Source organism: Hyla sarda, chromosome 2 (assembly GCF_029499605.1).
Source record: "Hyla sarda isolate aHylSar1 chromosome 2, aHylSar1.hap1, whole genome shotgun sequence".
NCBI lineage: Eukaryota > Metazoa > Chordata > Amphibia > Anura > Hylidae > Hyla > Hyla sarda.
In genome coordinates, this window is record NC_079190.1 from 64,222,183 (window position 1) to 64,294,271 (window position 72,089).

A 72,089-nucleotide genomic window follows, 5' to 3' on the forward strand; every position below is an offset into this window, starting at 1 on the left:
CCAATTTTATTTTTGCGTTTTCGTTTTTTTTTTTTCCCTCCTCGCATCTAAAATCCATAAAAAAAACTCTATGGGTCTGTAAATGGAAATATAAGGGCTTGTTTTTTTGCGTGACCAAATGTACTTTGTAATGACACCTTATTTTACCATAAAATGTACGGCGAACCCAAAAAATTATTTAGGGGGGAAATTTAAATGAAAACCACAATTTAGCTAATTTTGGAGCATTTAGTTTTCACTCTCCACACTTTACGGTAAAAATGACATGTTTACTTGATTCTGTGGATCAATATAATAAAAATGTAGCCATGGGTATCATTTTAATCGTTGTACCGCTTAAAAATAAATAAATAAAATAAATTTGTACAAAATCAGTATGTTTAAAATTACCCTATTTTGACCGCCTATAACTTTCATTTTTCCGTGTATGGGGCGGTATGAGGGCTCATTTTTTTTGTACCATGATCTGTACTTCTTATCAAAACCACATTTACATATATGAAACTTGGAAATCACCTAAAAAAATTCTTGAATTAAATAAGACAAAAAAACGCAGCAGTTTTTGACTTAATTTTTACGTTAACGCCGTTCACTGTACATGATGATTAACATTATATTTTGATAGTTCAGACATTTACGCACATTGAGATACCATTTTGAAATGTTTTTACACGTACGCTTTTTGGGGTAAAAAAATGGGAGAAAGTTTTTTTTTAAACTTATTTTTTTTTACAAAAATGAGAAGCAATCTGATTGGTTGCTATGGGCAACTGGTCAACTTTGCCTCTACAGGTTTTTATAAATCCCCCCCCCCCCCCTAATTATGTGCAAGACCTCCAAAGGGGAATTCATCATTTGTCTCAATTTGGTGACAGGAATTTTTTTGCATAAATGAAAGTTGAAATTTACACTTAAAAAAAAAAATGCAGGCTGGCATGGTTAGTTTATTTTTTTTTTTGCAATTAACCAACCTTCTTGAATACACACTCACATTGAGACCAGAAGCACATTCAATTGTTATTTTCCCTTTGCTTACCAAGAGTAAAAGCTTTTTTTTTTTTTTATTTATTTTTTTTTATTAAAGAGAACCAATTTATATATGCTAAAATCATTATCCTCTCCATCCCCGGGGACGTTTGTGCCCCCAGGGATGGGTGAGGACTTAGCAGCTCCGTTTGCTTTGGCCGTGGCCTCGCCGGCTCTCATCACTGCTCTGTTCCCTTAGCAGATGGAGCAGGACGGAGCAGGGCGGTGATATGAGCAATCATTCAAGCCGGTGGGGCCACAGCGAACAGAGCTGGCAAGTTACACCCCCCACCACCACCACCACCACCACCACCTAGGGAACTATTTGCAGGGCAGCCAGAAGGGGGGGGGGGGGGGGTAAACTTTATAACTTAATATTTTCACTATCCCTGGGGGCACAAACGTCCAAGCGTTCTATATGCCAAAATATGCTGATTGGTTCCCTTTAACAGCTTAATAAGTGATTGTTTAAGATTATATTGATTACAGTAAAAAGGGTGTAAGGCGTTAAAGGTTGTATGCCTGGCAAAAACTTAACACATTGCCTTCCTAGCAATATTTTTGGCTGTAATTTGGTACAAAAGTTGCAAGAGTGACTGAAATGCAGTGGATGAGATTAAGAGGAGGTACTCCATCCAACTGTTCTGAACGCTGGAGCCAGCAGCTCGTGACGTCGTAGCCCCACCCCCTCATGACATCACACTTTGCCCCCTCAATGCAAGTCTATGGGAGGGGGCATAACAGCCATCACACCCCCTCCCATAGACTCGCATTGAGGGTGCAGGGCTATGATATCACACGCTCCCGGCGCCAGCTCCAGCGTTTAGAACAGTTCGTTCCAAACGCTGAGCAGCAGAGTTCCCCTTTAACCGAGTCTTTCAAAGAGGCAACAAAACACATACCACTTTGCCTTAAAGGTTACAGCCTACAGCACATTCTGAGGCAATTTCTCATTTGTACTCCTCTGGGATAAACTCACTCGTGGCTGCAAACATTCTTATCTGTACGAATGACATTGGAGGATATTCATCAAAACCTGTGTAGAGGAAAAGTTGACCAGTTGCCCATAGCAACCAGATTGCTTCTTTCATTTTTGAAAAGGCCTCTGAAAAATGAAAGCAGCGATCTGATTGGTTGCTATGGGCAACTGGTTGACTTTCTTTGCACAGGTCTTGGTGAATCTCCCCCATTAACCTTAGCAAAACAGTCAGTCAGGTGTGCCATAAACTGCATCTGCAGGCACCCCTTTAGGGAATACCCTGGACATGAATGAATAAGCGAGGGTTCTGTAAAAGACATGAATGCCTGGTCTTGAGGTGCAGGGGTGTAACATTCCCTACATACACACCCCCTTGCACAAAGCCTTAATACTTGTGCAAAACTCAAAGTTTTGTGCTGCAGCCACATTGGATATTCTGCAGGTCAATTGGAACAATTTGTCAAGTGAAAATTATTTCCTTTTCTAGTCATGGAGCTGTTTGTGCTTGTGTCATTCCCTATATATAATATTTTTTATTTTTTTGGGGGGGTTGGGATGGGGGTAATGGGGCTTTCTGATCACATTTTCTTTGGGAAGCCAAATTTTGCTGTAGAGGTGCAAGAGGTAGAAGGTGGGAATCATAAGCCTTAGCACCTGCAGCATGATAGGAAACATTTATCAAAACCTGTGCAGACAAGACAGTTGCCCATAGCAACCAATCCGATCACATTTTAATTTTTCACAGGCCTCATTAAAAATGAGAAGCAATTTTTTGGCTAAATCTCCCCTGATGTTTTACTGTCTCACCCCAGAACTAGACAATCACATCCTTGATGCTGCTGCTTTGACGGTGAATCAAGCATTGAGCTGTTGGAACATTCAGGGCTTGTAGGATCCCTCACAGACACTCAGGGCTGGCACTTCCATTTTTTGAACAGGGAAGCTTAGAGCTGTCATGTTTATAAATGGAGGAGGTCTATAGGAGGCACATGATGGCTGTGGTCGTCCATCATCTGGCAGTGTGGAGTTTGCTCCATGCACTGGATGATGGGGGGGCGCTGGTGCAGTGCTGGATATCATGGGGATCCCAGCAGCTGGACCCCTGTGATCAGACATCTTATCCTGTATCCTTCTGCTAGGGGATAGTGTATTTAGAGCTGGAGTACCCCTTTAAAGTTGATAGTGACAACAGCCCACTATTGACCCCTTGACGCAAGACGTAAATACATGTCCTGGTGCGGTGGTACTTATTGCACCAGGATGTACATTTACATCCTATACATGACCACAAGCATTGGACTGAAGCTTGGGTCATGCACAGCAGGTCCCGGCTGTTAGCAGCCAGGGACCTGCCCGTCACAGAGCACATCAGAAATTTCAGTCCACGGCATACGCTGAATTGAAAAGCGTGTACTGCTACTCCAGAATATCTGGAATGACTAAAATATTCTACCACCAAAAGGCGAAAAACAGTGCGCCAAAATAGCGCCTTTTGTACGGAGAAAAGTGTAAACTCATTGATAAATGTCAGCCACAGTGCCTACAGTGAAATATGGTAGAGGTTCAATTATGTTCTTGCTGCCTCTAGCACTGGGTGTCTTGAATGTGTGGAAGGCATTATGAAATCTAATTTTGGGTCACTGTACAGCCCAGTGTCAGAAAGCTGGGTTTGCATCTGAGATCTTGGGTCTTCCAGCAGGACAATGACCACAAACATGCATCAAAATGAATCAAAAAGCACTGAGAAATGGATGGCAACAAAGCGCAGAAGAGTTCTGAAGTGGCCAGCAATGAATCCAGATCTAAATTCCATTGAACACCTGTGGCGAGATCTTAAAATTGCTGTTGGGAAAAGGCACCTTCCAATAAGAGAGACCTGCAGCAGTTTGCAAAGGAAGAGTAGTCCAACATTCCGGCTGAGAGGTGTTGGACACTTATAGGAAGTTACTGATTTCAGTTTTTCCAAAGGGTCTGCAACCAAATATTCAGTTAAGGATGCCAATTTTGTCCAGACCATTTGTTTGGAGTTTGGTGTGACAAACTGGCTGGCCCCCAGCCCTTTAGATCACTGCTGTCAAAGTTGACAGTGGTGTTTAAAGGGACATTTAAACCATTCCTGGTGGTCATTATGTCAAATTAAAGTTAGTGGTGCAAAAAAATTATGGGTCTATGCAAAATTGAAAGTTATGATTTTTACAAGGTGATAAAAGTGCAAAAACAGAAAAACTCTGCCCTTAAGGGGGTTTAGAGTGAGTCTTAACAGTAGTGAGACCTTAGTCCATGGATAAGACTCCTGAGGAAGCCTTCCTAGCTCAAGCCAGAACACGTGGAGTCTGCTGCCCCCATGTCTGGGACAAGGACATTCTGCCACTGCACCTTCAGCCAGGGACAGTCCTTCACGTTCTATGCACTCCATTAGGACTGGTATTTATTTTACCTTTACCTGCTAGCCATCAGGGCATTTGGACAGGTGGATGTCAGTTAGTACACTTATAATTTTTTTGTATAGTATGAACCTGGTTTCATCTGTGTTATTACCTCTGTTGATCTTATGTATTAACTGCATTATATACATCATTTGAGATTGGTGTTATTTCTCATCTAACATCTATTGTGGCAGGATTGTCCTCTCCCTGGAGTGGGTGATTCACCTGGCATGGGGTGGGGTGGGTGTAGTAGGGACACATTCCTCCATCCAGAATGTATGGTTTTTTTAATTGATTTTATATGTCTGTATACTCCTCTTTTGTACATTGAATAAAGATGATTCTTGTATGGCATATGAGACTGACAAGACATTTTATTGGTCTGCAGCACCATATAGTTGCTAGCTTTTTTGATCTTTGAAATAGTGGATAAGATCTTAGGCTACAAATTAACCTGTGATTATAGTAGACAAACTTACAGTAAACTGGCTTGTAATGAACCTTGTGTCTTTACTTTCTTACAAGCCAATGTACTGGAAGTTTGCTCAACTCTAGTAGACAAGAGATGGAAAAACCTACGTGCTATATAGAAGATTTGCATAAAACCTGGTTTTATAGTGATACTCATGTACTATGTCACATTGACACACTATGAAGGTGCTAAAAGAGGAGCACAAGTCTTAAGTTGCAGAAGTGAAAAGTTTATTAAGAGTCTCAATGGCACCAACAGTGAGATCCCATTGTACTCAGTTACATTCATCAAGTTAATTTACTCTTACTTGCCATGTTAGACATTGCATCAGTTTAATAAAGCATGAGCCACCAAGTGATAACCCAGCTTTCCTATAACCAGTGACACGTCTGGTCAGAGCAGCCTGCCCACTCCAAGTAAAGTTCAGTCAGATTTATGGAGTCGCTCTGACCAGATGTCTACCACTTCTACAGCTGTATTATAGTTACATCAATAAGTTAAAATGTTAGGCTAAAAGTTTAATATGTCACTATACAAGAGTCCAAAGTTAAAAGCCGGACACTTGGCCAGCAGTGTCCATCTAAAACAGATCAACACTGTTGATCTTGAGCTACAATAAGTGCTATGCAAGCTGTTGGTTCTTCAGTCATAGAGGAAGAGTAGCAGGAAGGGTCGTGAGGGAAGCCTGCATATACCTGCAAAATAAAGAGTCGAGAGTAAGCTTTTTTTGCCTAGTCTAGCCTTTACCCAAGTGGTCTTCAACCTGTGGACCTCCAGATGTTGCAGACCACTGTTTTACCCTGTAGAGAGTAGTCAAGACCCCCTCCAAAGAAATCTGATTTAGATTTCTACAACTTGGATTGTGATCCAGCACATGCAGGTGACTTTATAAGACAATTACCACTTACTTGGGAGTCTTAAATTTCTCTCTAATGGCTTGTTGTGCTTGACCGGGTGCTTTCAGGCAGGCTCTGTGCAAGTCAGCTAGACAAGGTGCCAAGTCACTTAAACTGTAGCCAGTGAAGACTTGGAGCTTTTCAGGCTGTTGGGAAAAATAAAGTTTAGTTTCAGGTAGGTGATGCAAGACACTCAAGTTCTAGATGACCATGTTTCTGAAGACGACATTTCATACATGCCTGTTGTCTTTCAGCCATATCTAGAACTGCATTTAGGTTAATAGGAATGAGTTGAAATGGCACAAAGTAGTGCCATTTTAATAACTAGAGCTACCATATTCTAGTATCATACCTCCTATTTAGGAAAGAGGTTTGACTTTAAGGCTGAGTGCCACCCATGTAAATGGCCTGATCTTGTCTTATCTACTGGTTTTGCCTTCTAACCAAGAAGACTGCTATAGAGTGACCACTACAGAAGAGTAGTGTCCGCCTATTAGGCTAATTTGGTCAGAACAAACTGGAATATTTGAGCAAAATAGAAACTTCAGTATGAAAGATATTTTCTGATGGCATATCCTACATAAAGTTTCACCAGATTCATGTTGAGTTCTGTTGGGGTTTTGGCAAAAGATGTTACTGTATACCATTGTTTCCTTTTAGGAGGACTGAATGTAGTCTAGAGTGTATGCTGTAGGATTTAAGGGGTACTCCACCCCTAGACATCTTATCCCCTATCCAAAGGATAGGGGATAAGATGTCCGATTGCAGGGGTCCCGCTGCTGGATCTCCGCTGCAAGACCCACCTGTTGTGGCTTCCAGCAGCACAAGAGGATCTCATCCTAATGCCTCCTGACCATGGTGACGTGAGATAGTGATGTCACACCTCCTCAATGCAAGTCTATGGGAGGGGGTGTGACGGCTGTCACACCCCCTCCCATAGACTTGTATTGAGGGGTGGGGCATGATGTCACATGGGTGGAGTCGTGAGATCTCACATCACCGTGGTAGGGAGCCGAAGCCTCCAGCGTTTCTGGGAGCCGCAACAGGTGGGTCCTGCAGCTGACATCCTGGGGTCCCCAGCGGTGGGACCCCCACAATTTGACATCTTATCCCCTATCCTTTGGATAGGGGATAAGATGTCTAGGGGGTGGAGTACCCCTTTAAGCATGGACTAATCCACTCAGTGTTTGAGTTAAACTGAATGTAGTTGCTAGTGGACTACACCTGTTCCTCCTTAATGATTATGTTTACTGCCATATTGTTTGCCAGCATGTGATTGCCTGAATGCAGTCTAAAACCCTCAAGGGTACTAGACACTTCCAGTGTTTATCCGAATTTGATCATTGGTACCATCTTGGAAGGACCATGTTTCGATTTCATGTATTACGGCCTGCAGGATTTACTCCACTGATGTCTAGATTGGAATAGACCAACTGCTGGGACACCTGATTGAGAAATGCTACTTACCCAGAAAGCTTTGTTTATTGTGTAGTTGGCAAGACCATAGGCAGCAGCTGCAGTTATTGAAGGAAGATACTTCAAGAAAGGCTCCTCCTGAAGTAGTGTAAGCTCTGCCATGTACTAGAAAAAACAAAAATTTTTAAATTTTGTGTGCAAGCCTTACACTTTGATCGATTCATGATAGTCCTTCCGAATTTGAGCCTCTGTTTTAGTTTGTCTCAATACATTGCACAAGATGAAAGTTAAGTGTGCAACAATAGGAAAATACAGTCTGTGCTAGGTTTGTTGGGATGGACTGTCTTACCATTGCAAGGTGTTCAACCTTTGTGCCACCATTATGCTTGTAGAGATACTGCAGAAGGAACTGGTTGATTGTAGGGACAGTCAGATCAAAGGCCAACACCTTAAGCAGCAGGTGTTCCATGCGCAGGAGCTGTTTCTTTGTATAGGTATCATCAGTAATATACACAAACTCATCTATATCTGGTGGATAGATCTCTTCGTATTTGCTAGAATGACATGTTTAGTTGCTTTAATACAATATTGCATAGTCAATTTTGAAGTAGCTTTTAATAAAGGCAAAGAAACCCTTTAGTTTATACCCCCATATATGTAAAGGGCCATTATAAACAGATGTTTATGGAACGCCTACAGGTTGTCAGTATTGGTGTCTTAGATCTGCCCCCCCTCACAAGATGTTAGGGCTCCAAAATGCTCCAGTTTTGGTAGCCCACAGTAAGCCACAGAAAGGCCACTTTCTACAACATTGATAGTCTACTAAAAGCACTTGAGAACTTACGATGCCAGGAGAATAGATGCAGTTCCAACAAGCTGCAGCTTCCCCCTGAGTACAGACATACAAGACAGGAATCGGTCCAAGTAGTTGATTGCAAGAAACAGCGTTTCATTACGAAGCTTGTACTCTTCTTGTACTTCAGCAAGCCAATCCACCAATATGGTCCTCATAGCTGAAGTGATGTCAGGTTGCTTTCTCATGTAGTATGGCTTTGGTCTGTGTTTAATCTAGTAGAGTAAAATATTAAGCTTAGAGTTCTGAAGACAACATGTTCTTATGAAAGAGCCACCAAGAATGTTGCATGTACTGCAATATCACCAACCACGTAACATTGAGTAAAGCAGGCCATTTGCATATAGAAGCCTAAGAAGGCTAGTAGATAAGCTTATGTCAGCATAGCATAAACTACAATATATTTGATGCCTCTAGGGTTTAACATTTGATATGACTGCCAGAAGAGACTACACAATGGCCCTTATTTATTAAGAGTGTTGTGTAGGTTTCTTTGTGGGTTTTAATTACCTACAATTTTTCCATGGTATTTACTAAGGTAAATGTTAAGGGGGAGCTTTATCAAAATCTTTCCAGTGCAAAAGTTGCTTAGTTTCCCATAGCAACCATATTGCTTCTTTCATTCTTCAGAGGCCTCTGAAAAATGAAAGCACTTTTGGTTGCTATGGGAAACTAAGCAACTTTTCCTCTGGACAGTCTCCCCCTAGAGTTATATCCAAATCTAGATACAAGACTCAGGTGGTTCCCTGTCATTCACCCAGCTCTATTCTCTTTCTGAAGGAAGGCATAGCAATCTTACTTCAGCCTCACGCAGATAGCGATGAATCTCATCAATGTATTCTGCCACTGCAGCAGCATCTGGGTCCGTTTCAGAAGCTTCCTCTTCAGGTTGACTTTGTATAGAAGTTTCCATCATCATTGGGGATGCTATAAAAGAGACAAGTCAGGATCTTGTTTAGGACAAGACACTGACCAATTCCACAAGAATTCTGCAAGAAGCTACATACCTGCACTGACATCAAGTAGTAGGTGGAACTTCTGCTTCAATACATTGGCCTCAGATTCTTCCAGACTTGGAAGTTCTACGTCTTGTTTATCTTCTGCTTCATCCACATATATAGTAAAGCAGGGCTTGGGGACAGCCATATTAGCTGCGCTAGCGGAGAAGATCTTGCCAGCAAGAGGAAACACATTCTCCATGCCAGATGCAGCTTTTGTTGTGATAGCACCCTAAAATATCGAATTAAAAAAAAAGTTACACAAGATTTAAAGACACACCTGACTCCAGGCCCGTCACAACAGGCAAACAAAGCAATTACTTAGGGCCCCTGAGCAGAGCTGGTGTTCGCCCGTCCTGTAGCGACGGGGCAATCCCCCCCCACCCCCATCAATATTAACTCCCTGCAGCCCCGCGTTAAGTTTAAAAACGTCACCGACGTTCCACGCGTGCACCCATAGAAATTAAGGCGCTGAGGTCTGGAGGAATACGCGTGCTGGCTAGCTTGGTAAGTGACCACTGGTCCCGGGACCTACTGCTATAGCTGGAGCAGTGGTCAGCACTGAAGTGGGCAGTACACAGGCATACAGCCATAAACTGTATATGGCTGTATGTGTATGTGGGGGGGGGAGAATGGGACTGCCTGTGCCTAGTGTGTCTTAGTGGTTTTGTTCACTTCATGTTTTGAAAAAAAATAAAAACATTTTTCCAATTAAGGGTTCAGTGAACACGCATGTGAAACTGGTGGGGTTCAGTACCTCCAACAAGGTTAAGAACCACCAAGTTAGAGACTTAAGCAAATGCTGAGGGAAAGGATACATAAAATCACAACTTCCCTGGTATTTGTAGCTCAGACATTGGGCCTTATGCTCTTTGTTTGGTGTAGGTAGACATCTCCAAAATTCTATACACTACATCAGCGGTCTCAATCTGTGGCCCTCCAGATGTTGCAAAACTTCCAACTCCCAGCATGCCCGGACAGCAACATCTGGAGGGCCACAGATTGAGACCGCTGATGTAGTGTATAGAATTTTGGAGATGTTTGAGACGCTGCACTACATGGATATGTCCCTATTCCGCACAGCTCCCTCTTTACAATTGGGCAGAGCTTTATTAGCACTTTGCCTGATCAGAGATTTGTGACAATTCTTTCCAGTACTCCTCTATGATCAGTATAGGGAGGACCTAGGAAGCTGAGCAGTGTTCAGCTTCCTGTCCTACTAAAGCTAACAAGAAGCTAGTGCAAGATTGAATATAGTGGTCTGTGGGAGGGATGTGTGTCCACTGTAGTCTCAGGCTTCCTGCTACAAGGACAGCCATGCATCATCGCCTTAGATGACCAGGGATACATACATTAACTCATTGGGGAGATTTATCAAAACCTGTGCAAAGGAAAAGTTGCCCATAGCAACCAGTCAGATCACTTCATTTTGCAGAGGCCTTGTTAAAAATGAAAGCAGCAAGCCAATTGAACCCTGATAAACAACATCCCCCCAAATTCCTACATATTGTTAGAGGGAATGTGTCTTACCATGCTAAGTGACCTCCGGCGCTGATCGTTTTCACTGATGACTCCAAGTACTGTTCTTTGCATCTGCTGTGGTGGCATGAGTAGATTGGACTGAACCAGAGCCTCAACTTTTGAAAAGGCAGAACTTTTCTGGTAGCCATCACGGCCTCCCATACCAGCATTTCCAACAAAGACGTTTGATGTACTGTTGCGACGCATTTCCAGTCAATATGAAACAGCAGCTAGAGAAACAGTTTAAGGGTTAACAGTCAAGGTTTAGATTATGACAAGCTTTACATTTTATAGGATAACATGACCAGTATTGGACCTATAACTGGTAATATATATTTAAATCTACTTGAAAGAAGAGATCGCAGACGGCACTCACGGAAACAGCAAGAAGTTTTATTCGGAATCGCTGGTCCACGCAACAAGAACGCCAGGTAAGTCGACCCGGGTCGACTTACCTGGCGTTCTTGTTGCGTGGACCAGCGATCCCGAATAAAACTTCTTGCTGTTTCCGTGAGTGCCGTCTGCGATCTCTTCTTTCAAGTTATCCACGCTTATGCTTATGGCGGACTGAGCACCGGATTTGTGGCATTTGGACCTGACGGTGCAGTGACCCAGCATACTCCGGCAGTATCGTGAGTGCAGCAGTGCCGACATTTCTCCTTCTCCATGTGTTCGATATTTAAATCTACCATTCCATTTATTTTCTGTCCCCATTTACCTGGGCATATCTCACCTGCACCTCCCACATTTATTAAACAGGTGAATGTTTAAAACTTGTATACATCTAGACTACTGCCTTGTCAAGTGTGGTCCAGGCCGGAGTGAGATTGATTACCTGCAACTCAATAGTTGCACAATCACTAGCCAGGCCAAAATTACATTAGAGTTGTTTTCTAAAGTACTCAAAAGTGCCAAAATGTGCAAAAACTGACAATTTACCACAAAAACCAGGAAGACCACTGGTAAATTGCCCCTAGTGTCTTTTACAAAGATTTCCCTTTAAGAATGTATTGTCTGGCCAGGAGTTGATTTGTAATGTGGCCCAGTATGTAGGAATCAGTTCTATACTCTCCCATCCCCCCTCCCCCAGTTACCTGGTCTCCACCAGTCCTCTTCACTACTGCAATCAGAATAGATAATCAGCTGCCGACAGGTATTTCCAGTCCACATGGAAACCAGCAGGGTTAGTGGGCTGATTAAATGGACTAGGCCACATCCATTCTGTTCCCAGCCACACAACCTTTTTAATGGACACAGATGAAGAAAATCAAATGGATGATTTACCCATCAGGATAGCCACATACTTTAGACTGTCGTGTGGAATAGAATTGTAGGAACACAACTACTGTATACCCGGTCACTTTAGGCGATAGCCCCGATGAAGCTAACAACATATGTAGCTTTTGTCTCATTTAGTCATGACCTGAAGTGGCTGCTGGTACCCAAGAGGGCAACCTACACAGCCAACTGTCACCATGGGTCATGTGGCACCTATGTGAACCAATCAGATTCTGTCCTGCAGTTTTGAACAAAGCTAAATCTGTGCAACCAGCAGCTTTACCTGTACAACTATGGACACTTCTGCGCAGCTTTTATTGTTGTCTTACTGAATGCAGAGTGAAGCAGCTTTCCAAGTAGTTTTTAATGGAAATGTCCTGCTACTCAAAGTAGTGAGAAAAGGCCATCAGATGGACTTATTTTTAAGTTACAGCAGGTAGGTGGTGTTTCTACCTGCGGTTCACAATCTCATCTACTGTCTAGAGTCCTTGGAGGACAGGTCACAGGCTGCAGACAGCAAGGCAAACTGAAGAGACAGCAAGACTTGTAGCTGTTTGGTTGGAAACAATGCTTTGCAGTTCTAGTTTGTACTTCTGCCTGTTGCAAAACTACAACTCCCAACATGCCCAGACAGCCTTTGGCTAAGGGTTGTAGTTTTCAGACAGCTGGAGACAAGGTTTGGAAACACTGCTGTAGGGAGATCTAAATCAGTTTTTTTTTTAACCCACTCATAAGCAGGACAATTTCACAAAAAGTGTCTAAAGGCTTTAAAGTGATAATTGTTCTGGGGGGGGGGGGGGGGGGGGGGGGCGCGCACATTGCAGCTGTAGTTCACCATTCACAGCTAATGAAATAGCCCTGCACCATACATACTGCAGTGGTTATTTTTGAAGTTAGTGCACTGTTTAAAGAGTACCTGTCAAACCATATTTTCTAAACTCAGATTGTATTCCTTAACTACTCTTAACACCCCTCCTGCCCAAATAAAAAACCCCCCCTTTAACCCCTTAAGGACACAGGGCGTACCTGTACGTCCTGATCCCTCTAATGGGTTTAAACTGTTCTCACGAGAGAATGGGTTAAACCTTGTGAGACCCAGTTGCTATGGGCAGCCAGGCCTCACGGCTAATGCTGGGCACAGCCAATCGGTCCAATGCTGCGGTCAAAGTTGATTGTGGCATCTGAACTGAGAGAAAGACTAACCTGGCAGCTCAGCTGGACTATTGCAGAAATGCGATGTCCTGATCAGCCTACTGGACGACGAAAGGGTCCTCACCTGCCTCCGATCAGTGATCTACTGCTCCATGCCAGTGCAGCAAGCTAGAGCAGAGCAACGGTAACACTGATCAATGCTATAGCATTGAACAGTGTATGCAGTCAAACGATTGCATGGTATAGCCCCCTAAGGGGGCAAAAAAATGTAATGGTAACTATGAATGTTAAGCCCCCTAATAAAGATTTAAATCACCCCCTTCCATTTTTTTTAAATAAAAATAATCATGTGTACCGCCGCATGGGTAAATGTCCAAACTATTAAGATATAAGGTTAGCTAAACTGCATGGTCAATAGCATACACAAAAAAAAATCTAGAGTTGTGAACTTTTTCTTCACTTCATGTACCATATAGAGCAATCAAAGAGTCCCATCAAAACAGAAATGTTACGGTAAAAGCTACAGCACAAAAAATAAACTCTCCTAGTCGACATTTCTCTCCATTCCCCCCCCCCCTCAAAATCTCATTTAACATAGCAGGAGATTTATCAAAATCTGTCCAGAGGAAAAGTTGCAGAGTTGCCCATAGCAACCAATTAGATTGCTTCTTTCATATTTGAAGAGGCCTCTGAATAAATTTAAAGCGATCTGATTCGTTATGGGCAACTTCCTTGATAAATCTCCCCCATAAAGTTGAGAATTTTAACAGCAAGTAAGTACCAAAGTGTCTATTACATAAGGAAGAATATATTAAGTTTAGTGACAGGTACTCAGAGGAATTCACCAATCAATGCTCCAACCCGTAAATGAACCTTGAACAAGTCAGCACAACTGACACTACAACGGACCCCATTCAAGTCAATGAGATCCATCAGACTTCCCAGATTGCCAATGGAACTCTACAGGAGAGCCTGACAGCAATGTGAATAAGTCCGTGTGTGTGTGTGTGTATATATATATATATATATATATATATATATATATATATATACACACACACACTTTTTAACAGGTCTTTTCAGAACATGCTAGGAAGTAACATTCATGGGTAGTTTATTGTTTCAGATATCTTGCTATCCATGTTCTGGGTCCACACACTTTTTTTGGCAATGCAGTTCCCATATACATTCAGTGTGAAAAATATATGCATTGACTCCATTGTAAGGCTGGATTCACACCACATTTTGTTAAATACGGTTCCCGTATACGGCTGGGAGGAGGGGGGGCAGGGCTTAATCGCGGCACCCGCACTCAGCCGTATTTAATGCTTGTCTATGAGCCGACCGGAGTGAACCGCAGCCTCCGGTCAGCTTCGTTTTTTTGCCTGCAGTCAGGAAGCCACATATGGCCGAAAATGAAGCCGACCAGAGGCTGCGGGTTCACTCCGGTTGGCTCAGACATGCATTAAATACAGTTCCCGAATACGGCTGAGTGCCACAATTAAGCCCCACCCCCCTCCCAGCCATACACAGGAACCGTATTTAACAAAACATGGTGTGAACCCAGCCTAAACATTATGCATCAGGTTGTGTCCGTTTTGCATCCTGTATGGTTTTTCAGTTTTTCACATACCCAAAACCACAACCCATCATGGTTTTTGGTCAAGGTGAAAACACCATATACATTTATTTTTAACATGGTCAATGGGAACTGTACAGAATCATTCCATCCAGTTTGACTTTGCACAGTTTTTTTTCTTGGAATTGCAATCAAACAAGTCAAACTTTATTCATAATGGAGTGAAAAGGTAACAGATGCAACCAGACATTATTCAAACTGTATACAGATTAAAATTTGCACACACACTTTGATACAGTTTAGTCAGGTTTTGAGGAATCCTTTTTTCCTATCAAAAACCTGATATAGGAACCGTATTGCAAAAAACGTGGTGTGAACCATACAGTAAACTACACATACCTGCCACAGTGGGAGCCCCTGCTCACCATTGATAGATACCAAGTGGGGATAGAGATGTCACTTACTGTAGCAAAACTACAACACCCAGCATGCCCTGACAGCCTTCAGCTGTCAGGGCATGCTGGGAGTTGTAGTTTTACAACAGCAGAGGAGCATAGACATCCACAAGTGATAACACACAATGCTACATTACCACTAAGCAATGACCTCCGCTTGATTCCTCGACCACAGGGCACAGCACTCTGCTTTCCCAGCCCCCGGCCCGGCTATTTATTGGGAGGTGATGATCGGATATTGGTGTCAGGTGAGGCCGGGGCTCGGGCTGGCGGTGTACATGTCCCGGGAGCTCCCGCTGCCTCTGATCATAACTAAAACACAAACCGGTGTTTTCAATCCACCCGCTCCTGCCAGTCCTGACCAATCAGGAGGCGGCCCGGCGGGGTCACGTGCTCCCGTCGCCCTGGAGACCCCGAGCGGCGTGCATGAGAGGGAGCAGGAGGCAGCGTCGCCATGGTGACGGGTGACAGCGCTGTCAGGAGATGAGCACTGCGCAGTGTCACATGGTGTCTCCTGTCCTTCTCTGTGGGAAACACAACAACCGTAATGGTGACCACTACAACTCCCAGCAGAGTGTCAATCCAAGGCTTCCAATTGTGACAGCCATATTGGTGACCACTACAACTCCCATCAGCTTTTCTAAAGTATTAGTCCAAGTTCACACACATCGTTTTTGTAGTCAAATATTTGCAGGAATAAAAAAATAAAAATAAAAAAAATGTAAATATTTAGGGCCGAAAGTCAATTAATTTCACGACCATAAAAAAAAGCAAAAAAACAAAAATTTTTTGTTTTATTGGGGGAAGCAATTTCTATACAAAGTGGTAGAAAGACAACTTGTAGGTGGCGTTTTGTTGACACCCAACCCCCCCCCCCCCCCCACCAACCCCCCCAAAAAAGAAAAAAAAAAGCTACACAAATGTTTAGGGGCATGTTTTTAAACTCGCTTGCATGTCACAAATCTATCAAATTGTGGCACATTTAGGCTAAGTTTCTACTTCTAATTTTTTTTATTTTTTTTAAACGCCAAGAAAAACGCCAATTCTGCCACATGGCGTTTTTTGGCCAAAAAAATGCTGCGGCCAGATGTTAGCTGTAAATCGATGAGAAATCGCTAAATTCTTTTTCCACTTGGCATTTTTCAATTTGGCTTTTTTTGGGGGGCGTTTTTTCCACTCTTTTTTGGTGTTTTTCAGCTCCTTGGCGGTTTTGCTAAATCGCAGCATGTTGAGCCACTGGCGTTTTTCCCCCTGAAATTGTGGCGTTTTTCTCCCATAGAAGTCTATGGGAGTAAAAAAAACGCCAAGAAAAACGCCATGTGGGTTTTAACTTTGGTCTTTTTTCAGGCAGTTTTTATTCTCTTTTGGACTTTAGCAATCTAAAAAAGTGATAGAGATACCTTTTTTTAATCACATTTCGTAGGGTACCATTAAAAAAATAAATAAAAAAGATACAGTAATAATGGAAAAAATGGTATCTAACGAAATTTATCTTTTTTTATTACAAAATTTGTATTCATTTTTAAACAGAGATCAATTTATGTGGGCGGGTGGGGACCTAAAAACATAGCCAGCAAGAATAAAAATGTAGTGTGTGTGGTTTTCACTTTTTTTTCTTTATTTTAACATTTTTTTAGGTAGTACTACTACACCCTTGCGATCCTTCTGTTTAATTCAAAGATGCAGGGGCCGCTCTTCTATGGTCCCCCTGCACTGCCGTATATATATATATATATATATATATATATATATATATATATATATATATACATACATATTCATATTTCCCACAGAGAGCTGTGATTGGCCAGATGGTTCCAGCCAATCACAACTCTCTGCGGGAAATATGAATAGGTGTATATATACGGCAGTGCAGGGGACCATAGAAGAGCATTCGCCCGCATCTATACATTATACAGGAGGATCACAGCGGGTGTCAGGAGTGACATCCGCTGTGATCTGTCCTTAACCGCAGGTACTACTACTCCCAACATGGATATCACATGCAAACATGTAATTTACACACCCTGGCATCAGAAAACTAGCTCAATAAGTTTTTTATTTGTTATATTTAAAATTAAATATTAGATAGTATGTAGAGAGTAAATATGGCTAGAAGAAAAAATCACCACTAATGTGTATCAAGAAGCCTTTATAGACTCCAAAATGCATGATAAACCCAAGAAAGAGTACAAAGGAGCTATTCACACACAATTCTATGCAGAATTTGACACATTTTATTAATACATGAAGTAAACATACATAAAAGTAAAAATATTTTAAAAAATATTTTAAAAAGCAAGGAGTCACAAGATTAAAAAAAAATATTTGTAAACTATTTTTACTTTAATGTATGTTTACATCATGTATTAATAAAATTTGTCTAATTCTGCATAGAATTGTGTGTGAATAGCTCCTTTGTTCTCTTTCTTGGGTTTACTCCACACATGGAGAACACTCTGCTCCATACTGGGAGCTGTAGTACCTGCATTAATAGACAGATCGCAACAGGTGTCAGAAGTTACACTCGCTGCGATCTGTCTATTAATGCAGGTACTATAGCTCCCAGCATGGAGCAGAGTGTACTCCATGTTGGGAGTAGTAGTACCTGCTGGTAAGAACAGATCACAGCAGGTGTCACTCCTGACACCTGCTGCTATTGCAGAGATGCGGAGCGGCTCTCTACAGCGCTCGCATCTCTGCTCTATACTCCGGCCAGTGATGTGAATAGAACATCATTCATTCATATTTCCCTCTGAGAGCAGTGATTGGCTGCAACCATCCGGCCAATCCCCACTCTGGGCGGAAAATATGAATGAGTGATGTTCTATTCACATCACTGGCCGACCCGGAGTGTAGTGCAGAGATGCGAGCGCTGTATAGAGCCGCATCTCTGCTATATTATGGACGATCGCATCGGGTGTCATGACTGACACCCAGGGCGATCTGTCTATTAGTGCAGGAATAACTACTCCCATCATGGAACAGTCTGTTCGATGCTGGGAGTAGTAGTACTACCTAAAAAATGTTAAAAAAAATAGAGAAAAAAAAGTGAAACACAAAAACTTTAGTAAAAATTTATTAAAATTTAGTTATAAAAAATTTCAATTTAATTAAATAATTTTGTTTCCATCACTACTGCATCCTTTTTAAATTTTATTTATTTATTATGGTACCCAACAAATTTGGGGTACCAAAAAAAACTGCCAAGGTGCCAAAAATGCAATTTCCACACAAATGAAAAAACTCCAGAAAAAACACCAGACGTGGCAAATTGCATTGCCGTTTCTTCAGGCATTTTCTTACCAAAAAAGGCAAGACAAAAAAACAAGTAGAAACTTAGCCTAAGAGGTTTTCCTGTTGTAGAAAATCCTCAGAAGATTATGTACGTGTGAAGTTCTGTGAATGTACAATGAGGGTGTATTCACACACCACTGCAGATTTCAATTTCTGGATGCACAATTGTGGATCTGCATTTGTTAAATCTGCAGTTGTGGATTTTCCAAGGCAATTACTATTTTGAAATGTCAATCAAAAATACATAAGATTTGCCTTGAAAAATCCTAGATTCGATGTGTGTGATTGCACCCTCAGGCTAGAATTCCACTGAGGTTTTTCATGCAAAAACGCCGACAAAAACGCCCACAGGCAGATATTAGCTGCAAGTCAATAGGGAACTGCAAAATGCCAGATCCCTTTTTTTTTAGTCCTTTGGCCATTTTTCAGCTCTTCCTGGCTCCTTCTTTGGCATTTTTTTCAGGAAAATCTTGGCGTTTTTCTATGGGAGTAAAAAAACGGCAAGAAAAAAAATGACATAATTATCTTTGGTGTTTTTGCAGGCAGTTTTTATTCTTTTTTGGACTTTCGTGATCCAAAAAAGTGATGGAGATACCTTTTTTTAATAATATTTTATAGGGTACCATTAACAAATTAAAATAAAAAAGATACAGTAGTGATGGAAAAAATTCTATTTAGCAATATGTATCTTTTTTATAACTACATTTTTATTCATTTTTAAACAGGGACCAATTTATGTGGGCAGGCAGGGACCTAAAAATATAGCCGACAATAATAAAAATGTAGATAGGGGCCATTTAGATGTCAAATTTTTTTATTTGTTATAATTAATTTTGTTAAGCTTTTTATTAATAATGTATTTTTAATAATGTGTTGAATAAAGTGTGTGTGTGTTTTACTTTTTTCACTTTTTTTTCTTTATTTTTAAATGTTATATGTAGTACTACTACTCCCAGCATGGAACACAGTGTTCCATGATGGGAGTAGTAGTACATTTACTAATTGACAGATCGCCCCGGGTGTCACTTCGCATGCCCGCTTGCGAAGCCCAGCCCGTAACCAACCTACTGTTCCTCCTGCCTCCACCTTGGTCTCTATGCTCTGGCGTGCGTGCCCCCATCCCCTAGGGCACATGCGCCGGAGCTCTGAGATTTAAAGGGCCAGTGTGCCCATTAATTAAGTAACACCTGTGGCCAGTTAATAAATTCCTCCACCTCCCTCACCTCCCTGCTGGATCTTTGTTGCCCTAGTGAGAGAAAGCGTTCCTGAGTATTGCCTTGTTGTGTATCGTACCCTTTGTTTTGAGACCTGACCTTGCTCCTTTGCCGCCTGCCTACTGGCCACTTGCTACGTTCCTGACTATGCTACTGTCCCGCCTGCCCTGACCACCCACTATCCTGACTACAAGTTGCCTTATCCCATCTGTGCCTCAAATTTCCTCAGCCGCCCGTGTGGTCGAGCCATGATAGGAGTAGCGACCTAGAGGCCGTCTGCCTCAGCAAGTCCATCCTGCTTTGCGTCGGGCTCTGGTGAAAACCACTCCTGGTACGGTCCGTGTCATCTGCCAAAAATGTCCAGCGGATCCACTACCACTGGTGTTCCTGTCTACTGAAATGTGAGTGTTACAGATAGGACGATTGCATTGGGTGTCAGAAGTGACACAACCGGGGCAATCTGTCTATTTGTACAGGAACTACTACTCCCATCATGGAACAGTCTTAAAAATGTAAACAAAATAGAGAAAAAAGTGACACAGACTATAAAATAAATACAAATACAATACAATACTAATAAAAAAAATGTAAAAAATTAATTATAAAAAATATATTATTTTTACATTTAAAGGGGTTGTGCGCTGCCCTGCCTTTCGGAGCTCCACTCGCAGCGTGGCGGGGCGGCCGCGAACATGGAAGCCGGCACACAGCATTCGGAGTAATGAACTTCCGGACGCTGCGAGCGGAGCTCCGAAAGGCAGGGCAGTGCACAGCCCCTTTCTACATTTTTATTATTGTCGGCTAAATTTTTAGGCCCACATTAATTTTTTTTTTTTGTTAAATCCATCTTTTTCCATCCCTTGCATCCTTGCATGTCACTATACTGATGGAAGTCCCTGCTTCTAGCGGGGCTGAGCGGTGTCTGCACAGCTTAGGCACAGCTTAGGCTGGATAGAAGATATAAATTGTATGTCTCCTGCCCAGCAAGAATATACAGTATATCAGTGATACTGTAACACCTTGTTGGGCTGAGCGCTATTTTTAACATGCTTTTTTTTTTTGTCTAAAAAAGCAAACTATCGCGTCAGGAAACAAAAAGAGTCAGCCGGTCACACTAAATAACCTTGGTTAACACCTCAGGCAAGAGTAAATATCTTTATGTAAAAAGCAGGTGCATAAGGTGAAGTAGAAGTGCTGTAAAATATAGTGCATTCACAAAGTTTTTAGACCATTTTACTTTTTAAAACTTCTATTATGTTACGACTTTGTGTTAAAAAATAATATTTGGTATTCCACCATCATTAAAGGGGTTATCCACAATAAGGAGATTTTAGTAGTACGTCCCTGCCAGAACTGGGTATTTTCTGTTGAATTTCGTTCTCTAAACTACACGTCCCATAGTTCCATGCTTGTATGTATGAGGTCACTTTTCTCCCTCCCTCACATCAGCCACCCCACCCATTGAAACACACATGTGATGCCTTTAATTCAATACACCAGTGTTTTCTGATCAGGGTGCCTACAGCTGTTACAAACTGAACTCCCATTAAAGAAAAAAAGAACACCCATTGAAGCAGAACAGACTCCCTCTGATCACCTGACTTGTGATGTCAGGTGATGTCAGGTCTCAACGTATTGCAACCTGGGAAATCCTGGGAAGGAGACATGAGTAATTTTGCATGCTGTTAAAAATAAATATTGGGGCGATAAACACAGACGAATTGTGAGAAAACCATCACACACAGGTACAGACACTATATAATGAACTACACTAACTTTACAGCCCCTGTAGCATGGCCAAATAAAGAAAGATCCTGGAATACCCCTTTAATATCTCATAATGACAAAGTGAAAACAGAATGTTAGAAATCTTGGCATATTTATTAAGAAGAAAAAGACCCAGAAGCCCGGTGCGCTGCATTCAGCAATCTCCAGCTCTGCCATATAGCTGCATTGAGGGGGCTTGTCGGCTGCTGCTTTGTGTGGTGGTCGACATGCGCTATTTGGCTGAAGAGCCGAGGCCCCGTACAAGAGATCGCAGGGAGTCCCAGTGGTTGGATCCCCGCGATCTGAAACTAATCCCCTATCCCTAGGATAGGTTATAAGTTTTCATATCCCGAAGTACTCCTTTAAAGCCCCTTTGGCAGCGACCAGTCTTGTTGAGTATTGTGCCACAAGGTTTGTCTATCTGGAGTTGGAGATGTTCCACCATTCTCTTCTGTAGATCCTTAGATGATGACCATTGGGGGAAGACATTTTCAGGTCTCTCTATAGATGTTCCATTGGGGTCATATTGTAGCCACGGTAACATGCGGGTTGCAAATTTACTATCAGTATTCACAATCAGGGTTGTCAACCTTATTTTTTTTTTTCTGGACAACTCATTCAAAAATTACAAACAGCAATCAATTTTAGTTTGAGATTACACTTGTTTCTGCCAAAAAAATGTCCCCCCCCCCAAAAAAACATACACACTGCATGGCATTTTTTGGGGCCAAAAATGCTGCGGCCAGATGTTAGCTGAGAGTCAATAGGGAAATATGAAACGTCCTACCCACATGAAATTTTTTCACCTTTTTTGGCATTTTTAAGTGCAGTTTTCTAAAATCACAGCATGCAGAGGGTATGGTGTATTTCATGAAATGTCTATGGGAGCAAAAAAATACCAGAAAAAAAACCACAATGGCCCTCATTTACTAAGACCGGAGAGATTTTTTTGGAGTGTTTTTGCTTTTCCTCCATTATTTTTCTCACCTTATTTACTATTGTGTCGCAAGTGTCGGGAATTTTTCTGTCTCACAGAATATTGTTTCATCGCACAAACTAGGCGGGTAAAACCTGGGTTACAAAAAAAAAAAGCAGACTCTGAGACCCTATTGAGAAGAGAGGACGTTTGTAGAAAATGACTATGTTCAAAGCAATAACAATCAAAATATCCATCACTTGTCAAAATTAATTTAAAAGTTTACAAAAATATTACATGTAAAGAAAGGATGACTAAAGGGCACAAAATCAACCACCAGCTTGTTAATCTAGCCTGAGAGATGCAAATAACATCTCTAATGGCTGTTGTTGTGAACATCATGAAAAACCCTCTGTTTTTATGAACTTTCCGACTGCTCCTGGCAGTCGGATTTTCATTTTCACAATCTCACACTTTTTCCGTGTGTTTCACATTGTACTCCGAGAGGTTTTTCTAATTTACTCGGGAACACGCCCCATTTAGTTGAAAACACGCCCATTTGGTGTGTTTTACTAAACACTGAGAGTTTTCAAAACGGAGTGTTTTTTTGGTCGCAAACAGTGTCGCATAGGTCATGAGACTACAAATTAGGCGCAAAACCTGACAAAAAGACTCGGGTGCATGTTAGTAAATGAGGGCCAATGTGTATTTAATATTGGTGTTTTTCTGGTGTTTTTCGTCTTCAAGTGAAATCCTTGAGTCACATGAAAAAAAAATGCAGGTGATAAATAAATAAAAAAATATCTATACTAATATAAACTATCTATTTTGGGGGAAAATGTCCCAAAAACTGTTAAAAAAGTAAAATAAAATAAAATAATTCTGGCCAAAAAAGCACCAAACCAAAGTTGTGTGTAATTCCAGCCTTATGGACCCATAAAGAATGATAAAGAATATAAAGAATATTGGGGGGGGCATTTATCAACGTCTTTAGTCATGTTTTTACTGCTAAATTTGTCGCATAATTGTCGCAGTTGCGCCTGCGCGATTTTTCGTGCAGACAGCGAGAAAAGCAAATTTTCTTTCCCGCCTTTTTTTTTGTAGAAAAAAGAAAATGACTTGCAGTGGTAAGAAATTTATCAAGTGCGAAAGTCGCAAAAAGTCGCATCACATAAAAAAAGCTACTAAATTTACTCCAGCTCAGACATGGAGCAGAACAAGCCACTACCAAAGCAAAAAAAGAAAACTTGCTTACGTGAAAGAAAATTATCAACAGGCTGAAAGCAGTTGAGAAATAAGTTGCACATAAGCAAAAAAATTTTAAGAAAAGATTTACTAAAAAAAGGAATACATAAGCAAACATTGATAAATGCCCCCCATTATGAGTATATAGTCCCAAATATAGATATCAACATATAAGTAGCATTTACAATCATAACCTACATGATAACCTGTTCCTCCAACTTAAAAAAAAAGAATCAGGGTTGCATACATTTTATTTTCAGGGACAATGGAAAAATGTCTCCAATTTTTACGTACTGTCCAGGATTTTATGGATGGTTTACAACCCTGATTGCCATGCAGCAGTGCAACATTGTGGTCTTCTGATGTGCTGCCACTATGTGCCATGTAGTTTAAAAAGAAAAAAATTTTCTCTGGGGATCTTGTCGCCGTCTATGTGTTTTTTCCACACCTGTATATCTTTCATTTATCTTTCGTTTATCTTCCTTTTCCCTCTGGACCTGTACCCGACGTTGGTGCTATATACCCGGGTCAGGCCCCCTGTCTATTCTTGTTTTTCTCTGCGTTTCCCCCTCTTTTCCGGACCCTGGTCTGATACCCGGCTCGGCTCTTACCTGTTTTCTCCCTGGAGCTCCGCCATTCTGCCTGACGTTACTGCTTCTTCCCAGAGCTGTTCGTTGGCTCACTAGACGCGCGAGGGTGGGCGTGTCCAGTGGACGTGCGCACTCTCGCGAGAAAGTGTGGCCGGGGTCCTCTCTCCCTTTGTACCTCGCTTCGTTGGTTCGGCGGCTGGACTGTCCTTCGGCCGCCGGGTGTTACCGACGGCCCCCTGTGCTGCAGCGGACTAAGAAAAGTTCAGTCTGCGGCTCAGTGGGCCTTCGCTACTAACGCTGGGGGAGTTAAGGCGGAGCCCTTGGGTTGCCCTGACAACCTGAACGCTCCTATATAGGCGCTGTACGCTGCCTGGGCTCTGATGTTAGGTGGTCCCTGTAGTCCTCTGTTTATATCTTTGATTGCATGTTCTCTGTTCTGGGACACTATTTAATTTGACTTTGTCTCCTTTTTATCTTTTACAGCCCTGTGTACTGTGCGTTCAATACTATTCATATACACATATACATTGTTCATTACATTGTTCATTATATTAATAAATCAATGTCTGAGGACCAGTTATCTCCACCTAATGGTGGTCTGACACCCTCTACTCCGGAGACTGATTTAACCCCTTCAGATCTATTACAGCAGATGGTCACCAAATCAGGGCACACTGCCCTTGCTTCTGCCATGTCAGCTGTCAATGATAACATCACGAAATCTGTCTCTTTGGCGCTCTCTCAACCGTGTCGGGAGGGGTCGGCAAGTGCTGCTCACAGCCTCTTAAGACCCGGTAAGGCGGACCGGAAGAGACGTCATTGTTCCGTCCTTGATAACCACCCCTCCAGTACACCGGCTGCTGGGGATGGTCCTAAAATGTCTAAGACCTCAGTGCCTCCTGAGGATAATTCTTTTATGAGTGCTAGAACCCGGACGGATGGGGATGATTTGGTCGGCGGAACCTCACGTTCCTCCAGACGCAATAAACCTGACTCGTTTGTGGATGAGTCGGATGAGGACTCGGAGGCTGTCTCCGACTATGATGCTGAAGATTTAGACTCAGACGATGAGATTGGCGAGGATGAGGCGGACCTTTCGGCCCCGCATACCTCTACTGATGTAACCCCTCCTGGGGCCATTTTGGACTCCCTGGGGGTCCCTTACTTTAGTCTGGACAGTATTAAACACCCCCGATCCGGGGAATGGACACCTATGCCACAAGTGGCTAGTTATATTGCGGCCTGGTTAAGGAAGCCACAGGACCGTGGCAACCGCAATAAACTGAGAGCGGAATGTCCTAGGCCATCATTGGCTAATAACGTGGCCATGACCCCCGAATTGGACCCCATCCTTGTGAGGTACCTGGTGAAGTCAGGTAAGAACCCGAAAAAAGGAATAGATAAATCATTTAAGGCCGTACAGGACAAGTTGTTGGATGTACTGGGGCCGCTAAGAAAAGTGTTAGAGCTGGCAGAACGGGCAGTTGCCTCTGGCGAAACCGTTAATTCCGAGGTCCTGAGGGGGTGGGCTTTACAGGCGATCTGCATGCTCGGCAATGCCAATACGATGAGATGAGCTAGGTCCATCGGCGGATGGCTTGTTGTTCGGGGAGTATTTTATAAAGAATATAAACAAATTTGTTGGACTCTTCTCGATAAGGCCCAGTCTTCCTTGAAGAAGGTCGCCAACAAGGTTTTCACCAGGGCTGGAAGGGGTAGGGATCGCCCTTCCGGCCGTGCTCCCACTTATAGACCCTATAGCAGAGGGTCTGTGCACTTCATACCTGACAGACAACACTATGCACCCACCCCACCAGCATAGCCTCCCAATCCATTCTTTCCGCCCAGGGGATGCCCTTGGAGAGCAAGAGGAGCAGTACGTGGATACCCAAGAGCCAGAGGCACAGCCGAGAATTCCTGTGGGGGGCAGGCTGGGGTATTTTTCCCGGACTTGGTCCCGGATCATGTCCGATCCATGGGTGCTACAAACGGTATTTATATAGTTATCATATAGAGTTCCTATCCCCTCCGGTGCAAATAGGTTGGCCGGTCGCGATTCAGTTCGCAGATGCCGACAAAAACCTAATCCGTGCAGAAATGGCGGATTTGCAATTAAAACGTGCCATAACAGAGGTGTCGTGGAACGATCCAGGCTTTGTGAGCAATATCTTTCTGGTCAAAAAGAAAGATGGAGGGCACCGCTCGGTGATCAATTTAAAATACCTAAAGGAGTACGTATTGTATCGACACTTCGAAATGGAAGGGATACATCTTCTCAGGGATCTTTTGCTGCCAGGAGATTGGCTGGCAACGATCGATCTGACGGATGCGTACTTGACGGTGCCGATTCACCATTCTTTCCATCGGTATCTCCGGTTTTGTTGGGAGGCCACATGTGGGAGTTTACATGCCCCCCATTTGGCCTATCCTCAGCTCTGTGGTGCTTCACCAAACTGCTGAGACTGGTCATGGCTTTGCTCAGAAGTCGGGGGGTTCGTCCAATCGTCTATCTCGACGATATTCTGATCATGGCATCTATTTGCGGCTTAGTCAGACGCCATGTGCGATGGACGACTACTCTTCTCATAGAATTGGGATTTCTAATCAACAAGAAGAAGTCGGTGCTCATACCATCCCAACAAATGGAATTTCTGGGTTTTCTGGTGGATACCCAGTCAGCCACTCTAAGTTTGCCAGCAAGGAAACTAGCCACGATCTGCAAGATGATACGGGGACTCCTCCGCAAACGAGTGGTGTCCTTGAAAGCGATCGCTCGAGTTGTTGGTCTAATGACAGCTTCCATTCAAGCGATTTTTCCAGCTCCGTTGCATTACAGGGCATTGCAACAATTAACAATTCAGCACCTGCAAGAGGGTCTGTCCTATTCGGACGAGGTTCCTCTTTCTCTCGAGGCCAGAGAGGAGCTGCTTTGGTGGCTTCGCCATGTCTGGAATTGGAATGGGAGGACCATTTTCAATTCCAAGCCAGACCTGGTGATAGAGTCGGACGCCAGCCTCCAGGGGTGGGGTGCCCGTTGCGGGGCGTCATCCACAGGGGGGAAGTGGTCGGACTCAGAGTCGCAGTTGCATATCAATTGCCTGGAACTCCTAGCGGGCTCCTTTGCTCTAAGGAGTTTCGTGGCCCACAGGACAGATTGTTGTGTCCTGCTGCGCATGGGCAATGTGGCGGCAGTACAGTACATCAATCGCCTGGGCGACACGAAATCCAAACTCCTGGCTGATCTGGCGGCAGACTTCTGGCGGTTCTGCCTCCAGCGAAATATAATATTGACCACAGAGTATCTTCCAGGGATTTCCAATTCCATTGCGGATTGGAACTCCAGACATCTCAATGACAGCAGCGACTGGACCTTGGACCCGTCCGTATTCCAATCCATACTGTTATTGTGGGGACCATTGAGTATAGAATTTTTTGCGTCACGGCTCAATCGCCAACTGGGGCAATTCTTCACTTGGCAGCCGGACCCAGAGGCCATTTCTTCAGCTGTGGCCGCAAGATACTCTTTACGCCTTCCCAGAGTGCTCTGGCAGACGGAATCTCAGAAGGTGACATTGGTGTTGATCACCCCGTGGTGGCCGTCACAATCATGGTTTCCTCAGATATTGGGGATGACCATAGATGTTCCCAGGTTGTGCCCGGGTCGACACATGCTTCTTCGAGGCCCAGCAGGGGAACTTCATCCCTTGATATTACTAGATCAATTACCTTTGATGGCGTGGTTAGTTTCGGGTCATCGTCACTTGGGGGCCGAATTTCGCAGGCAGCTTCTGATCTCATCAATGAGGCCTGGACACCAGGTACCAGATCGGCATACCGATCAGCCTGGGGACTTTGGTTACGTTGGTGCTCACAACAGGATCTTGATCCCGCTTGTGCCCCTATAGCGGATGTTATTAATTTCCTGTCAGAATCTTTTGAGGTGGGCAAGGCCTATCACACGATTAATGTCTATCAGTCGGCCATTTCCGCATACCATTCTATGGTAGATGGTCTGCTTGTCGGGCAACACCCTATTGTATGCCGCCTCATGAGAGGGATTCGGTTTAAAAGACCGCCTTCTTCTCATTATCAGGCTACATGGGATGTATCGGTTGTCTTACAAATGTTCGAACTGTGGGAAGACAACGATGAGTTATCACTCAAACTTCTGTCCTTTAAGTTGACCATGTTGTTATGCCTGGTCTACATCAAATGTATCTCGGACTTGTGCGCTCTGGATGTGTCCCGGAGACAATTCGTCCCCGACGGGGTTCGGTTTTCCATGTGTCGGCGTACGAAAACTGATCTACGATCGTTTTTTTTTATCCGTCATTGTTACATCGAGCGCTCCGGGTCCCTGCTCCTCCCCGGAGCACTCACGGCGTCTCTCTCTCTGTAGCGCCCCGGTCAGACCCGCTGACCGGGAGCGCTGCACTGACATTGCCGGCGGGGATGCGATTCGCATAGCCGGACGCGCCCGCTCGCGAATCGCATCCCAAGTCACTTACCCGTCCCGGTCCCCGGCTGTCATGTGCTGGCGCACGCGGCTCCGCTCTCTAGGGCGCGCGCGCGCCAGCTCTCTGAGGCTTAAAGTGCCAGTGCACCAATGATTGGTGCCTGGCCCAATTAGCCTAATTAGCTTCCACCTGCTCCCTGGCTATATTACCTCACTTCCCCTGCCCTTCCTTGCCGGATCTTGTTGCCTTGTGCCAGTGAAAGCGTTTAGTGTTGTCCAAAGCCTGTGTTTCCAGATCTTCTGCTATCCATATTGACTACGAACCTTGCCGCCTGCCCCCACCTTCTGCTACGTCTGACCTCGTCTCTGCCTAGTCCTTTTGTCCCACGCCTTCTCAGCAGTCAGCGAGGTTGAGCCGTTGCCAGTGGATACGACCTGGTTGCTACCGCCACAGCAAGACCATCACGCTTTGCGGCGGGCTCTGGTGAATACCAGTAGCATCTTAGAACCGGTCCACCGGCACGGTCCACGCCAATCTCTCACTGACACAGAGGATCCACTACCAGCAAGCCGAATCGTGACAGTAGATCCGGCCATGGATCCCGCTGATGTGCCGCTGCCAAGTCTCGCTGACCTTACCACGGTGGTCGCTCAGCAATCGCAGCAAATTGCCCAACAAGAACAGCAGCTGTCGCAGTTGTCCGCCACGTTACAGCAACTTCTGCCACTGCTACAGCAGCAACCATCTCCTCCGCCAGCTCCTGCACCTCCTCCGCAGCGACTGGCCGCTCCTAGCCTCCGCTTGTCCCTGCCGGACAAATTTGATGGGGACTCTAGACTCTGCCGTGGATTTTTGTCTCAATGTTCCCTACATATGGAGATGTTGTCGGACCTATTTCCTACAGAACGGTCTAAGGTGGCATTCGTAGTGAGCCTTCTTTCTGGAAAGGCCTTGTCTTGGGCCACACCGCTCTGGGACCGCAATGATCCTGCCACAGCCACAGTCCAGTCCTTCTTCGCTGAAGTCCGTAGTGTCTTCGAGGAACCAGCCCAAGCTTCTTCTGCCGAGACTGCCCTGCTGAACCTGGTCCAGGGTAATTCTTCAGTAGGTGAGTACGCCATCCGATTTCGTACTCTCGCTTCCGAATTATCTTGGAATAACGAGGCTCTCTGCACGACCTTTAAAAAAGGCCTATCCAGTAACATCAAGGATGTGCTGGCCGCACGAGAGATTCCTGCCAACCTGCAAGAACTTATCCATTTGGCCACCCGCATTGATATGCGTTTTTCTGAGAGACACCAGGAGCTCCGCCAGGAAAAAGACCTAGATCTCTGGGCACCTCTCCCACAGTATCCTTTGCAATCTACGCCTGTGCCTCCCGCCGAGGAGGCTATGCAAGTGGATCGGTCTCGCCTGACCCAGGAAGAGAGGACTCGCCGTAGGGAAGAAAATCTTTGTCTGTACTGTGCCAGTACCGAACACTTCTTGGTGGATTGCCCTATTCGCCCTCCACGTCTGGGAAACGCACGCACGCACCCAGCTCACGTGGGTGTGGCATCTCTTGGTACGAAATCTGCTTCTCCACGTCTCACTGTGCCCGTGCGGATTTCTCCTTCTGCCAACTCCTCCTTCTCAGCCGTGGCCTGCTTGGACTCTGGTGCTGCTGGAAATTTTATTCTGGACCCTTTGGTGAATAAGTTCTGCATCCCGGTGACCCGTCTCGTCAAGCCGCTCTACATTTCTTCCGTCAACGGAGTGAAGTTGGACTGTACTGTGCGTTACCGCACAGAACCTCTCTTAATGTGCATTGGACCCCATCACGAAAAGATCGAATTGTTCGTTCTTCCCAACTGTACCTCGGAAGTCCTCCTCGGTCTGCCATGGCTCCAGCATCATTCTCCCACCCTTGACTGGACCACCGGGGAGATCAAGAACTGGGGTCCTGCTTGCCGTAAGAGATGCCTCACCTATGCTCCCAGTCCCGTCAGGCAAGCCTCAGTACCTCCTCCTACACCTGGTCTCCTCAAGGCCTATCAGGACTGTTCCGTGCCTCCTCATGGCCCCCGTCCTGGTGACACCCTGCCCCGTGCCAAGCTTCACCCTCTGCCCTCCCTCCCCATTCCCACTCCTGCTGTACTGCCTGCCTTTGAGGAAACCCTACAATCACTCCCGGTGTCCTTGTCCCATGTGAAGCAGTTGCCGGACAAAAAAAGGGGGAGACCTAAGGGGGGGGGGGTACTGTTACGCCGAGCGCTCCGGGTCCCTGCTTCTCCCCGGAGCGCTCACGGCGTCTCTCTCTCTGCAGCGCCCCGGTCAGACCCGCATAGCGGGACGCGCACGCTCGCGAATCGCATCCCAAGTCACTTACCCGTCCCGGTCCCCGGCTGTCATGTGCTGGCGCGCGTGGCTCCGCTCTCTAGGGCGCGCGCGCGCCAGCTCTCTGAGACTTAAAGGGCCAGTGCACCAATGATTGGTGCCTGGCCCAATTAGCCTAATTAGCTTCCACCTGCTCCCTGGCTATATTACCTCACTTCCCCTGCACTTCCTTGCCGGATCTTGTTGCCTTGTGCCAGTGAAAGCGTTTAGTGTTGTCCAAAGCCTGTGTTTCCAGATCTTCTGCTATCCATATTGACTACGAACCTTGTCGTCTGCCCCGACCTTCTGCTACGTCTGACCTTGTCTCTGCCTAGTCCTTTTGTCCCACGCCTTCTCAGCAGTCAGCGAGGTTGAGCTGTTGCCAGTGGATACGACCTGGTTGCTACCGCCGCAGCAAGACCATCCCGCTTTGCGGCGGGCTCTGGTAAATACCAGTAGCATCTTAGAACCGGTCCACCGACACGGTCCACGCCAATCCCTCGCTGACACAGAGGATCCACTACCAGCAAGCCGAATCGTGACAGTCATTTTCGTCGCGTCCGAGGTTGTGTGTAGTACGCTACCTTCGGTCTTACGAGTCAAGAAGGGTGACCCATAGGTCGATTCACAATTCCCAACTTTTGATTTCGTATTGTTCTCCGTTCCTGCCGGTGTCCTCTCCCACGCTGGCTCGTTGGTTGAAACTAACGATCGCATTGGCGGGGATTGATGTGTCCGTTTTTACGGCGCATTCCACTAGATGTGCGATGTTGACTAAAGTTTTTCAGGCGGGAGGTTCACTGTCAGATCCTGAAGGCGGCCGACTGGTCGCCAGAGACGGTTTTTCGGACATTTTATTTTAAACCGACTGATCACGTCTCTATGTCTGTATTATGAGAATGTATTTATATGTTATTTGTTTGTTATGCTTTAAACATGCATTTGATACGAGCCTCCTGTCTGACATAAAATTTAGGATTTTCCTTGTATAATGACGGAAAATATTGATTTTATGAAGACAGGAGGCGAGTATCATCCCGCCCGTTTATCCCTACCCATTACTACTGAATGTATTGTATATTTTCAGGATATTGAAGATCGGTTGTTCTGGATTGTATGCTGTTGATGTCAACGGTTAAGGGCGTTTGGTCCGTTGGAATTGTTCTTCGTTGGAAGAGGACTATCTCATGGTTAGCGGTTCGGAGATCCACCTGAGGAGGCCGTTATTTGGTTCCATGGCGGCGTGGTAGTTCGCTGGAGATCGGAGATTGAAAGATGGCACGGCATAAAGAAAGAGGAGGAGGAGGAGCTGCAGTTGTCTTATATAGACCAGTTCAGGGATATGATTGGTGGAACGTTGAGAAGGAGTTACTGTGGTTGCTAGGTGACTAGACACCTGCGTTTTTTCTCTTTTGTGTTGGTAATACTTATATTCTTTCTGCTAATGGGCAAAATAAAGAAGGAATATGCATTTGATACTCGCCTCCTGTCTTTATAAAATTTATATTTTCCATCATTATACTAGGAAAATCCTAAATTTTTCTTAGACATCTTTAGTAAATGAGACATTTCATATGTTCACCCAAATGAATGCACCAGAGAACAGTGCACAGTCCACAAAGATATCTGGAAGAAATTAAGGAAAAAAAGGGGAACCTTGTCTAGGCGCTGTTCGCAGATCCAGGATAATGAGACACAAATTTGTATGAAAAGAAAGTGCTCGGGGGCACTACGTTTATTAAAAGAACTTTCAATGACGCGTTTCGGAGGGCATTTCCTCCTTCCTCAGATTGGCATACATTCCAATATGAGGAATGAGGAAATACCCTCCGAAGCGCGTCATTGGAAATTCAATAAACGTAGTGCCCCCGGGCACTTTCTTTTCATACACATTTGTGTCTCATTATCCTGGATCTGCGAACAGCGCCTTGACAAGGCACCTGTTATGATTCGGCTAGCTGGATGTGGATCCTCTGTGTCAGCGAGGGATTGGCGTGGACCGTGTCGGTGGACAAGTTCTAGGATTGCAAAGCGGGATGGTCTTGCTGCGGCGGTAGCAACCAGGTCGTATCCACCGGCAACGGCTCAACCTCGCTGACTGCTGAGAAGGCGTGGGAAGAAGGACTAGGCAGAGGCAAGGTCAGACATAGCAGAAGGTCGGGGCAGGCGGCAAGGTTCGTAGTCAAAGATGATAGCAGGAGATCTGGAACACAGGCTTTGGACTACACTAAACGCTTTCACTGGCACAAGGCAACAAGATCCGGCAAGGAAGTGCAGGGGAAGTGAGGTAATATGGACAGGGAGCAGGTGGAAGCTAATTAGGCTGATTGGGCCAGGCACCAATCATTGGTGCACTGGCCCTTTAAATCTTAGAGAGCTGGCGCGCGCGCGCCCTAAGGAGCGGAGCCGCGCGCGCCAGGACGTGACAGCCGGGGACAGGTGAGTGACTTGGGATGCGATTCGCGAGCGGGCGCGTCCCGCTATGCGAATCGCATCCCCGCCGGCAATGTCAGTGCAGCGCTCCCGGTCAGCGGTTCTGACCGGGGTGCTGCAGAGAGAGGAACGCCGCGAGCGCTCCGGGGAGGAGCAGGGACCCGGAGCGCTCAGCGTAACAGTACCCCCCCCCCCTTAGGTCTCCCCCTCTTTTTGTCGGGATGTTTCTTCATCCGGGATGAGGCCTGTATGAGGGATTTTTGAGTCTCTTTCCAGATGGTGGAGAAGTCCCGGGAAACCTCATCAACAGTGGGCAAACCAGAAGGCGTGGGAGTGGGGAGGGGGGGAAGAGGGTGAAGCTGGGCACGGGGCAAAGTGTTACCAGGACGGGGGCTATGAGGAGGAGACACAGCATAGTCCTGATAGGCCTTAGGGAGACCAGGTAAAGGAGGAGACACTGAGGTTTGACTGACGGGACTGCGAGCAGACGTGAGGCATTTTTTATGGCAAGAAGCACCCCAGCTCTTGATCTCCCCGGTGGTCCAATCAAGGGTAGGAGAGTGGCGTTGGAGCCATGGCAGACCAAGGAGGACTTCAGAGGTGCAGTTGGGCAAAACAAAAAGTTCAATTTTTTCGTGATGCCGTCCAATGCTCATGAGCAGGGGTTCTGTGCGGTAACGCACAGTGCAGTCCAATTTCACTCCGTTGACCGAGGAAATATAGAGCGGCTTGACGAGACGGGTCACCGGGATGCAGAACTTATTCACCAAAGAGGCCAGAATAAAATTTCCAGAAGAACCAGAGTCCAAGAAGGCCGCGGCTGAGAAGGAGGAGTTGGCAGAAGGAGAAATCCGCACGGGCACAGTGAGACATGGAGAAGCAGACTTCGTACCAAGAGACGCCACACCCACGTGAGCTGGGTGCGTGCGTTTCCCAGATGTGGAGGGCGAATAGGGCAATCCACCAAGAAGTGTTCGGTACTAGCGCAGTACAGACATAAATTTTTATCCCTACGGCGAGTCCTCTCTTCATGGGTCAGACGAGACCGATCCACTTGCATAGCCTCCTCGGCGAGAGGCACAGGGGTAGATTGCAAAGGATACTGTGAGAGAGGTGCCCAGAGATCAAGGTCTTTTTCCTGGCAGAGCTCCTGGTGTCTCTCAGAAAAACGCATGTCAATGCGGGTGGCCCAATGGATAAGTTCTTGCAGGTTGGCAGGAATCTCTCGTGCGGCCAGCACATCCTTGATGTTACTGGATAGGCCTTTTTTAAAGGTCGCGCAGAGAGCCTCGTTATTCCAAGATAATTCGGAAGCGAGAGTACGAAATTGGATGGCGTACTCGCCTACTGAAGAATTACCCTGGACCAGGTTCAGCAGGGCAGTCTCGGCAGAAGAAGCTCGGGCTGGTTCCTCGAAGACACTACGGACTTCAGCGAAGGACTGGACAGTGGCTGTGGCAGGATCATTGCGGTCCCAGAGCGGTGTGGCCCAAGACAAGGCCTTTCCAGACAGAAGACTCACTACAAACGCCGTTTGTAGGAAATTGGTCCGACAACATCTCCATATGTAGGGAACATTGAGACAAGAAGCCACGGCAGAGTCTAGAGTCCCCATCAAATTTGTCCGGCAGGGACAAGCGGAGGCTAGGAGCAGCCACTTGCTGCGGAGGGGATGCAGGAGCTGGCGGAGGAGATGGTTGCTGCTGTAGCAGTGGCAGAAGTTGCTGTAACGTGGCGGTCAACTGCGACAGCTGCTGTCCTTGTTGGGCAATTTGCTGCGATTGCTGGGCGACCACCGTGGGTAGGTCAGCGAGACTTGGCAGCGGCACCTCAGCGGGATCCATGGCCGGATCTACTGTTATGATTCGGCTAGCTGGATGTGGATCCTCTGTGTCAACGAGGGATTGGCGTGGACCGTGTCGGTGGACCGGTTCTAGGATTGCTACTGGTTTTCACCAGAGCCCGCCGCAAAGCGGGATGGTCCTGCTGCGGCGGTAGCAACCAGGTCGTATCCACCGGCAACGGCTCAACCTCGCTGACTGCTGAGAAGGTGTGGGACAGAAGGACTAGGCAGAGGCAAGGTCAGACGTAGCAGAAGGTCGGGGCAGGCGACAAGGTTCGTAGTCAAAGAGGATAGCAGGAGATCTGGAACACAGGCTTTGGACAACACTAAACGCTTTCACTGGCACAAGGAAACAAGATCCGGCAAGGAAGTGCAGGGGAAGTGAGGTAATATGGACAGGGAGCAGGTGGAAGCTAATTAGGCTGATTGGGCCAGGCACCAATCATTGGTGCACTGGCCCTTTAAATCATAGAGAGCTGGCGCGCGCGCGCCCTAAGGAGCGGAGCCGCGCGCGCCAGGACGTGACAGCCGGGGACCGGGACAGGTGAGTGACTTGGGATGCGATTCGCGAGCGGGCGCGTCCCGCTATGCGAATCGCATCCCCGCCGGCAATGTCAGTGCAGCGCTCCCGCGAGCGCTCCGGGGAGGAGCAGGGACCCGGAGCGCTCGGCGTAACAGCACCGCTTTTTTTCCTTCATTTCTTCTCCCATTATCTATTTATACACAGACAAGTCTTTAAATTATGCGGAATTATGCGAAATATGTGTGAATGGGACAACAGAATCCCATTGCAGAAAATGGGCAGCAAATTTAGTCGGAATGACCTTAAGGTACATTCACATGGGTGGATTACCGGCAGAAGTTAAGCAGCGTATTTGCTGTAGAAAATCCGCAGTGGATTTTGCTACCATTGGCTTCAATGGGTCTGCAGAAAATCTGCACAAGGCAGATTTGCTGCAAAAATTCTGTAGTTTATCAGTTCGTGTGAACATACCCTTAAATGGGGAAACACTGGGGAACACAATCGAAAATAACTTTTTAGTCAACAGTAAACATAACTGTAGTGACCAGTGTTAGGGTGGGTTCACACTACGATTTACTGTACAGGAACTGGATCCGGCTGGGGGGAGCGAAAACCGGACCCGGCCCGTATCTAATTAATTTCAATGAGCTGACCAGAGTCAAACGGTGACTCCGGTCGGCTCATTTTTGCCCCATATCCGGTTTTCTGACCGGACTTAAAATTTTGGTATGCCGTGGTTTTAGGTCCGGTCACAAAACCGGATACAGGGCAAAAATTTGCTGAACGGAGTCATCATTTGACTCCTGTCAGCTCATTGAAATGAATTAGATACGGGCTAGGTCCCGTACAGTAAAATCGTAGTGTGAACCTACCCTCAGGCAGCTGCTGCCAAGGCAAATAAACTCATTGGCCCTCATTTACAAAGACTGGAGTGTCGGTTAGGTTTTTTTTTCAGTGTACTCATCTTTTTTTCCTTGTGATTCACTAATCTGTCGCCCAATTTCCCTTTCTTTCTGTCGCAAGGATTTTTTCTGTCGCAGAAAATGTATTCTGTGCGACAAAAAAAAGTCACTGCAAATTCTGACTACATTAGTGCTTGTACTACTACCCCCATCATGGAATAGGGTCTGTTCCATGTTGGGGGTAGTAGTAGAGGGGCTGAGGGATTGATCGCACCGGGTCTCACTTCTGAGACCCGATCCAATCAAAAGTTATTAAGCAGGGGAGCGGGCGGCATGTTCCGATCCCCTGCAATGTACTGCAAACTTTCATTTTTAAATTCCCCACCAGGAGCCCTGAATGTCCGGGACCGAGGAGCCAATCCGGGCTCCTGGCAGAGTTTTAATATAGAAGCGCTGTGGTGGGCAAAGATGTATAGAATCGCTGGGGGGGTATATATCTGTCCCCTCCAGCGTTTCTATATATCTTTCCCCCTGCGGCACTATATCAAACTTAGTGCCCGCTGCGCTTGAATAAATGTACTGCCCCCCCCAGCGCTATTATATATCTATACTGACCACTGCTGCTCATATACTGACCCCCGCTGCTCATATTTATATATATACTGCCTCCCCCAAGCTGCGCATATTAATCTTCATCTTCTTCCTCCCCTGGCTGCCAATGAATGAAAACTCTATTAGCGGGGGAGCGGAGGGCTGCTGCCAGCTCTCGCTGCTAAGAGTTTGTCATTAATAGTGGGCAGCAGCTGCATATCATGCTGTGGGGGTCAGGCATATGGATATATGTATGACCCTCACATCGTACATATACAAATGCCGGCTCACTGCTATGAATGACAAGTAAGCTATTGGCAGCAGCAGCACGAGCCTCCGCTCCCTGAACTGCTTTACTTGTCATTCATAGCGGTGAGCCGGCACCTGTATATATAGATGCGCGGTAGGGGTCAGACCTATGGATATATGTCTGACCCTCACAGCTATGAATGACAAGTAAAGCAGTGCAGGGAGCAGATGGATACATTTCTGGAGAGTAATAACATTACAGGTTATGGATATTAGATTTATAGGGACAGAACGTTGATCCAGGAATTTATTCTGGAGTCGGAAAGGAATTTTCGCCTGGTATGGGGCAATTGGCATCAGTCTCATAAGGGTTTTTTACCGTCCTCTGGATTGACACAGTAGGCACACAATAGGCATATAGGTTGCGCTTGATGGGCGTTTGTCTTTTTTTAACCTTATGAACTATGTAACTATATATTGGCTTGTGGAGCTGTACTTGATCTTTGCATACAATGCAGCAATCACTGGTGTAGGGGGAGAATCTAGTGTAACAGGCTGTTGTGGATGGTGTGGCGGGGACAGAATGTGGCCATTGTCTGGGCTTGCTGCTTTATAATTAGTAGGCTGATTTACTCCCCGTTGGCATGGGAAGCTGTCATTAGAGGCTGCAGAGGCAAAATCCCGGGCTGGGGAGGGAAGACAAGAACTGGTTTATATCAGTAATGATCAATGGGAATCTGACTTTACCTGGTACCATGAATTGGGGGAGGTTAGGCTTTCTATGTGCCGTATAAGTACCACATCGTATTGTGCAAAAGTAAAAAATGTCACTCCAAAAGAGTAAGGGCAATCAGGGAGCCTCCAGCTGTTGCAAAACTACAACTTCCAGCATGCTGGGAGTTGTACTTTTGCAACAGCTGAAGGCACACTGCTTAAAAAAACACTGATATATGCAGGCACCTTCACCAATGAAGTCAGAAAGTACATTCCTTAAAGGGGTGCTTCAGCGTTTAAAAATGCATCACCTATCTACAGGATGGGGGATGTGTCTAATTGCGGGGGGTTCGACCTTTGGGACCCCTGTGATCTCCAAAATGAGGCCCCACTTTCACTGTTTCAGTAGTAAAATGTAGAGGAAACTAGAATAAAGAAGCTGAGCCAGATAAACATGCAAACCCCCAAAAAGAAAACAGACCCAACAACAAAAAGTGTATATCAAATTTGATTAATACGCAAAAAATGTTAAAAAGAACATGAGAAAAATATCAAATCACAGGACTGAGCTTATAGAAGAAAGTGTGGAAACTGGGGGGAGCAGATATTCCATGGTCTATACCTGTGTTTCCCAACCTGGGTGCCTCCAGCTGTTGCAAAATTACAACTCCCGCATGCTCGGACTCTGTAAAAAGACCTGTATTCCCCTGCTATGGAGGTAACAGGTGTGTAGTAGTAACTGTACAGGTGGAATCCTGAAAACTGTTCATGCACTTAATGCACTGGTCTGTAAACTGAGGACATTCAGCTGTTGAAAAACTAGGAGTTGCAGTTTTGCAACAGCTGGAAGCACCCTGCATGGGAAATGCTGGGCTATACAAACATGCTGTATATATACAAATTAAAGGAGATATGTGGTGAAAAGGGGATAAGTGATAGCGGGGGGTATGACCACTGGGACCCCCAGCGATCTCTTTTACAGAGCCAGGGCTCTGCTCCTCTAATAACGTGTCGCTCCCAGCATGGAAGCTGGTCGAAACACGATAACTTCGTTCATCTATACGGGAGAGGCGGAGCCATACAAACGCTGTGTCTCCGCCTTTCCCTTAGAGATGAATAGAAGGGGAGTGTTTCGACCAGCTTCCCTACTGGGTACGACAGGCGCATTGGAGGCGCAGAGCCGGGGCCCTGTATGGGAGATCAGACACTTATAGGGGATCAATTTTTTCCGCCGCATATCTCCTTTAACCCCTTAAGGACTGAAGGTTTTTCATTTTTTGCACTTTTGTTTTATCCTCCTCACCTTTTAAAAATCATAACCCTTTAAATTTTGCACCTAAAAATCCATATGATGGCTTATTTTTTGCCCCACCAATTCTACTTTGCAGTGACATCAGTCATTTTACCCAAAAATCTACAGCATAACAGAAAAAAAATCATTGTGCGATGAAATTGAAGAAAAAATGACATTTTGTAACTTTTGGGGGCTTCCGTTTCTACACAGTACATTTTTCGGTAAAAATTACACCTTATCATTATTCTGTAGGTCCATACGATTAAAATGATACCCTACTTATATCAGTTTGATTTTGTCGTACTTCTGGAAAAAATCACAACTACATACACTTCTTCTGACCCCTATAACTTTTTTATTTTTCTGCGTATGGGCCAGTATGAGGGCTCATTTTTGTGCCATGATCTGAAGTTTTTATCGGTACCATTTTATATTGATCGGACTTTTTGATCGCTTTTTATTCATTTTTTCATGATATAAAAAGCAACCAAAAATACGTTATTTTGGACTTTGGAATTTTTTTGCGCATACACCATTGACCGTGCGGTTTAAATAATGAGATATTTTTATAGTTCGGACATTTACGCACACGGCGATACCACATATGTTTATATTTATTTTTATTTACATGGTGTTTTTTTTATGGGAAAAGGGGGGTGATTTCACCTTTTATTGAGGAAAGGGTTAAATCACATTTATTAACTTTTTTTTTACACTTTTTTTTGCAGTGTTATAGCTCCCATTGGGACCTATAACGTTGCACACACTGATTGCTAGCACTGTTCACTGCAAAGCCATAGCTTTGCAGTGATCAGTGTTATTGGCGGTCGATTGCTCAAGCCTGCATCTAAGGCTTGGAGCAATCAATCCCTGAAGGGACACGCCGTAGGCAGGTAAGAGGACCTCCGCTCGTGTCCCAGCTGATCAGGACACCGCATTTTCACTGCGGTGGTCCCAATCAGCCCCACTGAGCAGCCGGGCAGCTTTCACTTTCGTTTTAGACGCAGCGCTCGACTTTGAACGCTGCGTCTAAAGGGTTAATAGCGCGCGGCACCGCGATCGCTGCCATGCGTTATTAGCCCCGGGTCCCGGGGCTCATAAAAATTTTGCAATTTTCCTCCTTCCCACACATCAGCTACCCCACCCATTGAAACATAAATGAGCTGCAGACCTTTGGATGGGGGATAAGATGTCTAAGCACCGGAGAACCCCTTTAATGTCCTTTCTACCCATGGCAATTGTATAGGAGGTATCCTGATTTTGTCAGGAGAAGCGTGTCGACTTACCTCACTACCATGCACATACCAGCAAGGTATAGAGAATAAACATACCTGCGTATACAAAAGTTATCCAGTCCATAAATATACTAATGTCTAGCTGGTGTAGAATAATTGCGTCCAATATCATTTCATGTACAGTTAGTCAGTGATGTATATAGCATCTTATGTATATAAATAGTCACATGTCTAGTCAGGACTATAGCTAACCAGTTTATATATCCAGGCCACAATAGTCTTCAAAAGTCTGAACAAATGTCTAATGTCTATTATTTTCCTGTCTATCGTGCACAGGGTGCTCTTGTGGCCAGAGAGTTCTCCTGGAGGTGTAAGTAACATATACAGTGACAGAGCTACTGTGTATATACTGTAGGTAACTTTCTCAAGTATTGTCAAAATGAAAACAAAAGTGTATTTACTAGTCTAATGTTATTGGGAGAAGTAGCTAAAAGCCGAAGGGCCCCATTAGCAAAGGGATCTGGGTAGAAAGCCTCAGGAAGCCCGACCCGAACTCATCTTTATTCTCCAGCAAGCAGCAAGCATATAGTTACATATTATTGTCCCAGTTCTCAAAACCCTAAAACAAAATGGAGCATGTACCGACGTTAATTGCAATGCCACATGGACTCTTCATCAATTCACCAGCCCTGTGAAGGACATTGATTCAAAGGCCCCAGGAACTGTCTCTATTGTTATTACCAGGCGTCACTCAGTGGCCACTTCAAATTAATCTGCCCTCCAGGACTGGGCACCGAGGACGGCTGTTGTTAAGAGGGGGAGTTTGTGGTGGCCCAGTACAGGAGTTGCACCCCTGTACTATTGCTGCCCTGTCAGGTGGACTCTATTTCAATGACCTCTGGGACCCCCTTTAATCTATGTTCCCTAAATAGTTAATAAGCACCTCTGTTATCTAATGTAATGTGTATATATTTTTCTGTGCCTTTAAATACTGTTGTCATGTGTTGTAACCAAGGAAGGTACCAGTGACCATGTGACCTTTAGAGTGACCTATGGGACCCCTCCAGAGTCTCCCCCATAATAACCTGGGAGGAGCTAGTTCAGTCTCTCGTGTAGTTCCCTACCGAGTGCAGCAAGGTCAAGTCCTGAGAGAGAGTGTCAGGTGTCCTGAGGAGGCCCAAGACTCACCAGGCAGCCATGCTTCCACATATCCACTAACCCGAAGGTGAACGTCAAAACCTGGTAATCTACATACGGGGGGAAATCTGTGAAGTCTGTCTAGTCAAGTCAGTCAAGATTAGTCTGTATCAAGCCAGGGTGGACCTGCAGCAAATTGTCCAAATCCACTATAAGTACCAGCGAGCCCTAAGGTCTCTGAAGTCACTGGTCACCTCCTTGGGACTAACTGAGCTGTCAAGACTATTACACCTGTCTACCTCAGTAAAGCTGTCGTTGTTCCGTATCTTGGTGTAGGAGTCATTATTTGCCCCGTGTCTAGCCCAGGATATAGCAGTATACCTTCGGGTGGTGCAGAGTTTAAACCATGCCCTGGTGTCAGGAACACAAGGGGTTAATGCCATCTGTCCCTAGGGTAACAACTTCTGCCCTCATCACACCCTCACTACACTTTCATCCGTTTTGTGGAAGGAAATTCAATCTAAAGTCTAGGCTGGTTTCACATGGCAGTATTTGGATTAGTGAGAGAAGACTTAGCACAACAAACATGGTTGAATAAATGCAGATTTTTTTCATTTGCAATCCAAACAAAATTAGTTGTAATGTTTCGGTCTTAATCCTGGACCTTCATCAGACCAGATTGCTGCGGAGGTAGGATATCAAGTAATATGGTCTCATGCCATAGTGGTGGTCAGGTAGAATTGCGACTTGTAGTCGCTGGAATGTCACATAGGTGAAACCTATAGAGAATTTAAAAAAACATATTGGAAAGATTTGCACTTTTTCCATGTGTGATGAACCAGGAGAGTTGTGTTGTCTGGGGTGTTGCGGTGCTGTAAGTGCAGGGTCTGGTGGTATTAACCCTTAGATGTCGTGAAGCCAGGGTGCGGTTTCCTTAGTGTTAATGGTCCTACCACCAACCGTCCCAGAAACGGTAGGGAAAATAACGAAATGTCCACAGCAGACTTTATGAATAAACTGAAGAACTTTACTTGAAGATTTTATGCAACAGTCTATACATAACAGTCTCTTAAGAGGCAAATGGAATGCAGGTTCCTCACAGGTTTTGCTGGGACTTTGAAGCAATGAGCTTTGATGCAGGCCACTGTGCTACTAATTATAAGATTTTAGCTGGTAGTAGTCACACAGGATTTGATAGATTGAGCTTTGTAACTCACGGTTTAGTGGCTGCAGGTTCTTAGGCTTTGGCCTAGATGAATTGAGATTTCTGCTGAGATGTTTGTGCTTCTTTAGTGTCCAGGAGATAAGAGCAGGAACTAAGAGAGAGAATTTAGTAGCTACAGCCCTTTATATAATAAGGGGCTGGACTAAGCTCATTGGTCAGCAAACCTGAAAGTCCTGAACCCAGTGAACTCTGGGTACATCACATGACCCTGGAAGGTCCTTAAGCAATTGTACATCACAACTGTACATCACGTGACCCAGGAAAGGTCCTATACATATATATCTCCTATACATTTATATTATCTTTATATATTAAACAATATACCTAACTTATATTAGGCGACCAGGGGTATGCCCAGCAGGAGAGCCCTATGGGAATGAAGGCTGAGGGGACTTTAGACAGGTCCTGTATCGGAATACCACACATGTTTTGAACCCACTCCTGGTTTTGGCTTACAAGTACGAGTAATGATGGGGAATTATTAGCCAAACATGTCGATATCGACTAGTGTAATGGATCAGCGATCAGCTAAAAGAGAAAAAAAAATACATTGTTTGTCGACCCCACATCTTCCCATGTAATAGGACATGTGCAGCCAAAGAATAAATGAAGCGAAGGGCCACACTAATAAACCAGAGATCGCTTGTGCAGCCATTTCAGCACAATAGCTTGCCTTGTAATGGACTCTTTATACATGCGCCAATCTAGAAGACCATCGCTCATTTACACAGTGCATTAACCTGCATAATAGGGCCCTTAGGAACTACTACAAATATCTGGAGGATCAAGCTCACTTGTACATTACATGGATGCCCCATTGTTGTCTATGACTTGAAATGCATTCCTTATCTTCCAGCATTGTATAATGACAGTGTCCACTGGTGAAACATGTTGATCGCCAGGGGTACCAGCATCAAAACCAGTGAATCTCCTGCCGAAAACTAGATGCCGTCATATACTGTTAACGGCAGCAAAAGACTCCATTCACTTCTACGGCCCGTTCGGAAATATGCGCTATTCTATCCCCGCGTCATGAGTCTGCTTAAAATAGTGGATATGCACCTAGGGAGTGACTCCATTCAGCCAAAGAAGTGAATGGGGTCGGCTGCTCCCCTTAACAGTACACATCAACATCCAGTTTTCGGCGGGATGCTGACAAATACAATTAACAGGGGTAGGAGCGCAATGTGAACCTAGCCTACATCCTGGATAACCTCTTTCACTATCAATAGATCAGTACTTACAAAGGTAACATGGTAAAATGTTTATTTTTCCTGTAATATTTCTGTCAGTGCCCATCATTAAATTACTGATTACATATAAAAACTCGTTCTTATAAATGAAAGTCCATAACCTATTATTGAAATTAGCCCAATAAATCCTCAAGCCCATTTATTTTAGTCACCCTCCTATTCTCTGGGTCACCAGGGAATTATTAGTATTCCCTGCAAAACCAACGACCGGCAGAAATTTCAATTCACAGAGAGAGAATGAATTGAAAGTGAAAGTGTAAGCGTGGACAGACACTATACGTCAAACAACTTTGTATGAATTTCTAATTGGTTTTACACAGTATATTTGAAGTAAAAAAAATTTGCGCTCTGAGTCATTTTTTCAGCAGAGACCAGAATCTGAATTTCCGCAATTCCATCGTGTATACGGTACAGCAGAATCCTATTGAAAACAAGCTGCAGCGGCATTTCCGATCGGATTCCGCAGGCGCTCAGGAGACAGGTGCTCAGACAAGGCAGTCACTCAGGAGACAGGTGATCAGACAAGACAGACACTCAGGAGACAGGCGATCAGACAAGACAGGCACTCAGGAGACAGGCGATCAGACAAGACAGGCACTCAGGAGACAGGCGATCGGACAAGACAGGCACTCAGGAGACAGGTGATCAGACAAGACAGGCACTCAGGAGACAGGCGATCGGACAAGACAGGCACTCAGGAGACAGGCGATCAGACAAGACAGGAACTCAGGAGACAGGTGATAAGACAAGACAGGCACTCAGGAGACAGGCGATCAGACAAGACAGGCACTCAGGAGACAGGTGCTCATACAAGACAGGCACTCAGGAGACAGACAATAAGACAAGACAGGCACTCAGGAGACAGTCGATCAGAAAAGACAGGCACTCAGGACACAGATGCTCAGACAAGACAGGCACTCAGGAGACAGGCGATCAGACAAGACAGGCACTCAGGAGACATACAATCAGACAAGACAGGCACTCAGGAGACAGGCGCTCAGGAGACAGGCGCTCAGACAAGACAGGTACTCAGGAGATTTTAGACAAGACAGGCACTCAGGAGACAGGCGATCAGACAAGGCAGGCACACAGAAGACAGGCGATCAGAAAACACAGGCACTCAGAAGACAGGCGATCAGACAAGACAGGCACTCAGGAGACAGGCGATCAGACAAGACAGGCACGTAGGAGACAGGCGATCAGACTAGGTAGGCAATCAGGAGACAGGCGATCAGACAAGACAGGCACTCAGGATATAGGTGATCAGACAAGGCAGGCACTCAGGAGACAGGCGATCAGACAAGACAGGCACTCAGGAGACAGGTGATCAGACAAGGCAGGCACTCAGGAGACAGGCGCTCAGGAGACAGGCGCTCAGACAAGACAGGTACTCAGGAGATTTTAGACAAGACAGGCACTCAGCAGACAGGCGCTCAGACAAGAGAGGCACTCAGGAGACAGGCGATCAGACAAGACAGGCACTCAGGAGACAGGCGATCAGACAAGGCAGGCACACAGAAGACAGGCGATCAGAAAACACAGGCACTCAGAAGACAGGCGATCAGACAAGACAGGCACTCAGGAGACAGGCGATCAGACAAGACAGGCACGTAGGAGACAGGCGATCAGACTAGGTAGGCAATCAGGAGACAGGCGATCAGACAAGACAGGCACTCAGGATATAGGTGATCAGACAAGGCAGGCACTCAGGAGACAGGCGATCAGACAAGACATGCACTCAGGAGACAGGTGATCAGACAAGACAGGCACTCAGGAGACAGGCGATCGGACAAGACAGGCACTCAGGAGACAGGCGATCAGACAAGACAGGAACTCAGGAGACAGGTGATAAAACAAGACAGGCACTCAGGAGACAGGCGATCAGACAAGACAGGCACTCAGGAGACAGGTGCTCATACAAGACAGGCACTCAGGAGACAGACAATAAGACAAGACAGGCACTCAGGAGACAGTCGATCAGACAAGACAGGCACTCAGGACACAGATGCTCAGACAAGACAGGCACTCAGGACACAGATGCTCAGACAAGACAGGCACTCAGGAGACAGGCGCTCAGGAGACAGGCGCTCAGACAAGACAGGTACTCAGGAGATTTTAGACAAGACAGGCACTCAGGAGACAGGCGCTCAGACAAGAGAGGCACTCAGGAGACAGGCGATCAGACAAGACAGGCACTCAGGAGACAGGCGATCAGACAAGGCAGGCACACAGAAGACAGGCGATCAGAAAACACAGGCACTCAGAAGACAGGCGATCAGACAAGACAGGCACTCAGGAGACAGGCAATCAGACAAGACAGGCACTCAGGAGACAGGTGATCAGACAAGACAGGCACTCAGAAGACAGGCAATCAGACAAGACAGGCACTCAAGAGACAGGCAATCAGACAAGACAGGCACTCAGGAGACCGGCGCTCAGACAAGACAGGCACTCAGGAGACAGGCAATCAGACAAGACAGGCACTCAGGAGACAGGCAATCAGACAAGACAGGCACTCAGGAGACAGGCGCTCAGACAAGACAGGCACTCAGGAGACAGGCGATCAGAAAAGACAGGCACTCAGGAGACAGGTGCTCAGACAAGACAGGTACTCAGGAGACAGGCGCTCAGACAAGACAGGCACTCAGGAGACAGGCAATCAGACAAGACAGGCACTCAGGAGATAGGCGCTCAGACAAGACAGGCACTCAGGAGACAGGCGATCAGACAAGACAGGCACTCAGGAGACAGGTGCTCAGAAAAGACAGGTACTCAGGAGACAGGGGCTCAGACAAGACAGGCACTCAGGAGACAGGCAATCAGACAAGACAGGCACTCAGGAGACAGGTGCTCAGACAAGACAGGCACTCAGGAGACAGGCGATCAGACAAGACAGGCACTCAGAAGACAGGAGATCAGACAAGACAGGCACTCAGGAGACAGGTGATCAGACAAGGCAGGCACTCAGGAGACAGGCGATCAGACAAGACAAGCACTCAGGAGACAGGCGATCAGACAAGACAGGCACTCGGGAGACAGGTGCTCAGACAAGCCAGGCACTCAGGAGACAGGCGATCAGACAAGACAAGCACTCAGGAGACAGGCGATCAGACAAGACAGGCACTCGGGAGACAGGTGCTCAGACAAGACAGGCACTCAGGAGACAGGCGATCAGACAAGACAAGCACTCAGGAGACAGGCGATCAGACAAGACAGGCACTCGGGAGACAGGCATCAGACACTTATCTCCTATCCTGGAGATAAGCACTTATGTACTAGTGTTTCCCTTTAAATCTATGTTTGTGTATCCAGCTGTTGCAAAACTACAACTCCCAGTATGCCCAGACAGCCATAGGCTGGTAGTTGTAGTTTTGCAACAGCTGTAAACACACTGTTTGGAAAACACAGTTTTTAATGGTTCCATATGAAGCAATGACATGTTGTTATTCCATACTCTATGGAAATCAATGGGGGAAAACAGGCGTCAAATAGAATCTAACGTCAGTGTAGCCGCGGGGATGGCACGGGGAGTGGGCGTGGCCTGCGTAGCACAGAGCGGCTTGTGGGCGGGGCCTGTGTAGTCCAGAACGGCTTGTGGGTGTGGCCTTCAGAGGCCAGATTGGCTTGTGGGCGTGGCCTGAAGCTCAGCTGACGCCTCATTTCTAGGGACGCCCGGGACAGCGTGTGATGCAGCCCCGGGGGATCGGATTGTTTGTCAGTCACCCTGGAGCCAGCTTTAACTCCTGCTGATCCTCCCGCCCCCAGCAAGTGATGCTGATTACTACACTGCAGTACTGTCACAGCAGCCTCTCTGAAGACCTGGATCCTCCTGTTATGGAGGTGACAGGTGTACAGTAATAACTGTATACTGCAAACTCTCCATACACCTAATTCACTGGTCTCCAAACTGTGGGCCTCCAGCTGATGCAAAACTACAAAGGCTGTCCGGGCATGCTGGGAGTTGTAGTTTTGCAATAGCTGGAGGGCCACAATTTGGAGATATAGGACCTAATGGATATATATATATATATATATATATATATATAGATCATATAGCTCTGCTACTGTATTTATCCCCCTGTACTAGGAAAAACACTCCAAAAACATAAAAAGTAACTAAAATCTTATTTTTTTATTTATTCACGGTGAATTGTTCAGGGCTACCACTATCATTATGATGCTACATACACAGTCCAGTATTTCCAGGTCAATTTTCTGAGCCTTTTTATTCTCTTTCTTTTTTTTTGCATTTCGAAACACTTCATTTATACTAGGGATCGTCCGATATGGATTATTGAGGGCCGATACTGATAATCAGTGAACTTTGAGGCCGATAGGCGATAACTTATACCGATATTCCGGTATAAGTTATCGGCTATCCCCCCCCCCCCCCCCCGGCCCCCCTGAAGCCACTGCAGATCAATAATTTAAAGCGGGCCCTTTTGCGGGGCCAGAGACCGCCACCCACTTTTCTCCCCCTGCCTGTCCTGGGGTCCTCCCTAGTCCAACCACCACCGCCGCTGCCGCCCCCCCCCCCCCCTTGCCTATCCTCTGGCGAGAGACCGCCGCCGCCCGCTTCTCTCCCCCTGCCGATCCTGAGTCCAACCACCGCCGATGTCCCATTGCCTCCCCCATCCCCAGTTTTATAATTACCTGTTCCCAGGGTCCGCACTACTTCTGGCCCTGGCGGCGTCCTGCGCTGTCACTGTGCGCACTGACGGTGACGTCGCGTTGAGGACGTCACTCGTCATCGTGCAGCATAGCGCACAGCAATAGCGCAGGATGCCGCAGGAGCCAGAAGTAGCGCGGACCCCGGGAACAGGTAATTATAAAACCAGGGATGGGGGAGGCAATGGGACAGCTTTTCGGCGGCGGTTTCTGGCCGGGGGGGGGGTTCATTATCGGCATATCGGCAAGGTAATTGCCGATACCGATAATGTCCAAAATCGTGAATATCGGACGATAATATCGGCCAAACCGATAATCAGTCGATCCCAAATTTAGACTTCTGTTTTTTTGTTTTTTTTGTAGCAAAAAAATACAACAGTGGCCATTTTATGGTGTGTATTTGGGCTGTAAACTGGCTTAAAGGAGATATATCATGGGGAAAAACATATCCCCTATTCAAAGGATAGGGGATAAGTTTTAGATCATGTGGGGTCCGCAGAGATATATATGGAGGGGGCGTGTCAGTTGCCACCCACTGGAAGAGTCGGGGCCCTGTACAGGAGATTGCGGGGGTCCCAGCAGTCGGACAACCCCAACTGCCCACCCCCCCCCCCCCCAGTGGTATTGGATCTATCGAGTGCGAATGTGGCATAAGAAGTCACAAACCCCTCCAAAACACCACAAATCTACTCCAGCCCTGACCTGGGTTACAAAACTGCCTTTGGAATGCACTTTCAAAAAGTCGCACAAAAAGAAATCATACAAAATGGTGATTTATTACTTTTTGCTTTTGTGCGCCAAATTCATCACCCCCCCTCCCTCCCTCTGTGATAGTATGATAAAAATATTGCACGTAAGCAAAACAAAAGTAAAAATAAATGACTTTCAAAAGACAACAATGATAAATCTCCCCCATTATGGTGTAGTGATTCTGTGTCCATAGTTGTCCAAGTCCTTTTTCCTTCGGGAACCACTCTTACTGCACGCCTTTCCTATGAAATTGTATACATCTATAAAGTGAGTGATTTGGCAAAACCCTTCTAAAAATTTGGCTTGAAATGCTATAGCGCTCACCAGGGGATCGATGGTTTCAAAAGGTATGTGGCAACCAAGATGAGAAGAAAGCAGACTTTTTAATAGTGCACTCTAAAATTACAGGGAGAACGTGTTTCTAGAGGACAGCTCCACTCTTCGTCAGATTAAAATTGTATACGACTATACAAACTATGTTCTAGCGCATTTTTTTGTGCATCTGGACAAAATGGAACTGTGCCAAGACTAGGGAGTGGTGAGGATACATCATGCGGCAAAAGATCATATTTTGACAGTAGGGTCCAAAACCGTCATGTTCTGAACACGGAAACTTACAGTTTCCGTGTTTGTGACGTCACACCACGCCCCCTCAATTCATGTCTATAGTCACGCCTCCTCCCATAGACATGAATGGAGGGGGCTTGATGGCTGTAGTTGCCTGTCATCCAGCACGGAGCGGAGTTCACTCAGTGCAGCGGATGACTGGGGTGCCAAAGCAGACCCCCCCGCAATCAGACATCTTATTCTCTATCATTTAGATAGGGAATAAGATGTTTAGGGGCGGAGTACACCTTTTAGCACCTTCTTATTGACTACAGTGCAGTTCCAGGTAAATTTCACCAAAAGGGACAACAAGTGGATGAGATTTCCAAAAAATCCAAATTTGTGCAGAAACTGACCTGCGGGGCAGATTTGACGTCCACATCATGTCAATTTATGTTGCAAATACACTGCAGCTTTCATGCATATTTTCCCTGGGAAAGTCAAAGTTTGCAATAAATCGACAATGTTGCAGATTTTAAAAAACGCTGATAAATGAACAATACAACATAAAATTTATTAAAATTAAGTGTGCATAAGAGTTTACTAGGTACTGTATTTTTCGTCCTATAGGACGCACCGGCGTATAAGACGCACCCAATTTTTAGGGGCAAAATCTAAAAAAATAAAGATTTTGAACCCAATAGTGGTCTTCAACCTGATTGAACCAGATTGAAGACCACTGCAGGAGGAGTTAATACTCACGTGTCCCCGCCGCTCCGGACCCGACACTCACGTGTCCCCGCCGCTGCCCTGGATGTCGCTCCATCGCTGTCGCTGTGTCCCCGTCGCTCTGGAACGTCTCTGCTGCCGGCCGGGTATCCTCGCTCTCCGTCGCCGCCATCACGTCGTTACGCACGCCGACGCACATACGCGACGACGTGATGACGAGGAAGGAGAGCGCCGGCATACAGGGGATCCCTGAACGGAGAAGACACGGAGGAGACAGGTAAGGTCCCCCCCGGTGTCCTATAAGCACTAACCCGGCTATTCAGTCGGGCTGTTCGGGACCGCCGCGGTGAAATTGCGGCGGTCCCGAGCAGCCCAACTGAACAGCTGGGTTAGTGTCACTTTCGCTTCAGACACGGCGGTCAGCTTTGATCGCCGTGTCTGAAGGGTTAATACAGGGCATCACCGCGATCGGTGATGTCCTGTATTAGCCGCGGGTCCTGGCCGTTGATGGCCGCAGGGACCGCCGCGATAGGGGTGTATTCACCGTATAAGACGCACCGACTTTTTCCCCCCAGTTTTGGGGAAGAAAAAGTGAGTCTTATACGGCGAAAAATACAGTACATTTTTTTATTTTATTTACATGACTGAGGCATTCGTATGCCAGATATACATACTGTGTGGTGTTGGAGAGTTGGTGACTTTTTACAATGTTTTTATTTCTCCTTGATGTCTACCTCTTAATGATTAATATTCAGGCATATAATGGAGAATGAATCACTGCTGTAGTAAAATGAATGGCTGATGATTTGTTGTAAGTTGATATGGCGGGTGGTGTGACAGGTGTAATTGAGCGTCACTAAATAGTTTTCATTGTCGGCTGCTATTATACTCTGCACAGTTTACATTCGTGGAGGTGCCATTTACTGTTATGCAACACAAGGAGGTTTATTTGTCAAAAAAATAATAATAGGTTTTACTATTTCTTACAAGTACAGGTGCATAGGAGATAGGGAAGCTCTATAGCACAGATCAAAGGGGTTAAAGGGCCTCTTTACACATGTGTGGTGTCCCGGTACTGTATTGCATACCGTACCTAGTGTAGAGGTCCCCAAAGTCAGAGTAACTACGTTCAGGTAGGGTTCCTCAGGTGGGACAGCCCCTAGTCGCCTCTCCTTAAGTCTAACTCTAATGTTAGTATATGTATATATTTAATAATTATATCTATAATTTATAGTAATGTATAGTACTTACCTTGTTCAGCGTCGCAGGACCTTCGGTCATGTGACCATGCTAGTAACCTCTATAGTATGTTGCAGGACCTTAGGAGGTCCTTGGGTCACGTGTTACCCATCAATCTCTGTAATGGTGATTGACATCCATTTGGACCATTTAGCGTTAGTCAAGCCCCTGCCCATATAAGGGAGCTGTAGCCATTTATCGCTCTCTTGGGTTGCTGCTCTCCTGGATGCCGGACTAACAGGACGGTGCTACGCAACTTTCAAAGACACGCTAGGCCTAAAAACCTCCGGCCTCAGCAGAACCAAAATCGTGAGTTCAAATCTAAATTCCTGCTAATGCTAGTGTGACTACTGGACCGCAACTAATTCCCCTAAATCCAGTGGAACAGCGCAATATACTAAAAGACTCTAAATGCTAAAGTCCCAACCTTTGTCAATCTCCAAAGGAAGCTGTTGTTATGCTTAGAGACTGTTATGTTGATGAAGCTTGCAGAAAAGCTTCAGTAAAAGTTAACATTGTTTACAGAAACTTTCCGGTTGTGGACAATCTATTATTATTATCTACCTCAAATCTATTATCATCTACCTCCCTATCGTTCCTGGGAAGGGAGACGGTAGGAAAAGCTTTATTGAGGAGCCCTCACCCTGGCCTCACGAATAGCAAGGGTTAACAAGTACCCTTTAATAACCGCACAGCTACAATCCCCATATCGTACACGTCTCATTTTTAAACCAGACCAAAACAGAAAGAACTAAAATTTGCCTATGATTTATTATACAATGATGTCCAAACCCAGTATCTACATTCTTGCCCGGATTTATTTCCCAGCCTGTGGTTCTATGACACGGTGAGAGAGGTGTGGCAGAGGCTACTGTCCTGATTCAACAAATGCTGGGAGTACATGTTCTGTTGACTCCGTTGAGGTTTGTCTTTCACTATATCCCCCAAAATACGGACGGCCAGAGAGGGTAGTGACAAAAAAGGAGATCTGGCCTTTTGGCTGTGATGAAATACCTTTGAAAGTGTACCTGTCAACAGAGGTGTACCTAGCGCCCCTTGTGCCCCTGACGAGATGCTATACTGGCAACCCCCCAACCCCGCCCCTGGCCCCGCCCCGAGAAAAAAACAGACCAGTATACTATACAGGATCTGTATACCATATAAGTGATTATATACAGTGCCCAAATAGCGGTAGACACCAGCTGTACAGAGATCTGTATACCATATAAGTGATTATATACAGGGCCATATGGCGGTAGATATCAGCTGTACACAGGATGTGTATACCATATAAGTGATTACAGTCACATTAAGGGACTCACAATTACATCTTTTCTGATCGGCAACATCCTCTTTCCTTTTCTTCTCTGTCTAGATCAGACCGCCATGTGAATCTCTTCAGCATCTGCAGGACAAACATGTCAGACTCTGCCTTTTTTCAGTGCCCTCCCCTCCTCTATATAATCTCCCATCCATAGGCTGCAAACTGTGAAAATGCCCTCCTTGGCATGAGAGAAACAGGGAACGTGCTCAGCAAATATTACACTCTACATTACAAAGTTATATACTGTAACATATACTGTTATATACTGTTTTCATGTACAGCTACCCCTGATTGGTGCACTCCTTCCCCCCCACCCATGGGACATACCACTACAGTTACTGACAAATTTTACAGGCGGGGGAGGGGGCTAAAAACCTTGCCTGTATTATTTCTTAACCCCTTAACTGCTCACCAGTCAGGGGGCAAGCTAGTTATGCACAATTGCCCCTCCACTACTGTTATATACTGTTTTCATGTACAGCTATATAAAGGAAATTTCATGTGGATGGAGTTCTCCTTTAAGCCATTCATTAACCCCTTCAGGACCAAGCCCATTTTGGCCTTAAGGACCAGAGCGTTTTTTGCACATCTGACCACTGTCACTTTAAACATTAATAACTCTGGAATGCTTTTAGTTATCATTCTAATTCAGAGATAGTTTTTTCGTGACATATTCTAATTTAACATAGTGGTAAAATTTTATGGTAACTTGCATCCTTTCTTGGTGAAAAATCCATAAATTTGATGAAAAATTTGAAAATTTAGCATTTTTCTAACTTTGAAGCTTTATGCTTGTAACGAAAATGTATATTACGAATACATTTTTTTTGATTCACATATACAATATGTCTACTTTATGTTTACATCATAAAATTGACGAGTTTTTACTTTTGGAAGACACCAGAGGGCTTCAAAGTTCAGCAGCAATTTTCAAATTTTTCACAAAATTTTCAAACTCGATATTTTTCAGGGACCAGTTCAGTTTGAAGTGGATTTGAAGGGTCTTCATATTAGAAATACTGCATAAATGACCCAATTATAAAAACTACATCCCCCAAAGTATTCAAAATTACATTCAGTAAGTGTTTTAACCCTTTAGGTTTTTCACAGGAATAGCAGCAAAGTGAAGGAGAAAATTCAAAATCTTCATTTTTTACACTCACATGTTTTTGTAGACCCAATTTTAGAATTTTTGAAAGTGGTAAAAGGAGAAAATTTTTACTTGTATTTGTAGCCCAATTTCTCTCGAGTAAGCACATACCTCATATGTCTATGTAAAGTGTTCGGCGGGCACAGTAGAGGGCTCAGAAGGGAAGGAGCGACAAGGGGATTTTGGATAGTACGTTTTTCTGAAATGGTTTTTGGGGGGCATGTTGCATTTAGGAAGCCCCTATGGTGCCAGAACAGCAAAAAAAAAACACATGGCATACCATTTTGGAAACTAGACCCCTCGGGGAACGTAACATGGGATAAAGTGAGCCTTAATACCCCACAGGTGTTTCATGACTTTTGCAAATGTAAAAAAAAAAAAAAAATTTTTCACTAAAATGCTTGGTTTCCCAAAAATTTTACATTTTTAAAAAAGGTAATAGCAGAAAATACCCCTCAAAATTTGAAGCCCAATTTCTCCCGATTCAGAAAACACCCCATATGGGGGTGAAAAGTGCTCTGCTGGCGCACTACAGCTCTCAGAAGAGGAGTAGTCACATTTGGCTTTTTGGAAGCAAATTTTGCTCTGGGGGCATGCCGCATTTAGGAATCCCCTATGGTGCCAGGACAGCAAAAAATAAAAACCACATGGCATACCATTTTGGAAACTAGACTCCTCGAGGAATGTAACAAGGGGTTAAGTGAACCTTTATACCCCACAGGTGTTTCACGACTTTAGCAGATGTAAAAAAAAATTATTTATTTTTTTACCTAAAATGCTTGTTTTCCCAAAAATTTTACATTTTTAAAAAGGGTAAAAGCAGAAAATACCCCCCAAAATTTGAAACACAATTTCTCCCGAGTAGGGCGATACCCCATATGTGACCCTAAACTGTTACCTTGAAATACGACAGGGCTCCAAAGTGAAAGCGCCATGCGCATTTGAGGCCTAAATTAGGGACTTGCATAGGGGTGGACATAAGGGAATTCTACGCCAGTGATTCCCAAACAGGGTGCCTCCAGCTGTTGCAAAACTCCCAGCATGCCTGGACAGTCAACGGCTGTCCGACAATACTGGGAGTTGTTGTTTTGCAACAGCTGGAGGCTCCGTTTTGGAAACAGTGGCGTACCAGACGTTTGTCATTTATATTGGGGAGGGGGGCTGTGTAGGGGTATGTGTATATGTAGTGTTTTTTACTTTTTATTTTATTTTGTGTTAGTGTAGTGTAGTGTTTTTAGGGCACAGTCACATGGGCGGGGGTTCACAGTAGTTTCTCGCTGGCAGTTTGAGCTGCGGCAGAAAATTTGCCGCAGCTCAAACTTGCAGCTGGATACTTACTGTAAACCTCCGCCCATGTGAGTGTACCCTGTACGTTCACATTGGGGGGGGGGGAAATACCTCCAGCTGTTGCAAAACTACAACTCCCAGCATGCGCTGACAAACTGTACATGCTGAGAGTTTTAGTTTTGCAACAGCTGTAGGCACACTGGTTATGTATCACAGAGTTTGTGACCTAACTCAGTGTTTCACAACCAGTGTGCCTCCAGCTGTTGCAAAACTACAACTCCCAGCATGTACGGTGCATGGTGTATGGTGACTGCTGAGAGTTGTAGTTTGCAACAGCTGGAGGCACACCGGTCGTGAAACACTGAGTTAGGTAAAAAAGAACTCTGAGTTTCACAACCAGTGTGCCTTCAGCTGTTGCAAAACTACAACTCTCAGCAGTCACTGACAGCCAACCGGCATGCTGGGAGTTGTAGTTATGCAACCAGCAGATGCACCACTACAACTCCCAGCATGCACTTTAGCTGTTTGTTCAAGCTGGGAGTTGTAGTTATACAACAGCTGAAGGTACACTTTTCCATAGAAAAAATGTGCCTCCAGCTGTTGCAAAACTATAAGTCCCAGCATGCCCATAAGGGAATGCTGGGAGTTGTGGTTGTCTGCCTCCTGCTGTTGCATAACTACAGCTCCCAGCATGTCCTTTTTGCATGCTGGGAGCTGTTGCTAAGCAACAGCAGGAGGCTGTCACTCACCCAACTCCTGATCCACACTGCAGGTCAGTCCCTCGCCGACGCTGCTCCCGGGGCCCCGATCCCAAAATTGACGCCGGGGATCGGGGTCCCCAGCTCCCGGGGTCTTCTTCCCGCACCCACTCACATCCTCCGGAAGAGGGGCGGAGCGGGTTGCGGGAGTGACACCCACAGCAGTTGCCCTGTTTGGTCGGCCGGTAAACCAGACGACGAATCAGGTCGATCGTGAGGTGGCAACAGTGCCACCTCACCCCTGCTGGCTATGGCTGTTCTGAGCCGTCAGAGACGGCCCCGATCAGCCAGTAACTCCGGGTCACCGGGTTATTGACCCGGAATCCGCCGCAGATCGCTGGACTGAATTGTCCAGCGATCTGCGGCCATCGCCAACATGGGGGGGTCATCATGACCCCCCTGGGCGATGTGCCCCGATGCCTGCTGAACGATTTCAGCAGGCATTGGGCACCGGCTCCGCTCCAGATGGCTGCGGGGGGCCGGGAAAGCACATAACCTTCTCATACGTCATGTGTCCTTAAGGACTCGGAAATGGAGACGTATGAGAACGTCATGTGTCCTTAAGGGGTTAAAATCTGCCATTTGGACGTAATTGCCATTATCTATTGCTGACTGGGTAGCCATTATTGAAATGATTGTCCTTCCCCTGGTCCTGTATATTCTGTATGCATCTCCTGTTTGGATTGTGGACATTTGGTTTAAGCATTTGGAGGGGGATTTGAATAGGCTAATTAATATGGGGCCGAAAAAGAATCCAAATAAAATATACACATTTGGTCTTACCAGTACATAAGGTAGGCCAGGCTCTTCCTAAATTCTGCTTATACTTTCTGGCCATGAAATTGTTAAATATAAAAAAAATGGAGGTGCTGCTCGGAATAATGTGTCATTTTTTTAAATCATCTGCGAGCTGAGCTCGCTTTATATTCATTTGGTCCTGGCTGCTATCAGCCGACGATCAGGCCAATGCCTGACATTAACCCTTTAGACGATGCAACCAAAGTTAATCACGGCATCTAAAATGCGTAAAATACACTGCTGGTAGCTCAGTGGAGCTGATCGGGATCAATGCGGGAAAATTGCGATAGCTGAGAGGATGGCGGGAGGGCTCTTACCTGCCTCCTCACCGTCCAATCGGTACTTCAAGGCTTCAGTCAGCCTCAGCAGGCTGGAGTAATGGAGTACTGATAACACTGATCTATGCTATGCTATGGCATAGCATTGAACAGTGTATGCAATCTAATGATTGCATGTAATAGTTCCCTATGGGGGCTAAAAAAATTGTGTAAAAAAAAATTGTTAATAAATGTGATTTAACCCCTTCCCTAATAAAAGTTTGAATCACCCCCCTTTTCCCAAAATATATATATATATATATGTAAACAAAAATAAACATAAACATATGTGGTATTACCGCGTGCGTAAAATATAACATGAATTAAACCGCATGGTCAATGGCGTTCACGTAAAAAAATACCAAAGTCCAGAATTGTGTATTTTTGGTCACTTTGTATACCCTAAAAAAATGCATAAAAAGCGATTAAAAAGTCCCAATAAAACAAAACTGATATCGATAAAAACTACAGATCACGGCGCAATAAAAGAGCACTCACACATCCGCTTATACAGAAAATTAAAAAAAGGGGCCAGAACAGGACATTTTCAAACATGATAATTTTCCTACAAAAAGTAATCATTTTTTAAAAGAGTTAAAACAAAATAAAACTTAAATAATTTGGGTATCATTGTAACCGTGTGGACCTGCAGAATAAAGATAATGTGTAATTATTACTGAAAATTGCACTGTGTAAAATTGGAAGCCCCCCAAATTTTCAATTTTGTTCAGCAAATAACTTTTTTGTTGCTTTGTTGTAGAATCTGTGGTGAAATGATTAATGCCATTACACATTACAATTGGTGATGCAAAAAAACAAGCCCTCATATAGGTCTGTAGATGGAAAATTGAAAGTATTATGATTTTTTTATAAGGGGAGGAGGAAATAACAAAAGTGCAAAAAAAAAAAACTGTGTCCTTAAGGGTTTAAAATATAAACCTGTCACACTGAAATTGCAGTCCAATCTGAAGGCACCATGATATAGAATAATATACAGAGCAGAATAATATACAGTTTAGAAAAAAGTTTCAGGGTAACTTGTTATTTATTCATAGAAACCTCAGCTCATTCTGGTCAAAGTAGTCAAGTGGGTGGTCCTACTCAGTGATTGACAGCTTTGAATAATTTTTCTCTTTTCTTATTAGGTAATGTTCACGTGATGGAATTGCGGCAGCATTTTGGCGGAATTCTGTGTTCACAAAACACAGAATTCTGCTGAAATTCAAAGCCCCATTGACTTCAATGGGATTCTCATGTGGAATTCCACAAAATTTAAGACTGGTCTTAAAATTTTGCAGAATGGAGAATTTCCTCGGCTAAATTGCCACTGCAGAAAATCCACTATGTGAATGGGAAAGCGGAATCCAATTAAAGTCCATGGGCAGTAAATTACGGCAGAACTCTTCATGGCAAATTCCACCATGTGAACATGGCCTTAGAAGGCTCCCCTGGTGGAAAGCTGATCATAAGACATCCTGCTAATGGGACCATCAGTCATCAGCGATTATTGGTGGGAGTACCACATCAGTAAGTGCGATTCCCCAGCACCACCACTACAGGAAAAATTAAGCACAAAGTACCCATTAAAGGGGTACTCCACTGCCCCAGCATTCGGAACATTTTGTTCTGAACACTGGGTGCGCGCTGTGAGGGTCGTGACTAGAGCTGAGCGAATTTTTGAAAAATTAGATTCGGACAATTCGCCCAATTTTTAGAAAAAAATTGGGTTTGGTCCGAATTTATTTGCAGTGATTCTCATACGGCTATTTCTGGCCTACAGAGAGCCTCAATAGGGGTGTAGAACACTTTGCCTTGCTATAACACGCATAGGGTATGTGCTGGGTTAGGGAAATAATACTGATATTCAGAATGACATGCAGATTACAGGCGTTGCTATTAGAATCACTGTCACAGAGTGGCACAATGACAGAGCCTGGAGGTGGCATCAGTATGAGGAGACCATATAGTGTCTGAATGACACAGCGTGGAGGTGGTGGTAGCATGAGGGGACCATATAGTGGCTGAATGACACAGCGTGGAGGTGGCGTCAGCATGAGGAGACCATATAGTGCCTGAATGACTGTCACGATGCCGGCTGGCAGGTAGTGGATCCTCTGTGCCAGAGAGGGATTGGCGAGGACCGCGCTAGTGGACCGGTTCTAAGTCACTACTGGTTTTCACCAGAGCCCGCCGCAAAGCGGGATGGTCTTGCTGCGGCGGTAGTGACCAGGTCGTATCCACTAGCAACGGGTCACCTCTCTGACTGCTGATGATAGGCGAGGTACAAGGGAGTAGACAGAAGCAAGGTCGGACGTAGCAGAAGGTTGGGGGCAGGCGGCAAGGTTCGTAGTCAGGGTGGATAGCAGAAGTTCTGGTACACAGGCTTTAGACACACAATACGCTTTCACTAGGCACAAGGGCAACAAGATCCGGCAAGGGAGTGCATGGGAGGAGGTTAGATATAGTCAGGGACCAGGTGGAAGCCAATTAAGCAAATTGGGCCAGGCACCAATCATTGGTGCACTGGCCCTTTAAGTCTCAGGGAGCTGGCGCGCGCGCGCCCTAGAGAGCGGAGCCGCGCGCGCCAGCACATGACAGCAGGGGACGGGAACGGGTAAGTGACCTGGGATGCGATTCGCGAGCGGGCGCGTCCCGCTGTGCGAATCGCATCCCCAACGCCCATGACAGTGCAGCGCTCCCGGTCAGCGGGACTGACCGGGGAGCTGCAGGGAGAAAGACGCCGTGAGCGCTCCGGGGAGGAGCGGGGACCCGGAGCGCTAGGCGTAACAGTACCCCCCCCCTTAGGTCTCCCCTTTTTTTTGTCCGGTGACTGCCTCCCCTGGGATGAGGACACCGGGAAGGAATGGATGGTTTCCTCAATGGCAGGCAGTACAGCAGGAGTAGGAATGGGGAGGGAGGGCAGAGGGTGAAGCTTGGCACGGGGCAGGGAGACACAAGGACGGGAGCCATGAGGGGACACAGAGGCTTGCCTGAAGGGACTGGGAGGGGGGGAGAGGCATTTTCTGTGGCAGGCAGAGTCCCTAACGACTTTAGGGGGACCGGATACAGGAGGAACCACAGGGTCACGGCAGGGAGTACTGGGAACTGGTTTAAGGCAGTCCTTGGAACAAGAGGGACCCCAACTCTTGATCCCCCCAGTGGACCAGTCCAGGGTTGGGGAATGGTGTAGAAGCCAGGGTAGTCCAAGGAGAACTTCGGAAGTGCAATTGGGAAGGACAAAAAATTAAATTTTCTCGTGATGAGGTCCGATGCACATTAGGAGGGGCTCCGTGCGGTAACGCACGGTGCAATCCAACCTGGCTCCGTTGACCGCGGAAATGTGGAGTGGCTTGACAAGACGGGTCACCGGAATGCGGAATTTATTCACCAAGGACTCCCGAATAAAATTCCCAGAAGCACCAGAGTCCAGGCAGGCCACGGCTGAGAGGGAAGAGCTGGCTGAAGTAGAAATCCGTACAGGCACCGTGAGACGTGGAGAAGCCGACTTAGCATCCAGAGACGCCACACCCACGAGAGCTGGGTGCGAGCGTGCGTTTCCCAGACGTGGAGGACGGATAGGGCAATCCACCAAAAAATGTTCGGTACTGGCACAGTACAGACAAAGATTCTCTTCCTTACGGCGATTCCTCTCTTCCAGGGTCAGGCGAGACCGATCCACTTGCATGGCTTCCTCGGCGGGAGGCCTAGGCGCAGATTGCAGTGGAGACTGTGGGAGAGGTGTCCAGAGATCTAAGTCTTTTTCCTGGCGGAGCTCTTGATGTCTCTCAGAAAAACGCATGTCAATGCGAGTGGCTAGATGAATGAGTTCATGTAGATTAGCAGGAGTTTCTCGTGCGGCCAGAACATCTTTAATGTTGCTGGATAGGCCTTTTTTAAAGGTCGCGCAGAGGGCCTCATTATTCCAGGAAAGTTCAGAAGCAAGAGTACGGAATTGTATGGCGTACTCGCCAACGGAAGAATTACCCTGGACCAGGTTCAGCAGGGCAGTCTCAGCAGAAGAGGCTCGGGCAGGTTCCTCAAAGACACTTCGAATTTCCGAGAAGAAGGAGTGTACAGAGGCAGTGACGGGGTCATTGCGGTCCCAGAGCGGTGTGGCCCATGACAGAGCTTTTCCAGACAGAAGGCTGACTACGAAAGCCACCTTAGACCTTTCAGTAGGAAACTGGTCCGACATCATCTCCAAGTGCAGAGAACATTGCGAAAGGAAGCCACGGCAAAACTTAGAGTCCCCATTAAATTTGTCCGGCAAGGACAGGCGGAGGCTAGGAGTGGCCACTCGCTGCGGAAGGGGTGCAGGAGCTGGCGGAGGAGATGATTGCTGCTGAAGTTGCGACTGAAGTTGCTGCACAATGGTGAATACTTCCGACAGCTGGTGGGTTAGATGGGCGATCTGTCGGGATTGCTGGGCGACCACCGTGGTGATATCAGAGATAGAAGGCAGAGGGACGTCAGCGGGATCCATGGCCGGATCTACTGTCACGATGCCGGCTGGCAGGTAGTGGATCCTCTGTGCCAGAGAGGGATTGGCGAGGACCGCGCTAGTGGACCGGTTCTAAGTCACTACTGGTTTTCACCAGAGCCCGCCGCAAAGCGGGATGGTCTTGCTGCGGCGGTAGTGACCAGGTCGTATCCACTAGCAACGGGTCACCTCTCTGACTGCTGATGATAGGCGAGGTACAAGGGAGTAGACAGAAGCAAGGTCGGACGTAGCAGAAGGTCGGGGGCAGGCGGCAAGGTTCGTAGTCAGGGTGGATAGCAGAAGTTCTGGTACACAGGCTTTAGACACACAATACGCTTTCACTAGGCACAAGGGCAACAAGATCCGGCAAGGGAGTGCATGGGAGGAGGTTAGATATAGTCAGGGACCAGGTGGAAGCCAATTAAGCAAATTGGGCCAGGCACCAATCATTGGTGCACTGGCCCTTTAAGTCTCAGGGAGCTGGCGCGCGCGCGCCCTAGAGAGCGGAGCCGCGCGCGCCAGCACATGACAGCAGGGGACGGGAACGGGTAAGTGACCTGGGATGCGATTCGCGAGCGGGCGCGTCCCGCTGTGCGAATCGCATCCCCAACGGCCATGACAGTGCAGCGCTCCCGGTCAGCGGGACTGACCGGGGAGCTGCAGGGAGAAAGACGCCGTGAGCGCTCCGGGGAGGAGCGGGGACCCGGAGCGCTAGGCATAACAATGACTGACACAGCATGGAGGTGGCGGCAGCATGAGGAGACCATATAGTGCCTGAATGACTGACACAGCATGGAGATGGCGGCAGCATGAGGAGACCATATAGTGCCTGAATGACTGACACAGCGTGGAATTGTCAACAGTCTGTCGAGACCATAGGGCCTCACAATTGAAAAGATTAAAGATATTTTTTTACATTTAAATTGAAGATTTCAAATACCATATTTATCGGGGTATACCATGCACCGGCCTATAACACGCACCCTCATTTCACCAAGGATATTTTGGTAAAAAAAGTTTTTTACCCAGATATCCTTGGTAAAATGAGGGTGCGTGTGTGTGCATGCGTATACCCCGATACTCCCCCAGGAAAGGCAGGGGGAGAGGGGCCGTCGCTGCCCGCTTCTCTTCCCCTGCCTTTCCTGGGGTCTAGAGCCCTGCTGCCGCTGCTTCTCTCCCGCTGGCTATCTGCGCCGCTGCCCGTTCTGTCCCCCTGACTATCGTGCCGACGCCCCATTGCCGGCGCCGATAGCCAGGGGGAGAGAAGGGGCAGCGGCACCCATTGCCTCCCCCATCCCCGGTTGTATAATTACCTGTTGCCGGGGTCGGGTCCGCGCTGCTTCAGGCCTCCGGTGTGCATCCCATGCGTCGTTGCTATGCACTGCACGGCGCGGCGCAATGACGAGTGACGTCATTGCGTCTCGCAGCGCATAGCAATGACGCAGGGGACGCACACCGGAGGCCTGAAGCAGCGCGGACCCGACCCCGGCAACAGGTAACTATACAACCGGGGATGGGGGAGGCAACGGGGCAGCGGCGCCGGCATTGGGTGCCGCTGCCCCTTCTCTCCCCCTGTCTGTCGGTGCCGCTGCCCCATTGCCGGTGCCGCTTCTCTCCCCCTGGCTATCGGCGCCGGCACCAATAGTCAGGGGGAAAGAACGGGCAGCGGCACCGATAGCCAGGGGGAGAGAAGGGCCTGCAGCAGGGCTCTAGACCCCAGGACAGGCAGGGGCAGAGAAGACGGCAGCGGTGGCGGTCTCTGCACCTGCAAAGCCGCTGCAGTTCATTGATTTAAAGCGCCCACTTTAAATCATTGAACTGCAGCGGCTTATCGGCGTATAACACGCAGGTAGACTTTAGGCTAAAAATTTTTGCCTAAAAAGTGCGTGTTATACGCCGATAAATACGGAACCTAAAAAGTTTTATTTAATGTGCCAGCAGCATGAGGAGACCACATGGTGGTACAGTGACACAACCTGGAGGTGGCAGAAGTATAAGGAGATCATATAGTGACTGAATGACACATCCTGGAGTTGGCTGCAGCAAGAGGAGACCATATAGTGGCTGAATGGCACCGCCTAGAGTTGGCGGCAGCAATAGGAGACCATATAGTGTCTGAATGACACAGCCTGTAGATGAAGCATGAATAGACCATATAGTGGCTGAATGGCACAGCCTGGAGTTGGTGGCAGCAAGAGGAGACCATATAGTGGCTGAATGACACAGCCTGGAGGTGACAGAATCATGAGGAGACCATATAGGGGTGAAGAGCACAGCCTGGAGTTGGCGGCAGCAAGAGGAGACCATATAGTGGCTGAATGACATAGCCTGGAGTTGGCGGCCGCATGAGGAGACCATATACTGGCTGAATGACACAGCCTGGAGTGGGCGGCAGCAAGAGGAGACCATATAGTGGCTAAATGACACAGCCTGGAGGTGGTGGAAGAATAAGGAGACCATATAGTGGCAGAATGAGCTCAGGCCTGTCGCTGCGACTCCTGCTGCCACTCGCCACTACTCTGCTGTGACCTCTGCCTTCGCCTGATGAATTTAGGCCTCTGCCACTCCTCTGTGCACATCCTGGCACTTCTCTGCCTGAAATACTTAGTGCATACATACAGTATTTGTCTACAACACCAGCAGGTTTGTACTTTTGGCTGGCCTTTCACAGTAACTAGGCCCTTAAGACTTTAACAGGAACAAAATGGTACACCACGTAGATGTAGGTATGTGGTATGTGTCACGATTCGGCTGGCTGGAGGTGGATCCTCTGTGCCAGAGAGGGATTGGCGTGGACCGTGTCGGTGGACCGGTTCTAAGTTGCTACTGGTATTCACCAGAGCCCGCCGCAAGGCGGGATGGTCTTGCAGCGGCGGTAGCAACCAGGTCGTATCCACCGGCAACGGCTCAACCTCTCTGACTGCTGAGATAAGCGCGGTACTAGGGAGTAGACAAGAGCAAGGTCGGACGTAGCAGAAGGTCAGGGCAGGCAGCAAGGATCGTAGTCAGGGGCAACGGCAGGAGGTCTGGAACACAGGCTAGGAACACACAAGGAAACGCTTTCACTGGCACAATGGCAACAAGATCCGGCGAGGGAGTGCAGGGGAAGTGAGGTATAAGTAGGGAAGTGCACAGGTGAAGGTACTGATTAAAACCACATGCGCCAATCAGTGGCGCACCGGCCCTTTAAATCGCAAAGACCCGGCGTGCGCGCCCTAAGGAGCGGGGCCGCGCGCGCCGGGACAGCACAGACGGGGAACGGGTCTGGTAAGGGAATCGGGATGCGCATCGCGAGCGGGCGCGTCCCGCATCGCGAATCGCATCCCGGCTGGGAACATTATCGCAGCGCACCCGGTCGGCAGGTCTGACCGGGGCGATGTGAATAAGAGAACGCTGTGAGCGCTCTGGGGAGGAGCGGGGACCCAGAGCACTCGGCGTAACAGTACCCCCCCCCCTTGGATCTCCCCCTCTTTTTGGAACCTGAGAACCTGAGGATAAGACTCTTGTCCAGGATGTTGTCCTCAGGTTCCCATGATCTCTCCTCTGGGTCGCAATTCTCCCAGTCTGAAGAACCATGCGGACATGCTGGCGGTGTTCTTCTAGGTTAGCAGAAAAAATCTGAATATGGTCTAGGTAAACCACAACACAGGTATATAGAAGATCACGAAAAATTTCATTTACAAAGTCTTGGAAGACGGCAGGGGCAAAGGCCAAAGGGCATAACCAGATATTAAAAGTGTCCATCTCTGGTGTTAAATGCAGTCTTCCACTCGTCCACCTCCCTGATGCGGATGAGATTATAAGCACCTCTTAAGTCCAGCTTGGTAAAGATGTGGGCGCCTCGTAGGCGGTCAAAGAGTTCCGAGATAAGAGGTAGGGGATAGCGTTTTTTTACAGTGATTTTATTAAGTCCGCGGTAATCAATGCAAGGGCGTAGGGAGCCGTCTTTTTTGGAAACGAAAAAAAATCCAGCTCCGGCAGGGGAGGAGGACTTGCGGATAAACCCCTTTTTTAAATTCTCTTGGATGTACTCCGACATGGCTTGAGTTTCTGGAGCAGACAGAGGATAGATTCTGCCCCGGGGTGGAGTAGTACCAGGGAGGAGGTCAATAGGACAGTCATAAGGCCTGTGAGGAGGCAAAGTCTCTGCTTGTTTTTTGCAAAAAACATCAGCATAATCCAGATAGGCCTTGGGGAGACCAGATAACGGGGGAACCACAGGGTCTTGACTGACAGTACAGGGAGCAGGCTTAAGACAGTCCTTGTGGCAAGAAGTACCCCAGTTCTTGATTTCCCCGGTGGTCCAATCAAGGGTTGGGGAATGGCGTTGAAGCCACGGTAATCCAAGAAGAATTTCTGAAGTGCAGTTAGAGAGGACCAGAAATTCAATTTTTTCGTGATGGGGTCCGATGCACATTAAGAGGGGTTCCATGCGGTAACGCACAGTACAGTCCAATCTTTCATTATTAACAGAGTCGATGTAGAGGGGTCTGGCGAGACTGGTCACCGGGATGTTGAACCTGTTGATGAAAGAGGCCAAAATAAAATTTCCTGCAGATCCGGAATCCAAGAAGGCCATAGCTGAGAAGGAGAAGGTAGAAAAAGAAATCCGCACAGGCACAGTAAGACGTGGAGAAGCAGAGTTCACATCAAGAGCTGTCTCACCTTTGTATGGAGTCAGCGTGCGTCTTTCCTGGTGTGGAGGTCGGATAGGACAATCTTTCAAGAAATGTTCGGTACTGGCACAGTACAGGCAAAGGTTCTCCATGCGGCGTCGTGTCCTCTCTTGAGGTGTCAAGCGAGACCGGTCAACTTGCATAGCCTCCACGGCGGAAGGCACAGGAACGGATTGCAGTGGACCAGAGGAGAGAGGAGCCGGGGAGAGAAACCGCCTCGTGCGAACAAAGTCCATATCCTGGCGGAGCTCCTGACGCCTTTCGGAAAAACGCATGTCAATGCGGGTGGCAAGATGAATAAGTTCATGCAGGTTAGCAGGGATTTCTCGTGCGGCCAGCACATCTTTAATGTTACTGGATAGGCCTTTTTTAAAGGTCGCGCAGAGGGCCTCGTTATTCCAGGACAATTCGGAGGCGAGAGTACGGAATTGGATGGCGTACTCGCCAACAGAAGAATTACTCTGGACCAGGTTCAGCAGGGCAGTCTCGGCAGAAGAGGCTCGGGCAGGTTCCTCAAAGACACTTTGAATCTCCGTGAACAAAGAGTGTACAGAGGCAGTGACAGGATCATTGCGGTCCCAGAGCGGTGTGGTCCATGACAGAGCTTTCCCAGACAGAAGGCTGACTACGAAAGCCACCTTTGACCTTTCAGTTGGAAACTGGTCCGACATCATCTCCAAATGCAGGGAACATTGCGAAAGAAAACCACGGCAAAATTTAGAGTCCCCATCAAATTTTTCCGGCAAAGATAATCGGAGGCTGGATGCGGCCACTCGCTGCAGAGGAGGTGCAGGAGCTGGCGGAGAAGATGATTGTTGAAGCTGTGGTAGTAGCTGCTGTAGCATCACGGTCAGTTGAGACAGCTGGTGGCCTTGTTGCTCTATCTGTTGCGACTGCTGGGTGACCACCGTGGTGAGGTCGGCGACAACTGGCAGCAGGACCTCAGCGGGATCCATGGCCGGATCTACTGTCACGATTCGGCTGGCTGGAGGTGGATCCTCTGTGCCAGAGAGGGATTGGCGTGGACCGTGTCGGTGGACCGGTTCTAAGTTGCTACTGGTATTCACCAGAGCCCGCCACAAGGCGGGATGGTCTTGCAGCGGCGGTAGCAACCAGGTCGTATCCACCGGCAACGGCTCAACCTCTCTGACTGCTGAGATAAGCGCGGTACAAGGGAGTAGACAAGAGCAAGGTCGGTCGTAGCAGAAGGTCAGGCAGCAAGGATCGTAGTCAGGGGCAATGGCAGGAGGTCTGGAACACAGGCTAGGAACACACAAGGAAACGCTTTCACTGGCACAATGGCAACAAGATCCGGCGAGGGAGTGCAGGGGAAGTGAGGTATAAGTAGGGAAGTGCACAGGTGAAGGTACTGATTAAAACCACATGCGCCAATCAGTGGGGCACCGGCCCTTTAAATCGCAAAGACCCGGCGCGCGCGCGCCCTAAGGAGCAGGGCCGCGCGCCGGGACAGCACAGACGGGGAACAGGTCTGGTAAGGGAATCGGGATGCGCATCACGAATCGCATCCCGGCTGGGAACATTATCGCAGCGCACCCGGTCGGCAGGTCTGACCGGGGCGCTGTGAATAAGAGAACGCTGTGAGTGCTCCGGGGAGGAGTGGGGACCCGGAGCGCTCGGCGAAACAGTATGCACTTATGAGGGGAGTACAATGCGCTCCAGTACGCTTAAAACAGTATTTGTCTATAACACCAGCAGGTGTGTACTTTTGGCTGGCCTTTCACAGTATCTAGGCTCTTAAGACTTTAACAGGAACAAAATGGTACACCACGTAGATGTGCGTACGTGGTATGCACTTATGAGGGGAGTACAATATGCTCCACTAGACTTAAAACAGTATTTGTCTAGAATAGCAGCAGGTGTGTACTTTTGGCTGGCCTTTCACAGTATTTGGCCCTTAAGAGTTTAACAGGAACAAAATGGTACACCCCTTAGATGTACGCACAGGTTACACTTAATAGAGGACAATACGCTTTTAGTGCTCTGCTCACCCTAACTGGCTGGCTACTATTAGCTTTTCAGTTGTTGTACACACCAGTGCTGCAGCACACAGTGGCTGTATAATACACCCACAATTGCACTTTCTCAATCTTCCCTATCAGTGCTTCTAGGCTGGATTTCGGCTTGAGGTGAATCGCTGCTGTAATACACCCGAAATTGCACTTTCTCTTTCAATCTTTCTCCCTTTCCCATCAGTGCTTCTAGGCTGGATTTTGGCTTGGCTGCTGTAAAAAATGCTTTTCTGTGCAACACACACTGCTCTCTGTCCCTCTCTGCAATAGAACGCTGATGTGACTAGCCGCAAGATGGCTGCCGATTATATAGGGCTGTAGTTCACAAGGGTGGCTGGCTGCTAATAGGCTGCTTGCTGCATGTGATTCAGGGTCATCCCGACTACTCGCCTTCCCAGAGTTCCTTGCCCCATGTTCTCACATGTGGATCCACCATTTCGGATTCTCTGGAGCCTGGACTGCACTAAATGGAGTTTAAAGAAGGGATTAGTGCGATCGACTCGCGGCGATATTCACACTCGTTGTGAATCGAGTTTTTTCCTGAAATTTGTAATGAAATTCGGATTCGTCAGATTTGATTAGCTCGTCCCTAGTCATGACGTCACGGCCAAGCCCCTTTTCGATGTCACGCCACGCACCAATAATGGAAGTCTATGGGACGCAACGCCCCCTCCCATAGACTTGCATTGAGGGGGTGGGGCATGACATCATGACCCCCACAGTGCGCACCCAGCGTTCAGAACATAATGTTCCAAAGGCTGGGGCAGTGGAGTAACCCTTTAATATCTATAGACTGTAATAGAAATTTCTTGGACCTTCGAAGCAAGAGCTTTATTTCACGATACATCCATAAATTTATGGACCTTTATGTGAGCAATGATTATGTGATTTATGTGAGCAATGATTATAACATGCATAACTTAACCCCTTAAGGACCAAGGATGTTCTGGAATGTCCCCGCACCCTGGGCTTTAAGGACCAAGGACGTTCCAGAACGTCCTGGTGTTTCTCCGGTCTCTGCCGCGCGCCGGGCAGAGATCGGAACGGCATGTCTGCTGTAATCGTTCAGCAGGCATGCCGTGCAAATGCTTAGGGGGCGATCGCCGGAGATCGCTTGCAAAATCACGCAAGCGATCTTCGGTGATTCGGGTCATTCGGGTCACTTGTGATCCGATGACCCATTAATAAATGGTGATCAGCGGTGTACAATTCACCGCCAATCACCTGCCGTTGCTGGGGAGCGGTGACAATACTGTCACCGCCCCAGCAACGCTGCTATTGGCCGGCGATCGTCCAGCCAATAGCAGTGCGGCAGAAGAGGGGTTAACGGTCCTTTCCCGCTGCTGCACCCGCTCTCTGTGTTCAGTCAGCGGGTGCAGCAGTGAGGAGAAGACCGTGGATCCCCCTTCAGAGCTCCGGAGCCCCCTCAGGAGCCTTAGAATAGGGACAGCGGATTGCAGGGACAGGTAGGATTTAATAAAGTAAAAAAAAAAGTAAACAAAAAGTAAAAAAAAAAAAAGTCCCCCCCGACCCCCTAATAGGTCCCCAAGGGTCCTATTAGGGTCTGATCCCTGACCCCGGGTCCTATTAGGGGTTCAGGGAGCTGCGTGAGCCAACCATTTTTTTTTTGTCCGCAGCTTTTTTTTTTTTAATAAAATAAAAAATCCCCCCCCTGACCCCCTAATAGGTCCCCCAGGGTCCTATTAGGGTCTGGTCCCTTACCCCGGGTCCTATTAGGGGTTCAGGGAGCTACATTTGCCACCCCTTTTTTTGGGGGGTCATAGCTTTTTTTTCCCAATGTTATTACACTTTTTATACCAAGCACCACACACTACATACTTCCCCGCCCTCCCCCTTCGCACACACCCCCTCCCCCCCACCACTGCCCCCCCGCCACCGTAGAAAAAAGGCGATGGCCCGTCGGGCATTTTCAGCAGCCGAGGCTTACGCTTTTTTATGCGTTCTTCCTCGCCCTCCTTATCATCTAGTAGGGATGATGAGTCCCCTGTATGGCAGCGGAGACGCCGCCAGGCGAGGCCACGCACCCTCCATGAGTGACCCAGTGGCCGACACTAGTACGAGTGGCAATGCCGCTCGTAATAGGTGTCCGGCCCCCCAGACAAGTGCACCGGAGCCCCCTTCCTGTGACCCTGTCTGGAGCCCCCCAGAGTTATCAGCCAAAGTTTGTAGAGTTTCACGCCATACCGCGCCCGCTTCGAGGGAATATACTGGTGGAAGATGAGTCTCCCCTTAAAACTGATGAGAGACTCATCTACCGAGAGGTCCCTGAGCGGTACGTAGGCCTCCAAAAATTTGACCCCAAAGTGATCGATGACCGGCCTCACTTTGTAAAGCCTGTCATGGGCGGGATCACCTTGGGGCAGACATGCCGCATTATCTGCATAATGCAGGCATTTCCGAATGGCCCGAACCGCCTCCGTGTCATTGCCATACTGTAAAGTGGGGTCTGATAGAGGATGTCCCCTCTCCAGTAATGACGAGCACTTGGTTTTTTGTCCAGGCCCATATGCAGCCAACAAACTCAGGAATCCGGATTGACCATGCTGGCTTCACTGATCTGGACTTTTTAAAGTTTTTTTCAGTGACAGCCTGGTCACATGGTGGAGCAAACGAACTTGTATGCCCAGCAGTTCATTGCCCACCACCCCGATTCGCTTTTGGCCAGGCCCAATGAATGGCGCGCCATTGATGCAACGGAGATGGGGACATTTTGGGGCCTCACGCTGCAAGGTGATCCCGCCCATGACCGGCTTTACAAAGTGAGGCCGGTCATCGATCACTTTGGGGCCAAATTTTTTGAGGCCTACCTACCGCTCAGGGACCTCTCGGTAGATGAGTATCTCAACAATTTTAAGGGGAGACTCATCTTCCGCCAGTATATTCCCTCGAAGCGGGCGCGGTATGGCGTGAAACTCTACAAACTTTGCGAGAGTACCTCCGGGTACACTTGCAAGTTTAGAGTATATGTCCCCCCACTCTGGGTGTTAGCGGGAAACTCGTTTGGGACCTTGTGCACCCATTGCTG

The 72,089-nt window shown here is 46.8% G+C and overlaps 1 protein-coding gene across 5 annotated transcripts; it reads right to left on the reverse strand.

The window, feature by feature from the left end:
- Positions 1 to 5,116: 5,116 nt before the first annotated feature.
- CCNA1 (cyclin A1) lies at positions 5,117 to 43,049 on the reverse strand. 5 transcript variants are annotated; one of them, XM_056560348.1, is made up of 9 exons: positions 43,031 to 43,049; positions 10,597 to 10,817; positions 9,076 to 9,298; positions 8,868 to 8,995; positions 8,060 to 8,283; positions 7,565 to 7,769; positions 7,267 to 7,380; positions 5,812 to 5,945; positions 5,117 to 5,598 (listed from the first exon to the last, which is right to left on the reverse strand). In XM_056560348.1, the coding sequence occupies exons 2-9, from the start codon at positions 10,792 to 10,794 to the stop codon at positions 5,550 to 5,552; spliced, it is 1,275 nt and encodes a 424-aa protein (XP_056416323.1). In that variant the 5' UTR covers positions 10,795 to 10,817; positions 43,031 to 43,049; the 3' UTR covers positions 5,117 to 5,549. The 5 variants fall into 5 exon arrangements, with proteins under 5 accessions (XP_056416323.1, XP_056416320.1, XP_056416319.1 ...); XM_056560345.1 differs by lacking the exon at positions 43,031 to 43,049 and adding an exon at positions 15,203 to 15,450; XM_056560344.1 differs by lacking the exon at positions 43,031 to 43,049 and adding an exon at positions 15,189 to 15,448.
- Positions 43,050 to 72,089: the final 29,040 nt, after the last annotated feature.

Bases quoted from the DNA above. Each gene is read 5' to 3' on its own strand.
- CCNA1 (XM_056560348.1), bottom strand. From the start codon at position 10,794: ATGCGTCGCAACAGTACATCAAACGTCTTTGTTGGAAATGCTGGTATG. The intron at 9,299-10,596 runs GTAAGACACATT...TCGATATTTTAG, and splicing joins GCCGGAGGTCACTTAGCATG to GGTGCTATCACAACAAAAGC. The intron at 7,381-7,564 runs GTAAGACAGTCC...TGTTTTTTCTAG, and splicing joins AGGTTGAACACCTTGCAATG to TACATGGCAGAGCTTACACT.